Below are 72,089 nucleotides of genomic sequence, written 5' to 3'. Positions count from 1 at the left end.
TTCTGACCTCTGCCTCTCCTTGCACCTTGTTGCCCTGTCCTTGTCCAGCTTGCTGCACAGCAGTAGCACTGACTGGGACATGTCCTGCATGCCCGCAGCCATCTCTCTCATACCCTCCACCATTGTGCTGATGCCCTTATCAATGTTTTTCACATTTTCATTTAGGTGCCTCATCTGTCGTTGGACCGACTGGATGGCCTTCCCCTGCATACGCTGCACCTTGACCATACTAGCCTCCAGTCCTTAGAAAACACCAGTACCCTCCCCATGTTGGTTTTGACTGCTTTCTCTGGCCCTGCAGTCTGGCACCTGTGTGGGTCCCCTGGGCCGTGGACTGCTGATTAGCATTGCTGTCCTCAACTGCCACTGTTGATGTGTCACCCCCCACCATGTCTCCTGCGGAAGACTCCATTTCCCTGAGTGTGGCCACGACATGCCTCTTGGTTTTTTGCACTGCAGGTGTTTTTGCAGCCGGTGACGCTATCAGTTCAGGTGAGGACAGGAGTAGTGGTGAGGCAAACCACTCTGGGGAGGCCAGCAGCTGTGGTGACGCTGGAAGGTCTTGGGAGGCCTGCAGCTGTGGTGACGCTGGAAGGTCTTGGGAAGCTGGCAGTGTTGTTGATGCTGCAGTTGCTTGTGTGGTTTGCCCTGCACTGGTACTCGCCTCCTGTGTGTCTTCCCTCCATGGTGCACTACCTTCCTTGTCCTTGGGACGCTTGCGAGATGTCTCCACTGTGGACAGAAAATCGTACATTAGCTCTGTGGTCCTGCAGCCCTGCTTATACAATTAAATTCTTATCTCTGAAACACTGTCGCTATTGCTTCAGCTTACTCATCACTGATGTGTGTTGCATGCCTTGTTGTTTGGTGTGCTGTCTGACATGGTAGGTGTTTCAATGACTACATCTCCCATAATGCATTGCTGGTGTATACTAAAACCTGTACTGGAGTGGGGTTAACACTACCACATTGGGGAAGAGAAAAGGGAAGGGGAAGGGGTGGGGGTGATTGCTGTGCATGCTTCTTACCTTTTCTGGTGGAAGCTCTGGCTGAGCTGTCTGCATCCCCAATTCCACAGACGCTGTCTGGTTCAATGGTGGACTCTACCAGCTCCTCAAGCTCAGGCAGGGCAGGTGCCCTGTTCCTCCTTCCTCCTGTCAGGTTTGCTTGTTTCTGGAGCTCATCCGTTTTTCGCTTTGTCACGCTCTGGAGGTCATACCACCTCTTCTTGAGGTCGTCAGTGTCCCGTGCGGTCACTCCAATGGCATTAACCTTTGTCTGTATTGCCAGCCAAATCTTCCTTTTGGCAGATTCTGCCACCTGCAGGGACTGCTTCCCAAACAACTTGTGGTGTTCCTTCACTACCTCCTCCACAAAGACCTGCAGCTCCATGGTGCTGAATTTCACCTTCCTCTTTCTCTCTGCACCTTCCTTTTCAGTGTCTTTGCTAGTCATTTTGCAGGTTTCCTGGAGTAAGTTTCACTGTGGCTCAAGGGCTCTGCTCTGGTCTCCCAGCCTCTTCAGCAGCTTCAGATTGAGTGCACCTGCATGGGTGTGGCCGCTTCCTGGTTGGGAGGAGGGGTGGTTGCACCGGATTGGCTGATTCCTTAATTGTTTCTATTTTTGAATTACCGATTCGGTATTTACTGAATCGGTATTTACCAAATCGGTATTTACAGATTTGGATGTTACCAAATCGGTATTTACCGATCGGTGTTGGAGATTCGGTATTTATTTACCGAATTATATCGATTCGGTAATTTTTACCAATTTTTTACCTACATCCCAAATACCGATTTCTTATTACCGATTCGGTAAAATTCGTTAAAAATCGGTATTTAAGAATCGGTATTTGGGATTTACTTACATATGGCCCTTAGTCTTTTCAGTATCTTTTATTCTTCCTTTGTAAGACAGATGACAGGATAACAGCCAACTCGTTTTGTTTCCTTCAAAGGAACTTTATCAGGGTTAAGTAATATATACGAAAGGATCCAAATGTATAAAAGATATCTTAGCAGTAGGTGGTCCCACAGTAGGGGCGAAGTAATGGTAGACTCCGACCAAAGTAATCCCGAAAGTCTTCCTTTGAGAGGCGACAAGTAAGCCTGGCAGTTAACTGGAGTAAGTTAACTGCTGGGCGGACACCAAAGACCATCACTCCAAGTCAAGTCACTTCTGCTCAATTGATGGACACTGCTGAAGACTACTTCTGAGCTCCACATTCAACTCTTGCCCCAAATTAGTGTGTGCAGTACTGCCTAATGTGAACCGGGATAGCTAGTGTGACGTTGTCTGTAATTTAACTATACTGTTTTTTTTCAACTTTTCTTTTTCCACGTGCTCTCTGTTTTGTTGTTCCTCTCTATACCCTTTCTATGCTTTTTTTATAATTCTTGATTCGTTTTTTTCTGTTTGCTGACCCTCGTTCTCATCCTCCGAGGGGCTGCTTTGTGTGCTTCGCTGGGTCTGCTCTCTCCTGATCTTAAGCACCTGAACTACTGAGAGGCTTTTTTTTCTTTAATTCATTGCACCCTTGATTGCTGGGTCCACTCCCAAATCACGTTGAATTTTGCACAGGCTTGTGTCAATACCCTAAGAATATACATAACCACTCCTGCCAATGGGTCAGAAGAAGGGCCTGACCAAACTCCACCTCCTTTTCCTCTTCACCTTCAGCCTCCTGGACTACTAACCACCCTACCGCACTCCCCTCCCATAACCCTCACAATCCCCAGCAGACAGCAGAGCGAAACTTACATTGGAGGTTATCCATTACCTATACTTCACAAGCCTTTTACACCCACACAGGGAATGCTCAACCGCAGAAGACTGGACAAGCACTAGCAGTTGTTTTTTCAGCACTCCGTAATGACCACATGCTTGCCACTCTCAAATAGGTATCTTTTTTTGTCTGCTGCTTACTTACCCAAACTTTCACATGCTTATTCCTCATTATGTTAAGGCCTCCTTCAAATCTCTGAGCATTTGCAGATGCCTTCCTCAACACTTACAGTACACTAACATCATCAAAACGTACAATTATCTCTGCATCTGGGAATTTTTAAACATTTGCTCGCAGCTTGATTCAAGTGGTCTCTGGGCTGACATACTCACACCATTGATGCACTTGTCTCCCTAATATGACACATCACAGTGATGGAATATCGCCCCATCATCTGGAGCCAACACATCTCTTTCTTTGCCACCCTCATCGCAAGCGCTGTTCCTGCTCCATCTGTCATCTATGCATTACTTACGAAGCCTTTAACCATTTGCCTTTCTCTTGTTAAACACAGTAAATTGTATGGCTGCCTGCTCACTGCCTGATATTTCCATTAGGCTATTGTAATTGTAAGTCCTAACACTTTAATGAACTTTCAGTAACTATTATCACGCAACTGCTCACCAAGCTACACTTACAACAAAAAACAGCTTAATCATATCAGCAAAACCTAATGCATTTATCAATGCTTGTTCATGTGAGTCACCCTGCTAATTGTGACCTGCATTACCCACATCGCTCCAGTCCACCCACGAAGGTGTTTCTAGAGCAATCACCGGGCCGAGCTTAAGCTAGTTTTCATTTTTAATTAGTAATGGCACCACTTAATAGAGGGCTGACTATTTTACCCTACTTTAGTTTATTAGTGGGTTGGACACAGCATTGCATTCTCCAGGAGGTACAAGACTTTAGGTACTCCAGTTGAAGACCAATATCTTCTGGTAACGATCAGAAAAAAGAGTAGCATCACAAGCATTCTCAAATAGCACACGCTCAACTGTCTGAAACAATTCATCCCCAGTGCACATGGTTACAAGTTACAACCAACAAGCAGCTTATAAAGTGCATTGCCAGGCCTGAAGCTACCACAGGCATGCACAAGATCATGATTTAAATTAGGCACAACCTCTGCTAAGTAACAAAACCTTAACAAGCCGGCACCCATCACACTGAAGCAAATAACTGTACTCTAAATTGCTTCCAAATACAGCACATTTCAAACTGGAAAGGAGTCTGCGAGTCCAGGCAGGTCTGGCAAGCAATATGTGCATAAGGTCGTGCAGGTACATTTATTCAGGGAGCTGGTCTAGCCAGCTTTGCTTGAACTTGCCAACAAGAACATGAGTTCAGATAAGGTTATTTCAACAAGAAGCCAAAGAAGAGGAAGTTATATTTCACACCAACTACCATGTTCAGGAGCACTTCTAAACTAGGTTACTTTAGCCAAAGCCTGCACTCTTGCTGACTAAGGGCTTGGCGGCAGTAAGCGATGTGAAACCATAGACCAACACATAGTAGAGACGTCCATCAGCACATAATGCTCACCTAATAAATGTATTGAAGTGTTAAAAATAACACATCCTGACATTTTTGTGGCTACATTTTAAATTGCTGCAAGAAAAAACATATCTGGAACAGTTTTGGATTACGCCTTAAGGAGGCTGATATGAGTCTGAATGAAGAAGAATGATTGGTAGAAGGCTGTGGGAGTCTATTCCCAGAACTGGAGCTCACCCTCACTTAATTTTGGTGAATGCGGTTTCGTAGTTTCTATTTTTCAGTCTTGCTTGTGTGGATCTTTTATTTAAAAACACAATCTCTAGGGGCGTTTAGCCAGCTCATTGCTTACCATTGGTTGTCTTTATTGTCACTTTTAATTTATTCCTTTTCATTAGTGAGTGTTGTTGGCCTCACTTTGTGTGTTTGTCTTCTCTGGAGCATGGATCACGCACCGATGATTTCTTGATTAGTGTTCTTCCGCACTGCTCACGCTCAGATCGTGGTGCTTTTTAGGTCTCGCCTATTCCATTCCGCAGGAATGAATATGCGAGTCCTAATGCCGCTAAACCACCGCTAAACCAAGAGGCTCTCAAAAGGCTCTCAAAAAGCGGATTTTCAACAGTTCACGTGAAATCACGTGACCACAAGCTGCATCAGACCCGACACTTCAAAGGAATGCGCCCCTCAATGCCGAGAGCATCAACCTCGTGCACAAGCTTGCCCAAGCCTTCTGCCTATCAGCCTCCCTCCCACCTCCCCCCAAATTGCTTTAACTTTCATGGCCTCGAGACCGAGAGCTACTTCAAAGAGATCCGCTCCCGCTCCCTGCTTCACTCTTTCACTTTAAGACGCACAAACGCCACGTCTTTTTATAAGCCCATAGATTTGGTTGTTACGTTCTTTCTTGTTTTAATGTTCGTGCTCAGTAAAGCATTTTCAAACAATTGAACAAAAAACTGTGAATTTAAACACCAAGCCAAATTAATAGTTTCTTACATTTTGTCACCAACCCCAAACTGGTTTATCTTATCTCGAATTAGCACTGGCTCGCTCCCGGCCTCTGTTTGCTTCTCGAATTAGCGCTGGCTCGCTCCCGGCCTCTGTTTGCTCTGAGTAATACTCGTGTTTTAAACACAGTCTGTAATGTATTCATTCCCGATGTGCCACTCACGGGGGTGCGCGCCAGGCTTTAAATGCCTCGCAGAGCCGAGACACACATTTAAAAGCCCTCAAGAGATGATAGCAGCAGCCCACACACAACATGAGTGTGTTTATATTTGCACTCTTTCATCCACCTGTTTGCGGTTTGATCTGCATTGCAGTATTGTCGTGGTCAGCTCTCAAAATAACTTAAGTCCAATGATTGTTTTTTTATTTTTATAAAATATTTCTATTATGCTTTTCCCTACAGTGTGTTGTAAATGTCATTAGACAACATGCACAGTGTGAATAGCAGGAAGTCAACCCCTCCCCCTCCTCACTTATCGTGAGAACAGTTTTGTGCCCAGCCGTTCAAAGGAAAGGTGTTGTCTCATTTCCTATAGCATGATGTATTTAGAAACTTGATTTCTGAAGTCTGAGACGGAAATACTTTTTCTAGGGCGACATCTTGTACATTGGATTCTTTCTTTTGCGAGCAGACAGCAGCTGTCGCACATCGCGCTACAAACGGTTCTGATCTAAAGATATGGTAGCTTGAGAGGGTGAACTATACAGTAATCATGCTTGATCGCATCGGTGAATGCCTCACGCACAGTGCAGCAGCTCTCTGAATGCGGTTTTCCTATTCACTATTAATCTTGTTTATTGTTGGTAATATCGTTATTTGAAGTTATCTGTTTATTTACTTTGGAATTCTTTGTGTGTCTAATTTTCTCCCATACAGCGGTTCCCGAGTGTGAGAAGGGAAAGCTTGTAATAGCACACACACCTAGCAAGAATACGATCCTCTCTGCAGTTCAGCTTCATCTGTATGTTTTACAGAGAAATGGAAACTTAATAAACACTCCTCGTAATGTCGGTCGGGTGTACGATATTTAGGAATAGACACACACGCGGATTTCCAGAAGTTCACGAGACCTCGATGTGGTCTCGTGAACGCGCTTCTATCCGCCCGAGCCGCATGGGAAGCAGCAGCCTTTGATGTGCCGGCCGGCCATGCAGTGAATATATGGGGAGGAGAAATGCCATCTGTTGCTTTGCGCTCGGCCTCAGGACGGCATTTCTCCTCCCCTAATTATTCACTGCATGGCCGGCCGGCCGGCACATCAAAGGCTGCTGCTCCCCATGCGTCTCGCCACCCTTCCTCCCTTGTTTAAATTCCTGTTTGTTGCTGGGTCTATGTAAACCCATAACACACAGGAGCATATATACAGAAAAGCGTAACTCGCTTGTAGGCACACATACTTGATAAACTCAGTAAAATGTCATTAGTTTGATGAAACCACGATAATTTGGGCAACAAAAAAGCCAGTTAAAATCACATCACAGATTCAAAAAATAAAACGTTTAAAAAATCATATGCACATCGATTGGAGTTTTTGGGATTAGGGCATGAGAAAGAGCTTGTTTAGCAATTCAGACTTCATGTATCACACACATTCTTCTTTAATAAGGACAGTACAGATTGTGAATAGAAGGGCACACAAATAAAACATGCTGTAAATCTTGAGTGGCCATCTTGCATAGAGGTCAGAGAGCACACAGGTTGGTATTTTTGTGCAGTAATGCCGGATTGCGTTGTTGTGGTAATCCATTTGATCCAGGGTTTCAAATAAATACACACAGTTCGTGTATAAATACAAAACACAGATATCGTTGAAACTATTTAGGTTGAAAGTTATCCTAATTTGATTCATACAACTGAAACTGTGTAGTTGATTCAATGTCTGATGAAACAATCATTTACAATGCAATAGGTCTCACGTTTACTAGAGTTTGAGTTATTGGAATTGTAGATTACAATGCGATTTATTAATGTGTTTTTTTTAAAACAAATAAATAAAAGGCATTGTCATTTACAATGCCATTAGCATAAACTCTCGCAAATGCAAGACCTATTGCATTGTAAATGCTTGTTATAAATATTGGTTTGCTTGCAAGACAACTTGAAACCTCCATAGTTGAAGCTCGCACTTTCCAGTATTTCCAAAACTTGAATGCAAACAACTAGCAATAACGAAATTCTGTAGCGTGTAACCAATATCCGAAGGATACATTTCACCCTTTGGTCGCTTTAATTGATGATGAAGCTGTGAACACTCTCTTCAATTATGACCGTCGCCATACTTTATGTTTTTGTGAATTAACATTTCTCACTGTAGGACATGTACTCTTTTGCTAGTTATCGCTTTTATAATTTAGAGGATGTCTTATTCATCAAACATACTGTTTTCAAAAGGTTTATTTTTCACCCTTACCTCTACTCACCATGAACCCTAAAATTACCCTTACGTCCTTTTACAATTACACATCCCTAACTCTAAAATCAGTTAAACAAAAATAACATAAAAAGTGATACTTAAAAAATACTTGTGTGGTAAAGTACTACATGGTACAGGTGCAAATACTTACCTGTGTGGTAGTTAATACTAAGATAAATCTTCACTGCTGTACAGCATGGCTATATGACCTTGACAAAACCAATAGCTCTTGCATAGGCCAATTGGTTTTGCCAATGCTTGTTTTAGTAGCCATCACCTCAGCTCCGCGACTCGGGGAGCTTGGTGTGTCATCCTCCATATCCTAAGACATTTAAAGATAGCATTGCCCTTCTCTTAGGCCTAAGGTTGACAAGGATTTCCATAAAGCTCAGGACATTGTCCTCCCTTCTTTTCCCCAAGAGGAGTCTGATGAGGATCTCTTAATTCACCTCCTTGATGTTGTTAGAGGTCTAACAGTTTACCTCAAGAGATCAGCAGAGTACAGACTTTCAGATTCTTTGGGGCTTTTTCATCAAGCAATCACACAATGCAGCAATCTACCTTGCTGTACTGAGCTGCGTGAAAGGTATAGGGTAGGAATGCATATTTAACATTATATGATGCATGCCTGCCCTCTGCTTGCACCGATGCACTAACCACCGCCCAGTGCCAATGCAGGCACTCTTGCACTATGGTGCATTGGTTCCTGCATTATAGGTAGGATCCTTTTTGTGCTGCATTGGACACCTTCCTGCACAAAAGGCTTTGTGGCTCTTTCTTCTTTCTGTGTGTGCTGTAAAATGCAGCACATGCAGAAACAGAATAAAACAAGGAGAAAAAGCATATTTCTCCTCAGTATGTCTCCCGTATGAAGGCGTTGCATTTTGCTGAATTTCCATGCCTACCACTAATGGTAAATCTGGGAGTGCGACAAAATCCATGGGTGGATGCATGGGAACACCCACTCTCCACCCATGGAACACCTCCCTGGAGCAGAGTAACAAAAGCAGCGACTTGCGCTGCCTTGCGTATCTTACATTTACAAAGCCACGTAGGCCTATGCTAGGTGGCCTTGGGTGCCTTGGTAATTTTTATTCTAGGTTTTGTGTCACCCTTGCGCCCCTTTGTGGGGCGCAAATGTGATGCAAAATAATGATAAATGTATCCCTTTGTTTGAACATTTCAGCTCAGGAACAAAGGGTGAAAAGCCCACTTCTTTTACCTTAGCTAGATCGATTATTCTCAGTTTCTTGGGGTAATCTGTGCTAATTATTTTAGAAGAATAGTGCCGTTTTGGGCTGAGTTGGCAGGAGTTTCCATCAGGGTTATCTACAGAGCCGCCATGTGGGCTTCTCTGTCTTCATTTATCTTGCATTACAGATTACAATTGGCTGAGGGCTCTGAACTACATTTTGAATTAAGGGTTATTTTGGGATCCATGTTGGTGTAGGTTGTGTTTTCATTTATTTTTTTAGACAATAGTATCAAATCAGACATGCATATATTTGTGTGGAAGTTGGTATAGAATAACAACATTTTTCTCAAATTTACTATCATTATTTGTGTGTATGCCTTCTGGCTGATGAAAATATTTCTCAGCTAGGGTACACCTCGTCAAATAAGGACTTTGATGAGGTGAGGAGGTAATGCTCAGATTACATACTGGTAATATTCATTACTTTTGCCAGGTAGGAGAAGGAGTGACCGCCGCATCTGCTACGTTGGATGCAGGGAGTGAGGGTTAGAGAAAGGGATGGGAATCAGAGGTGTCTGGTTCACTGATGGAAGTTCAGGCGATGGTTTAAGTAGTGAGGACCACAGTTGTGTATGGCCTCATATGCATGAGTCAGGAGCTTGACCTGGTATCTTTCCTGTACAAGGAGCCAGTGGAGTTCCCTGAGGTAGGGAGTGATGTGGGTTCGGCTAGGGAGATCCAGGACATATCTTGCTGTGGCCTTCTGTATGGGCTGTAGTCATCAGAGGAAGTGAGCTGCAATCCCTGCATAGGGGTGTTGCCATAGTCCATTTGGCTGGATATCAAAGTCTGGGTGATGGTGTGTCGTGAGCTTAGGGGAAGCCATTCAAATACCTTACGAAGCATGTGGAGGATGAACAAGCCGAAGGAGGAGACGGAGTTGACCTGTGCCATCATGGTTAGCTTGTTGCCCAGAATGATGCATGGGCTCCTAGCATGGTCAGTGAGGGTAGCAGTAGGTCAGAGATCTGTGTGTCGCAAGGATGCACCAATGGGGAGCTTTTGTTTCTGAAAATCAGTAACTCTCTCTTGTCCATGTTGAGCTTCAGGCAGTTGTCCTTTATCCAGTTGGCAATGTCTGTCATGCAGTTGTAGAAGTTGGTCTTGTTGTTGGTGGTGTCTTTGGAGAGGATGAGTTGTGGGTCATCAGAATAGGATATGATGTTGTGTCTGTGGGTTTTAGCAATGCTGGCCAGAGGTGTCATATAAGTGTTAAAAAGGGTGGGACTGTTCGAGGATCTTTGGGGTAATCCACAAATGATTTCCTAGGTTTGGAGGTTAACTGGGGAAGGCAGACTTTTTGTGTTCTTCTGATTATGAAAGAGGCAATCTACCGGAGAGCAGCTCCTTGGATGCCTATGTTGTGCAGCCCTGTGATGAGTGTGTGGTGGAAGAGCGTATCCAAGACTACTGAGAAGTCTAGGAGGATCAGAACCATAATCTCTCCTCGGCTGGCTGATGGCGTTTTCTAATACCTTGGCTGGGAACGGGAGCAGGGAGATAGGTCTGTAGTTGTTGAGTTTGCTGGGATCTACCGATGGTTTCTTTAGTCGGGCGCACATTCACTCATCAAGAGACTTATGGGACAAGTAAAAAGAATTGAGGTAAAGATTACAGGTAAGTAATCAAGCATCAACCCTGACTGAATTTTTACCAAACTTTTTTAAACATTTAAAAAAACACAACATTCATAAATAAATGAACAATACTGGTATCCCTTACATAGGAGATCTAATTAGGGTTCGGCCAGTTTTGTTATTGCTCTCTATTTGGCATAATTCAGAGGCAGCTCTAACTACGGAGATAATAAGGGACTGTTTATTCTTAGACAATGGATTAGTAATCCCTTGGCTGACATTCGTAAAGTCCGAACTGAGCAAAATCGGAATGCAGTCAATGTTTATTGACCCACTACTGTGTGAAGGTGTTAATAAGAAGGCTGTTGCCAATGCAATTTATGACCAGGAAGTAGTGAGGCATTTGAGGGATATCTTTGTCGGCCTGATTCTGATCTTTCCACTGAATATATCAGTTTGGCCTCTACACGCTGGGAACAGTCTTTGATGTTTTGTTTTAGATCCAAAACTGTGAAATTCTTGCTTTGTTTCCCTTTTGGTTATGTATCTAAGCTTGAATCCGAGCCCTGTCCCTGTGACGAATCATCTGGCCAGTCTCTGCCTCATTTTATGTTCTTCTGTACATTTTATATTAAGTATACTAGATTGTTCTTGGTCCCATTTAAAAAAAACATTGTCTTAATATCACTCCATGTAGAACTGCTTTAATTTAAGATTCTATTGTCGCTTTTAAATGAGGAAGCTGCTTTGTATGAAGGTTCATTTTAAAGCATGCTGTTTGCGCACGCGGGTCCCTCTTAGTGCTTTTGTTCTGTTTTATTGAGTTTACTTTCAAAGATGTTAAAATGCATCTGAATAAAGATTTAGTGATTGATAAATAGTGTCTAAAAATAGAAAAAAAATCAGGATTTTTTAAAAATTATTTGTTCGCCAGAAAATTGTTTATTTAAACATTTGGATGCCTGGTGACTTTAAAAAATAGTACTATTGGCAAAACCAGTCAAATGAGAACATTTTTTTTTATTTAAAATGCAAACATTTAATAAACGGATCACAGTTTATATGGACTAAAATCATGACATGTTGATGTATGTCCTTCGCCTGGATGTAAACATAAGATATTGACACATTGCTGTTAAATATTGCAGATAAAGTACAGGTTGAACATTAACACCATGGAAGTCTTAGCTGTACAGTATTAGTCAGAAGTCTTGTACGGTATACAAATTCATATGTTCATCGAACTATTGTAAAGATTATGGCACTATTACAATTCTATGCAACCGGCTCTTTCAAGCACACAACTCCAGTGAAAAGTCACAGCAAACTTTTTCATCTGTCATCAGCCAAGTCCTTAATGTTATGCTCAGATGCATGAATGACTACATCCAATTTCCCACAGATAATGCTACACTCAAGAATATCAAGGCAGAGTTTTATGGTTAGGAAAGAATATCACAGGTTGTAAATGGAACTCACATTGCATTGGTGCAATACCATGACCGGGAGCATGTGAAATGAAATGATTACGCACTTGTATAGCGCATGACTACCCGTAGGCATCTCGGCGCTTGTACGAATACCGCCGAGGAACCCTTCCTGGCCTTTCCCTGTGAGGAGCCCACTCCTGGGCACCCCCAAGGTGAAGTCAGGCATCCTCAGCGTTGTTAGGGCCGTTGTAGAGATTAAGCAAGCTATTGCCCAGAGGTGCAGAGTGGGACTCATGATTAGAATAGGCACCGAGGCGAGAATTATCAGGTCCGAGGAAATTGAGCCTGAGACCCGCCGAGGCAGGAATTGAACCCTAGTCCCGGCCAGACTACTGCATCAGGGTCTGCCGCTCTAACCATTGAGCCACACTTCTCTACGTGTAGTGTGTAGTGTGTAGTGCAATAGGAAAGATTTCCACTCAATCAGTGGGCAGGTGGTTTGCATAGCAGATCTCTTCATCACCAATATATGTGTACAAGATTTCCAGGCTCCACCCATGACTCACTAATAGTACGTTTGAACGGAGGTGCGGTCCCCGTGTGATTACGTAAATAAGGAGGCATCCTGTTGCAATAATCCCAAAAACGGATAGGAAGAAGTTATAGAATTCCGAGGACTGTAACCATCTGTATTGTAGCGGAAAAGTCGTAACTTACAGATCTGGCAATGACAGAGAGGTGCTGACCCCTTCATTTCTATCGCCATTGGCACAGGGTGTCATCTCTAAAAGATGCAGATTTCTTAATGGGATACTGGACCAGATAGAATTCGGTCTCACGTCGTTGAAAGTCCTAGAGTGTATAGAAATTACTCAGAAATTTACGCTTGACAAAACAAAACCTGGAAAGATAATACAATTCGTAGCCAGGAGATATCAACATTCCTGAAGAAGGTGGTTTCAATAGACTTCTACCCACCGAAACGCGTTAATGCCTTTTTAAGTATAGACACTAGGGGCCCGATGTAGGTAAAACGCATTTACCGATTTTAAAATACCGAATCATACCGAATCGGTATTTTGAAATCGGTAAATGAAATGTAGGTAAAAAAAATTGGCAAATTACCGATTCGGTAACAATCGGTATCGTGATTCGATACTTACCGAATTGATATTTGCCGAATCGGTAAGTACCGAATCGGCGATTACCGACTCGGCAAATACCGAATCGGTAATTGCAATACACCCCCATGGGCCAAAAGGCCCATAGGAATGCATTGCAAATACCGATTCGGTATTTGTCGATTCGGTAGTAGCCGATTCGGCAAATACCGAATCGGTAAATACCGAATCGGCAAACACGGAATCGGCGAGAAAGAAAAAGTGAAACTAATGACAACAGCCAATGAGGTGGAAGCACCCTACCCCACCCTAGCAGGGAGTGGCTACCCAGGCAGGTGCAACTCATTAGAACTTTCTGGAGAGGCAGCCTGAGCTGAGCATTCAGAGTGAGCAGCAGTGGTAGCACTATCCTGAACTGTGTGGAAATGGCAAGCAGCTCTGAGAGCCAGAAGGCTGAGCGCAAGGCCAAGTTCAGCAACAAGGAGCTGCAAGTGTTGGTGGAGGAGGTGGTGAGGGTACACAGGCAGCTGTTTGGGAGGCTGTCCTTCACACTCCCAGAGAGCACCAAGAGGAACCTGTGGATTGCAATCGGCGGTAGGGTGAACGCAGTTGGTGTCACCCCCAGGAGCCTGGACGACCTCAAGAAGAGGTTTTACGACATTCGCAGCCTCACCAAGAGGAAACTGGCCGAGCTGCACAAGCAGGCAGGACTAACAGGTGGAGGCAGGAACCCCGCGCCACCCCTCACTGACCTTGAGGAACTTGTGTCCACGACAATTGAGAAAGAGAGTGTGGTGGGAGTTGGCGACCTGGACAGCTCATCCAGATCCACAGCAAAAGGTAAGAAGCATGCGCAGCATGACACACCCTACCAGACACCTCCCCTTTAGCCCCAATGCACAGCCAAACCCCAGCCCAGTACTGCTAGCAACATACATGAGCAATGCATCATGGTAACTGTAGTCAGCTAATCTAGTAACAAATGCCAGTGCACATTCAAATGAAATGCACCTAGAAAATGAATCAAAGTATTGAAAATGGGATGTGCAATGCTTTTATTGTAGTGACTGTAAGACATTTGCACTCAGTTCACAAATGCTTCTTTATACCTAGGGGCACCATCAGGCCGTGGAGCAGCAGCTACACAAGCTCCAGCTCCAGCAGCATTAGACAGTGCGGTGGCAGGGCAAAGCAGCACTCTACCATCACAGGAGGAGGAGGAGGAGAACAGCAGTGCCGGGGGCAATGAGGATGACACAGGACATACCCTCTCATTTCCCCACTCCCCCCTACTGTCACTAACGCCCCCAGTGCAGTTCTCACCCGAAAATTCCCCAACACAGACCCACCCAGCACCTGCCATATCTCCTGCCAGGAGGATCACCGTTGCACCATTGAACATCATGGAGGGAGCAGGGGCTCAGGCTCCAGCACCCACCCCTGCAACACCCGTGGCACACCAGCCCACACAGCAGGCCAGCAGCAATCGGTGCAGGCCACGCACATCCAGCCCTGCTTTACCAGCACGGGAGGGCAGTGTATTCCAAGGGCTGGAGGGGAGTATGGTCCGGATCCAAAGGATGCAGGCCAAGTCGATCCTGGCTTGCCATCGCCAATTGCGGGAGCACAACCTGCACATGGGGGAGATGACAAAGGGGTTTAAGAGTTTCGTTGAGAGCAACAAGGAAATAGCTACTGGACTGGGGCGCATGACTACTGCCATTACCCAGCTATGCACTAAGATGGAGGAGCACGAGCACTGTAGGCGCAGGGATGCCCGCATGCAAAACCGGTCACTCAACCGCCTTGCTGCAGCAACCGCCCAGCTATGCCGCCGAGGGGCTAACATGGAGGACTGCCTCACCAAGAACACTGCTGAGGTGACCAGGGGCATGGCCCGCATCACCACTGCCATGGAGGCACTAATCATATCAAACACGGTGGTGAATCCTGCCCTGGACGTGGGCGAGGCTGGGGACAGCAGCAGCCGCAGCAGACCGGCCAGCGCTGTATCTGAGCCGCGCCGGAGCAGCAGGCGCTCCGCTGAGGCAGCCGGACACACAGAAGGGGGTGAGCCACATCCAAGTGGGTCAGCTAAGCGCAGCAAGAAGTAGGACTGCCAGGGTGGGTGAGGCAAACCGGACAATTTACAATCCCCACCTATTCTGTTATAGTTAAATTTGTAGCACATCAGTGCAGTAACGTTGTGCCAACATTAGTAAATTTTTATATGTTCCACATACATTGACGTGTCTGTGCATCTGTACTCACTCAGAAATAGTTGTCTGTTATCTCCTCACGTCTGTACCTCCCGTCACTTGGTGTAGACACTCCAGCAGGTTGTGTTAGTGGCACAGCTATGTCATCGTCAGGGTCCTCGTAGTCAGACAACTCTACCTCTGTGCCCTTCTTGACCGCAAGGTTGTGCAACATTGCAGATACAGCAATTATCTTGCAGCAGGTGATGGGGGTATATTGTCTAGCACCTCCGGTCTTGTGCAGGCATCTGAACCTGCTTTTCGAGATGCCGAAGGTCCGTTCAACTACATTCCTTGTGCTTTTGTGCGCACGATTATACCTCCTTTGGCTGGGTGTTGAGGGGTTGAGGTAGGGGGTGAGAATGAATGAGCGGAGGGCATATGCACTGTCGCCTAGAAGGGAATGGGGTAACATTACTCACATGCATACATGTACTTCACACTGCTATTTAGGTTATGGGGGTCTGACACTGTGTCTTACCTAGGAGGTATCCTTCACCGAATTCCCCTGCCATCAGCCGTGCATAAATGCCACTATTTTGAAAGATATAGGAGTCATGGGTACTCCCTGGAAATTTTGCTACCACGTCAGTGATGACACACTTGGCATTACAAATCACCTGCACATTTATGGTGTGCGTTGACTTCCGATTACGGTATATGTATTCCGTGTCAGCAGGGGGACAAATCGGAATGTGTGTGCCATCTATGCAGCCAATGATGTGGGGGAATCCTGCCATCTGGTAGAAGTCTGCTTTTGTCTGTACCAGTTCTGCATGGGTTGCAGGGAAGGAAATGTATTGGTCCATCCTTTCGATCATGGCGTCTAGGAACTTGTGGAAGAACCGGGACAGGCAGCTCTGGCTCACCCCTCCTACCGCAGCTACTGCACTTTGAAAGCTGCCAGACGCAAGCAGGTGTAGGCTGCATAGCACCTGCACGTGCACTGGGATTGCGTGTGCCCTTGGGGTGGGGTGCTTCAACAGGGGTTGGAGGTCCCTAATGAGCTGTAAGATGGTCTCTGGGTCCAGCCTGTACCTCTGTAGGATCTCTGCATCTGTCTGCATGGACAGGGTGAGACGCTCTCTATACACCTGCTCCTCTCTCTGCCATTCCCTCTCTCCATCCTGCTGTAGCCGTAGCCGTCTTGCTATGACATAAAAAGCTGCCATGGTGCTAGCAGAAATGCATTTTGGGTCCTTTTTTTGATTCAAATCTATGGTAAATACCGATTCTTAAATACCGAATTTGAGGCTAAATCGGTATTTCAGAGCTTTCCTACATCTCAATCTTCAGTAGAATCGGTATTCTACCGAATCGGTAATTTTACCGATTCGATAACATTACCGAATCGGAATTTTTCCTGATTCTGTTTTTTCCGAATCGGTATAGTACAGAATCGGTGATTTTTCCGATTCCCTAATTTTTTACCGATTCTGTTTGGTTACCAATTCGGTATATTTGCCGATTCGGTTTAATTTCCGATTCGATATACTACCGACACGGTAACTTTTCCGATTCGGAATTTTTACCGAATCGGGCGTTTTTGGGACTCCTACATCCCGAAACCTCGATACCGGTCGGTAACGGCCGAAAATACAGATTTTCGGCCGTTACCGACCGACCTACATCGGGCCCTAGATTGCTAGGATGTTTGTGAGTCAATGAACAAGATTATTTAACGCATTTTTGACTGTGACAGATAATTCAATAGTCACTGGTGGTTCTGTCCAAAGATATGACCTTTTTGTCTACTGTTATCTCCCGCTTTTATGTTTAAAAACGGTGAAATTTTATATGTGTTGTTATATGTTTCTTTTTTGACACAGTATATTCATGTTTATGTCTTCTTCAGCATATATAACAATTGATTGTACTTAGAGTATGTAATACATTTCTTGAGTTTTTTTATATAATACATTTTAATCTATTGTAATACATTTTTTTTAATTAATAAATATTGCTCATTAGCATTTGAGATTTATGCTCTGATGTTGCAGTATGGATGGATTGTGTGACTGCAAATTAACCGACAGACTTTACCAAAGAGGGAATTTGGTTTTTGACTTGTGTCACTAATATTACGCTCCATACCACAATACATGCCAGACCCAACACCTGGGGGGGCCTGGTCTCTTGGTACGTGTTAAAATGATCATTGTAGTGACATTTGCTCTGAATGTTTGGCCCTTCCAGACACTATTTCAATTATGTTTGCTTTCTGCCTGCAAGGAAGAAGTTTATTTTAGATTGCTGATCCTTGTCCTTGTCTGCAGGAGTTTGTTTATTCATCACCAGTAAGCACTGATTTTCACCAGGTCTTTGTGCCTTTTAAAGCAGTGCGTGGCTGTGCCTGCGGAACATGTCTGGCAGTGGCTCACGGTGCCTTACCTTTGTATTCTGTGCACTGTTATTATGCGATTTCCAGCTTGCTGGAAGAACGGGCGCATCTCATTATGTTTCCATTAAATGCGCTTCCGCGCTCTGCACAGGAGATGAAACTGAACCTGGTGATGCTGCAGCTCTTTGTCATAATCACATAAGTTCAGAATGGTACCCTGTTCCTGTTTTTGCTGAAACTTCCCCATCTACAGCACCCACTAGAAAATGACTAGGCGTTCTGTTCACAGCATTCAACCAGACACATACATTTTCCAAGTTAAAGTATGCAGTAAATGCAGTGCAGTTCCTCCAATTGCCGCCCATGGACTTCTTTACATGGCAGGGGAGAACTAAACATGTTCCCGATCTAGTCCCTGATTGTTCTGTGCATGAAGGTAATCAACTCCTATAGGTATGCATTTTTTTATTTTTTTTCTGTTTCCAAAACAATTACGAACAAGGCACAGGTAAATTACCAACCATCACCATTTTATACAAAGGTTTGCGGTGCTACATCAAAGTACACTCAAGTCACACCGAACACAACTTGTGTGCACTGTGTGCACTTGGTGTGTTTAACAACACAGCTATCTACACCAGAGAGCCAGTGGACAATACAGGCAAATATAGTTCACCTTACGTCAACAAATGGTATAACGACACTGCCGCCTATACTCACTAGTCCGAGTTAGCCAAAGGCTGGGGTGTTTAACTCGAGCCTTCCATGGATCCCTCGTCACCTCTGGCAGGGCTGCTAGTCGTCCTCAATTCACAGGCCTGGAGCGGAGCCCAGGTATCTTTGAGTCAAGAAGATGCTGCTGGCGTTCAGTCCAGTATCCCTCCAGTTCTTCCCACCAGTAAGCCCTTTTTTGCGTCTAATTTGAGACTTTTGTCGGGGGACATTTCAACCAGTGTAATAGCCACCATTCTTTTGGCAAGTAGTAGAGATAACAGCAGGAAGCTCTGGTTAAGTGGGGTGAAGTTGTTTACATTGCCCATGAGGGCCGTTTCCCCGTATGTTGGTATTTATCATGGCTGCGAACGCTTTTAATATGTCGGTCCAAAAGTTGTAAGTCAAAGGGCAGTTCGAGTCTAAATGCATAAAATCTGCTCCCTCTGCACCACATGTGCACCAGAATGCTTCCACTCTTAAACCCCTCCGCCTCTATGCCACAGGTGTATTGTATATACTATGCAGAAATCTAAAATGGGTTAACCGGAGCCTATAACTTGTTTGAAAGTTCTCAGGTCAATTAGCAGCAGAATGCCCATGCCCGTGAGTGTGTGTCGTATCCTCCTCTCATCTCTGGTTGGCACTGGGGCAAGATGCAGGTGCACTCTCCTGTAATTCCCTGAAGAGTCTACGACTAGTTTATTGGGTGAGGGCAACTCCAATAGCCAGCAAAGAGGAGCAAAAGTCGGCAGTGATTCCAGGAATTGCATAAAAGGGGTGATACATGCTGCTCCTGGCCTATAATAGAGGAATGTTGAATGTGTCAAGCAGGGTGTAGTAAGCGTGAGCCTTCACTGCTTCTAATGCATGGAATGCTCCATCTGTGAATACATCACCTAGCAAGGTCATTTTGGTGACCTGGGGAGTAATGTAGGGCCATTTGTCGAGGGATTACAGATGAGTTAACATTATCTCAAACATTGGGTCTCCAGCGCAATCCACCCCACGCCCACAGTTTACAGCTTACAGTGTGGAAATAACCCATTATACTTCTCGGGTGGGATCACAGTATTATGTTCAGTTGGGAGGGTGGCCCACATCAGCTTCTACTGCTATCTTCTGTGACTGGAAGGGAGCTGGGTAATGGGAAAAGTGACCCTGAGTGCCATCAATCATTTCATTTGTAAAGCGCTCTAGATACCCACTAGGGTCTCAAGGCGCTGGAGTAGGGGGGGGGTTGCTACTGATCGAAAAGCCAGGTCTTGAGAAGTCTTCTGAAGGCCAGCAGGTCCTGGGTCTGTCGTAGGCTGGTAGGGAGAGTGTTCCAGGTCTTGGTGGCGAGGTAGGAGAAGGAACTGCCGCCGGCGGTGGTTTTCCGGATGCGTGAAACTGTGGCGAGGGCGAGGTTGGCAGAGCGGAGGCTGCGGGTGGGGGTGTAGAAGCTGAGTCGGTCATTGAGGTATGCTGGTACGGCGTTGTGTAGGGCTTTGTGTGCGTGGATGAGGAGTTTGAAGGTGATCCTGTTGTTGACGGGGATCCTGTTGTTAACGGGGAGCCTCTCAGGTGGGGTGTGATGGGGCTGCGTCGGGGGATGTCGAGGATCAGTCGTGCCGAGGCGTTCTCGATACGTTGCAGCCGTCTCAGGAGCTTAGTTGTTGTTCCTGCGTAGAGGGCTATAATAATACGGCTCAAAGTCTGCGGCCGCTAATCCTCCTTAATAAAAAGGTAGCGTCAGTACCTCCTGCTTTAGCCTTGATTGCTTACCCTCCTAGGCTAAATGATTCATGCTTTTTTTTGGAGTAGATAAATTGACTTTGTGAGGAGTATAAGAATGTTGATGAACAAGTATAGTAGTTGTGGTTAAACCCCCATCTTGGCCAGGCTCAGCCTGCCCGCATTAGACAGTGGCAGTCCCATCCAGGGGTCCACTTGAGCCTCAATGTAATCTTATCCTCTCCATAGTTTTCCTAAAATATACAAAAACTGATGGATGGAATGCTTGAATTAAGTTCACCCACTTGTTAACTCGGGCCACATCCCAGTCCATCATTATTTTGCACACCATGCCACTTCAGTTTGGATCCAGCCAGTGGCATAGCAAGGGGGAGGCAGGGGTGAGGTGCGGGGGGCTGGGGGTTGTCTGCCCCGAATGGCACGAGTTGCGGGGGCAGCAGCCTCCTCCAGCTCTTACCTGCCACGCTGGGGGTGGCAAACCTCCAGTTCCACACTGCAGCCATCGTGGGCGGCAAAAGCAGGGACCCACATGGCTATACCACCGGATCCAGCCAGTAAGCCAGTGGTTTGTCGGCACCAGCACTTAATTCTAAACACTGTACTTATGAAAGTCTGCCACATTGTGGTGCTGCTCATCAAACAACAAATGTTTATGAATACAATATATATTTAAAATTACTAATACTTTCCTCCCCAGCTATTCCTTTAGCTTTGGGGACCTGGAATAATCTGAACGGTCGCACCGCCAGGTGAGAGAGATAGTCAGTGGTTGCTTTGGCAGCGATGACAGGGGCGATGGGTGGTGCAAGCTGCAGTGGCTCCTGGTCAGGGCCCTGGCACATATTTCTTTTTTTGCAAATCAAGCAATGGACCCAACTATATGCAAATCAGTCTTAACCCTTCTCCAAATGGAATTGTCCAGCCAAACTGTCAATCAAGGTCCTCCCTGATGTGGAACACAAGCAACCACAACCATAACCAGTATCAGCCTAGGTATGGGTTCAGAAGCCAGGTACAGCTAGGGAACAGTGTGCACGAGACCCATGACTGAGCATAGCCGTCTCAAGCAACAAATTAACATATACAAAAAAAGTGTACAAATAAGTGATGTATGGAATGACTGAATTAATTTCAGCCAATAGTAATTACTCGGGTTACATCCAAGTCTGTTGTTATTTTGCACACCTTCCAACTTCAATTTGGACACAGCCAAATGCAAATCAGTCTTGACCCTGCTCCAATTTGACTAGTCCCGCCCGAATTTCCAAGCCAGGTCCTCTCTGAAACAGATGCAAGCAGCCAGCCCAGGACAGGTTTTGCCCTAGTTATGGACTCATCTGCGAGGTAAAACTTGGTTTCAGTGACACAGTGTGCACGGGACCCACATGTGGGCATACCTGTCACACTTAGGGGCCCATTAGGATGTCGGGCGGATTGCCCCCGCCAGGCTGGCGGTAGCCACCGCCGGCCTGGCGGGGGCAATCCGCCCAACATCCTCTCCTGAATACCCCCCCCGCCATATTAGTATGGCGGGGGACCGCGACGGACAGAAAGACCGTCTGCCGCTTTTCCGCCCCGGTTGCCTTGCGGCCGGGGCGGAAAAGGTTTAATATGGTGGCGGCGTCAGCTTGACACCACCAGCCATATTACAATGGGCCCGATCTGATGCCTTTCCGTGGCGAAAGGTATGCGGTCTTCACTTCGAGGGCCCCCTGCGGGCCCCCGGAGTGAAGGCGAGGTGGGGGGTGCACACGGGGGGTACCTGTGGTACGCCCCAGCATTTGCATAAACAAAGCGGGAGGCACCGCACGGTGCCTGCCGCTTTGTGTATGCAAATGCATACATGCATACATGCATTCTTAGTATTGTGGCGGGCGGTGCTGAGAGCACCGCCCGCCACAATGTTAAGAATGCATGATGCGCCCGCCACTGTGGCGGGCGCATCCTAATGTCCAGTGCGGGGCCGCCGCTCCTATGGCGGGCGGTCCCGTTTTGCACGAGGATGGCGGGCGGGCAAAGTCCGCCCGCCCGCCATCCTAATGGGGGCCCTAGAGTGACAAACTAAAGTATACAATAAAGTGATGGATGGAATGCTTGAATTAATCTCAGCGCGTAAATACTTGGGACTGCATCCCAGCCCATCGTTATTTTGCACACCTTTTTAGGTGACAAAATGCAGCCACAGAACCACTCACAAGGGATCTCTGCACTCCAGTTGAGGATCATACAGTTCCAGCTCAAGTGCTTTAAAAAAAAATGGTAGGGTTTCCTGGGCTCATACATACAATGACACAGAAGATTTACTGTTTTTTTAACAGTATTGCGGTACCACGCTAGTACCATGGTACTGCAGTAAAGAAATATTTTTAAAAGGGCGGCCACAAACCCTTTTCAGTATGATGCCTACTGAAGTATGATTGTTACAACCAAACATTAAAGAGAGGGGGCATCTGGCCCTTCCCTAGCCACTTAATGGATTTAGGAACACAGTGCCCCAGGGCCTCTGTATTTATTTTCCCATTTTTAAAAGGGGAAGGGTTATTTGCGCACCATCCCCAAGCCAGTAAAAGGGAAGTCATCCCCACGGGACTGAGGCCATTTATAAGTGATTAAGGGGAATGGGGTGTATGCCCCCCCCTTACCCACAGAATGGCAACACAGATCCCATTCCCACGGTCCGAAGTCAGTCAGTGTCCATAGCACCTCTTCCCCTGGGATACTGTCTTTTTTACTGTCCAGGCGAGCGCGGCAGGGAACACAAACCTAGTTCCCTGTCTGTGCTATTCTGGGCAGGGAACATAGCTTTGCCCCTGCCGACTGGAGCAGAAACAAAAGCTGCACCCTGTAGGCAAGAGCCAAGCAATATATCTGGCTCTCCGTGGCACTCATGATGGGTGCTGGCACTGGAGCCAGCTGGACGTGGGGGTCGGGGTCCTATCCTGTGGCCCACAAACGTTTTATATGTAGTAGATGCCAATAACCGGACTGGGGCACCCACAAAAAGTTAAGAAATTAAAAAAGACACAGCCAGCATGGGAATGGGTTTCCCGCGTTGCCATTTAAAAAAGAAAAATATGGACTGTGGGTGCCTTGAGTAGGGCTGGGGCACCCAGGTATATGTAAAGAAAAAGTGGTCTTGCCACTTCACCATTGAAGTGGCAAGGACAGTAATAAAATATCCACTGCAGGAGCACTCCATAATGCCATGCATGGGATTTTTTGTAAAAATTGCGCTAGTGTTGTAATGTACCAAAGAGGGGTTGGGACACCTCCTCCAATTTTCAAAAGTGTACTCTAGTGGCACTCCCATAAGGTCTAGAATCCCTGCCCTTATAACCTATTTTTTGGGGGGACATGGTGACTGAGCCCGAGCCCTAAAATGGATGCCAAACAGATTTGCTGACGTGAGGCAGCCAATCAGATGTTATCAATTGATCTGCATGTCCCAAGATACTACAGCGTCTCTCTCTCTCTCTCTCTCTCTCTCTCTCTCTCGTACAGCGTCTCTCTCTCATCTCTCTCTCTCTCTCTATATATATATATATATATATATAGTCGCCAGTAGGTAGTTATAGTTAGGATTGTTTTCCATAGGGAAATCGCAACATTCTATTGGGAATAACTTTGGCGCCGGTTGAGGAATCTGCCTGAAATTTTCCTCGAATTTGCCTCGCGGCGCTCCGGTCCTTCCCTGAAAGTTTGGGGGGGGGATTCGTCAAGTGGGGGCCGAGATAAAAGGGGGGTCCCATAACGTGTTTTCCCCATGTTAATTTCCATAGGGCGGTTGGACTCACTTTTAGCCCGAACGGCTGAATGGATTTCCACCAAACTTGGCAAAATTGTAGGGACTGGTAGCCCGATGTGCCTTTGCTATGTCTCAAGATATGTGCTCCAGAGGATTTTGAGTAATTTAGGTTAAAAAAAATATATATATCTATAAGCGCGCCCCGGTACGCGCACCGGGCGCGTACCAGCGCGTAACGCGAGTTTGCGCGCGGAAAGCTGATTGGCTCTCGGGTGTCTGTCAACATTCGAAACAGTCTGGAGCGCCCGCCATCTTGTGTCTCGGTAGGATCGAGACACAAGAGGTGGCAAAAACAAAGGGGGAAATGACCATAAGGGGGCAGGGTAGACCCCTCCTGACCCCCTAGGTTTGATGTTGGGCCATAAAAGGGCTCCGCGGGGCAAAAATAAAAAAAAATTAAAAAATCAATTTTCGCGGGGGGAGCGCCCGGTACGCGCACCGGTGAGCGTACCGGGGCGCGTACTTTGGTGAAAAATAGTGAAAAAAGTTAGTGTAAAATAATCATTTTGAGTGATCAGAGGTAGGGTAGCTCTGAAAAGAGTTTTTGGGTTCTGTGGCTGATTTAGGTACTTACAAGTACATCCCACACACACCCACACGCACACACCCCACACACACACCCACACACACACCCACACCTCCACCCACACCCAAACACCCCACACACCCACACACACACCTTACACATCCACACCCTCACCCACACCCACACCCCACACACCCACACACACACCTCACCCCCCCACACACACACTTACACCTCACAGACACACCCCACACATCCCATACACACATCTCACATCCCCCCACACACACTTCTGACACACACCTCACACACACACACACCACACACACACACCTCTCTCTCACACACACACACACACAAACACACACACCCCACACCCCCACACACCCACACACACCCACACACACACACACCAACACACACACCCCACACACACAGACCCACACAACCCCCTCACAGCCACACATCACACCCACACCCACACACCCCACATACACACCATACACACACCCCCACACCGCCAGCCACACTCCCACACATACCCCATACACCCACACACCCCAAACACACACCCCACACACACCCACATATCCTACACACACAAACACACTCCACAGACACCCCCCACACACACCCACACATCCCACACACACACTCCTGTAGTGTAGTTCCTATTATCCCAATAGGCTCTGCGCATTGGAATAATACCTTCAATAGTATAGACCTAGGACAGAGGTTAACTAGGTCTTCTACTGATGATATTAGACTTAAAGTTTTTGGTTTTGCCAGCTAGCTCAGAGTTCACTAGAAACTTTCTCGAATAGGCAAGGAGGAGTTTAACCTCCCTGGATAGACAAGAAGGGATTTAGTTTCTGACAACCATAGAACATGACAACTTTGCTCTTCCCTAATCAAGAGTGTATCTCTAGAGTCGTGTGAAAACAAAAGACAACTTATTTTACTCAGTCAGTTCAGTGCATTCTTAGTTTCACCAGATTGTAGAGAAAAGGAAGAGACGGGCGTGTTCAATAAAAGATGTTATTTATTGATCAGTCTCTTTTCTCGTACAAGAGAAAGGAATCGATATTATTGCGATACTTATGGTTAAGTAAAGTGCATACAATAAAAGCAGGAGTATAAAATAATACTGCAGAAGCATTGATATGGTTTCTAAGCCATATGATATTTAAAACTGATAAAATAGATACATACATATATACATTTGACTAATCGTACTCAACTGGTGCTTCTAACCACGCCTACCCCAGTGTACCTGACCTAAGCCTAATACGTGGGCGGGAGTAGATAAGTAGCAGTTTAAGTTAAGTTTGTTTTGCCAAGTGACTGACTCAAGAATTCTCTGCAAGGGGTTATTCAGTTCTGTACCTGAGATCTAGAATGGTTGAGGGCTGGTATCTCTCGTCTCTGGTCTTGATATTCCAGCTGCCTGCAAGGGCTGCTTGGAAGCGCCGGAGCTGGATTTCTCGGCAGGAGAAAAGCAGCGTCTCGTTCTCAGCGCGTCAGGAAGGCGGGGCAGCGCCAGCGGGGTCCGCTCTGTGCTGGCCTCTTCGGCAAGTCTCGCTGCTCCGATCTCGTCACCACCGCGTGTGTTTGCTTAAGGCAATGTCAGTAATATTTATACCTGTAAGGTACCGAGATTGACGTAAGGATGGACATAGATACGTCAATAAGGATGTCATACGGACTGGTCGTTAGCACATTCTTTACTGAAGTTCTCGGTGAAATCAAAACAATGGGCGCAGGGATTTTCCCAGGTTGTCATAGGTTTGATTTGTTTTGAGAACTCCGTATGCCTTATCAGGGGCTGGAGGAATAGTGCTTGCCTAATTAGATGGCAAGCGTTATGACCTAATCAGATAACGCGTTCCTGTGCCGCGGTGTGGCTTAATCAGATAACGGTTTTTGCACCGTGGGATGGCTGCTAGTTAATTATTAACCAGAACAGGGTCAGGAATAGGGGGATCGATACAGAACCTATAGGAATACATCACACCCACTCCACGCAGACTATGTCCATATTTACAAATCTAGGCATAGTAAATATACTAGTAGAGCACGTGTATACCGTACCACCCCAAAATACATCCATATGCATTTTGAAACCATGAAATATACGAAAATATATATATATGCATTATATGCACTCAAGCAGTATGACAATGCTAAATAAATTACGCATATTCATACATCATTATTAATAAAATATGAAAATTACACATGAAATGGCTCTTAAGACAGAAGAAAAAAATGCGAGACCATTTCATCACAAAATAAAATATATATGAACATGCCAGAGGGCAGCTAATGTCTCTAAAGTTCCTAAAATAGAATTTCAGTTCTCTAAGAATAGTTTCTACTTTAAGCAGAAGATAAGTGTCCCGAAAAATTGCAACATATTTTGGGGCAGCTGAAAAAATTATGTTCCGCTGTCCGTAAACTGGAGAAAAATTGTTCACAATACTTTATTATCAAAGTTGAAGGCCAAATTCAGGGTGTTGGGAACGCCGTGTGCTAGCTTGCTCAAAAGCCATTATTTCTGCTCTGGTGAGAACATCATATCATTCAGACTCTCGAAAAAGCTGTCAACAGCTTCCTGTGAAAGTTCCATTAACTCGGAAAAAGATGTTACCATGCATTCATGAGCATGATTGCCTTCATTGATGTTTTGATCAGCATAGCTGACAGAAGGTCGTACCTGATTGATGCTACTTTCATCTTGAACCTCACTACCCCTCAATCGTAGTGGTGAAGTCTCCACGAATGCCGTCATCAGGATTGGTAGCCGCTGGGGACAGCACAATGCATGAGCCGTGACTGGACCCAACAAAGTTTCTGCATCCATTGGCGCATCCGATTGTAGCGTTAGACAGGTGTCCAACACGCATTCTTCTCCGCATAGCAAGCATCTTAATACAGGTAAAACACAGCTTTGCCACATTGGTCTAAATGAAAGAAACCAAGTCATGTTCAGGTCTCTAAGCCGGGACAGTCCAAGTATTTTAGATATCTGGTCCCGGTATCCAATGGCTAGGATTGTTTCTTCCCTTGTCGCAGGTGTTTTGTCTGTGACACGGTTTGCCATAGCGAAATAACAGGATCAAAAATAGGATTCCTGCCAATAGTCCCAAAAGGAGCGGAAGTCCACCAAAGATGGAATGGACAAAGTCCGGAAAAATACCCAAAATGGTTTTAAATGGTGTTAAAGCCCCCGAAAACACTGTCTTAAATACATTTGAGACTCCACTGGTATCAGAAATATTTAAGATTTTGTTCAGGATTTCTGCGAAATGTATGGGGGAATTAGTTGATAACAATGAATGAATCTCTGCCGTTGTCCTTGCAACTTGGAGATCATACGTTTCTTTTGATGACGTGAGTCTGGTCGGCGTCTGAAGGAGCACTGTTTTCATTCTGCTTAAAGTATCAACTCGAATGGAAGCAATTTTCAAATTCGGCCATAACCTTGCCTCCCTGTCTGGCATTGCGCTGGGGAACAATACTCGTTCACAGCACATGACCTTCGCCGTCGTAGTTATGAGATAAGGTATTCCGGGCACCAAGCTACAACATCTGCGGTCTACAATTATAATGTAACTCCCGTTCGATAGTCTCCTAAAGAATGGTTCTATTTGTGTCGCAGGTGTGCCTAGCTGGTGACATGAAAGGTTATTTGAGGACCCTTCACAGGCTCCGTGTAAACTAATACCATTACACAGAAGTGTACCGCTTAGTGACATCGCACAATTATTGCCACTAAGAAACACTTTCCGGCCTTTATTACTGACACAAGCATGTGAATAGGGCAAGTTCCATGTTGACTTAATGTACCCTTTACCCAATTTTTCGTACATGCCAGCCTGTATATATTTTTGGCAGTATTGAAACCTGAAAGTAGATTTTGGAATATTAATTATTCCATGTATTATCCATTCACTGACAGGTCGTTCTGACATTGTCAATGGTAATCTCTCGAGTTTCTCAATGCTCAGGATTGTATAATCAGCACCCTTCTGTGCCATACTGATTTGTTTATCAGTAAGGTTAAAGATATTGAATAGTGACGTTGTGTTGATTAAACGCCAAGGCACATAGCCTGAACGCAGATTTTGTAACGTCCAGCCAAGTTGTACAATAGAACGCAATTGGGACTGACCGTGTTGTAACAACAGTAAGTCTTGCGATATTATGTCGATTGCTGAAGACACAATGCTGTCCAAAGAGTATATTCTGGAGGACAGAGTCATTAACCCATTGTCCACTACAGAAAGTGATTTTTCCAAATTAATACGGTCAATTTCCCGTATTCTCTCTGACGTTTCAATTTGAGTTATTTTCCAGGCTTCGTTATAAGCTGCATATACAGAGGCTGCTATGAAGCGTTTTTGACGCTGTTTGCGCGGTCCCATAATGAAATCACGCAAGTCAGCACCATCAGTAAGTAAAGTTAGGTGTTGCTTAATTTCTGCCAGTGTGGATGTTTGTAGCCATTGAAGGCAGAGCTTGCCCACACTGTACGTGGTAATTATCCCTGGGTGTTGTCTTTGGGAATATCTAGGGTCTGGCCTTGTCAATTTGAACCCCTGGATTTTGTTCAGGAATCTGTCTTGACAGTTATTAGTATCTGTGGGCCAGATCAACCACTGTTTCCAATCAGGATGTGTTCCGTTTTGGCTTAATATATGGTTTACGTCTATCTCCTCATCTAAAGATATATTACCGTTCATTGATGGCTTTGGAATAGACGGTTTGTTTAAGTCTTTGATTTTGGCTAGGCCAAGACAGGTAGTTTGTTGAACAGTGTCATTCAAAAATATAATTTGTTCTGGGATCATGCAGGCTCTAAACAATGATTCTATACCTTGTACTTGCCATTCCTTTGTACCCCAAACACTTTTTACTTCAACATTTTTGTCCCAGTATTCAAAACCAAATGTACTCATTTGCTCAAAAAATGAGTCTGAATATATCAATTTAGTGTTTGTAAGCATGGTCTTTGTACCTGTCTTATTTGATAATTTGAAATAAAATGTTTCTGCATTACTTGTGTTGAACCCTGAAAAATATGAATATTTGTCATAAAAAGTTCTTGAGCTACCTTTTGGAGGGGTTGCACAGTGTTCCCATTGATAATAATTTAAAACATTTCTAGGTTGTGCAGATTTATGCAGATAATGATTACTATAGTGATTATAGCAGAACATTTTATCATAATTAGACAAACCCTGCAAATAATCATGTTTTGTAAATTTAGCAGACATCACTAGGTCAGACATCATATTATTAATGCTTTCAACGTCCCAATCATCAGCAACTGAGCTTGGTTTTACAAAGTCACTCAATGAGATCTTGATTTGATGTGGATACTTCAGGATTTCAACCGGACCATAGATTTCATAATCAGTATTGTCCCATGCTACCCCACCGGGTATAGGATTGGCTGTGAAGTTGACTGAAGAAAGTTCTCTTTTCTCGACGTGTGAAGACGTGTGTGGTTTGAGGACCAAGTTGATTTTCTGGCTTGCTGTGTCCAATTTAGCATATTTTCCCTCAATGAAGTGTCCCAAACATAGTACCATGATGAGCCAAAGTATGAGGATAAGTGCACCTAAGGCCACCCAGAATTCAATCCATGGAGAAATCAGATAGGTTTCTTTCAGATGTTGAAAAAGTTCCTTAGCTTTGTCTTTAAAGGTTTTTGTTGATGTTTGTTCCTTTGATTCACTCAGGTTTTCAGATGAATCATTGAAGTTGATGAAGTAACCGGATGCCGTTCTGTCTATTGTTCCTATTGTTTCAGGATTGCTGTTTGCTTTATTATTGTGTTTTGTTGCAGCAGCATAGTCATTTGTTACTTCATTGTAGATTGGTGTGTCTCTGCTAAATGTTTTTATTTGGGTTTTTAGAGGTTTAAGTTCCATAGCATTGTTGCATAGTCCTTGTTGTTGTTCTGTTGGCATTTCAAATGTGAGTAGCCTCTTAGATTGAACCTCTGTGTTTGTAGCAAACCTTGGTGTTCTACTACTTATCGGGAGTCCACTCGGCCTACTGTTCGTTATCGGCCACATGATTGTGGTTTTATCAGGTCGATTGATACAACTCTGTTCTCCTTTTTACCAGCAAGGGGCGGTAGTACTACTGATCTTGTCCCGTTAATAGACAAGACAGGAACTGCTTTTCTGTAAGAAGGCCCAAATTCCTTCTTTACCGCGATCTTTTCTCTGACTAGATCCCCGACTTTTGGAATCCAGACAGTTCTTGCTGGGACAGGTGGTTTTTCTTCAGTGGTCGTTGGCTGTTGTTTCAACTTTATGTTGCTCAGGTCTTTCCTTGTTTCGTTTAAGTCCTGTAAAATAGCCAAACGATCTTTGATATCAAAGCTTTTTTCTTTAACCACTGAAGTCTGACTGTCAAGATCTAAGACCATCATTCTAGTTCCAAACAATAATTCGTACGGACTGAATCCCCTCAGAGAATTTCTTGGCAGGTTATTTAGACTACGTTGCACACTTATTAGATGTTTGACCCACCCAGCTCCCGAACCTAATACCTTCGCTGTTATAGATGGCTTTATGCCTTTGGTTTTTTCTTTACACCATCCCGTTCCCTCAGGTAGGAAGTGAGAAGAGTCCCGCTATGCTATGCTCATTTGGCCATGTTTTTCATACGCTTTAGGGCAAGAAGAAAAAAACATTCAGCCAAACGTAGCATGCTTCTAGCGTATATGCCATTATAGACTCGCAAATCTTTTTATAACAGTCCAGACGTCAGCCGAGTGCTGGGGTCTACATCGCAAGTGGAAACTAGTCTTTATATGTTAATTGGACGCATTAATTTTTATTGTTGATCAATTCTGGAGTGAAACGCCATGCTAATATACCGTTTTTCTCGCCACTGCGATCTCTATTGCAGTCTGGGCAGTTCTTTACAAAGATGTGATGATGCAGGCTCATACCTGGCCACCAGTACACTGATTGTAATTCTTCCAGGGAATCTTTTAGTTTGAGGTGTCTGAGACCCTCACCCATATGTGCGTCTGCTATTAACAAGCCTCTCCTGTCCATGTTTGGAATCACTCTGTCCCCCACTCCAGGGATTCGAGCAAAAGGAACGGAGTTTGCATCGATTATGTATGTATAATTGAGTGGATAGTTGATCGGTAGTGCTGAGCAGTCGCCTTTTGATGACGTTTTCACCGCCAGCACTGTTTCACCGTCAATGTATTTTACTGCACGCTTTTTCTTGACTACGGAAGCCGATTCAGTTGCTGCCGTTGTGGCTGTCTCAGCCAATGAATTCCCTGCAACGTGAACGCCATCACGTTGATGACTCAGTGTATGTATCACGTGAGTCTTTGGTAGTTCTTTTTGCAAATGAACTACTTGTTCCCAAAGCACTTTTTGCTTTATTGTTGCACCTGTGTCATCTTTGTAACCGTTTTGAATCAATTTCTGTAAATCGTTATTGTATGATTTGACGCAGTAATACGAATCGCACACAATAAGTGTCGGGAATTCGCGATCGGCATTATCTAGCGCCATTTTTACCGCTATTATTTCAGTTTGTTGTTCTGAATTATTTTCTACTGAGTGTGTTTTTGTAAGTAGAGGTCTTAATTTACCTCCGCGCCACACTTCTTTTACAATTTCGCATGTGGCCTTGTAAGCCAGCTCTCCCCAAACTGAGGGTTGAGCATGCCCTTCTGTATGTATTACACAGGCGTACTGTCGTACAGGCAGAATGTCGATTGGCAGAGGGTATGTCATTTCATATTCTAGATATTTTAATTCCTTTAATTCTTGATCAAAGTAGTATTTTACTTTGTCCGTTGTAATTGAATTCACCCATTGTATCCATTCTGGATTCAACGCTGTTGTTGGTAAATTACATGGGGTTGTTAATGCCTCAAAGGCTGACTCCGCTGTTCTGACTGTGATACTTCTACCGTAAGCGTTGTCTTTTTCTCTTGCTATAGCCGTTTGAACTGCATGAACAATGTTGTCTTTTATACTGAACTTCTTTTCAGCTTCTGTGTACAAGTGTGATTTGTATACAATTGGTACCTTTTCTCCCTCATTAGAGGTCAGGTACGTGAATCCGCATCTTCCTGGGATGACTCGAATCACAAGATTGCGTGTGTTGTCACGTGTTTCTAATTTTGTTTTAATTAACATGTCTGTTTGTAAAGATCTCAAAATTTCTGTGTGTTTTTGAGTCCAATTGATTCTTTTAAAATCTGGTTTTATTAGATCATAAAGGGGTTTGATCCTTTCTGTGTAATTTGCAATGTATGTTCTTCCGAAATTTAGGAAGCCTAGAATTGATTGTAAGTTTTTTAGTGTTCTAGGAGCTTGGAGTACAGCACATTTCTCTAGGAAATTGTCAGCCAGGCTTTTGCCTTCACTTGATAATTCATATCCTAAAAACAGGACTGTTAGATGGGCAATTCTTGATTTTTTAAAGTTGAATTTGTAACCCTCTGCTGCGAACCCAAGTATTATGGTGTTCACTCTCTTCAAGTGAGTATCCAAGTCATCATCTGTTAGGTAAATGTCGTCGACATATGATAATGCCTCGTCATCGTATGTTTGTAGTAATTCTGTTACTCTCGTTGAGAATAATCCTGGGCTGTTCTTGTGCCCCTGGGGTAAACGGCAGAAACTTTTTTTCGAGCCATTTACCGAGAACGCAGTCAAATATCTGCTCTCTGGTGCTATATTTTGACAAAAGAATCCATTAGAGATGTCTAATGTTGTTTTGTATTTTTTGCGCACTATGTTATTCATTAGTGCTGCACTATGCGAGTTTTATACTGCAAATGTTTTGCAACATGAGTTAAGGTGTCTGTAATCCAAAACTAGACGATATGAGTTGTCTGGTTTGGAAACAGGAAACAAAGGATTGTTCATTTGTGAGGTGCAAGTTTCAATCACCCCCTGGTATTCAAGTTGATCTAGGATCTCTTTTACCTGTTTTTTAGCTTCTTGCTTAATTGGGTACTGCCTCTGTGCAGTAGGTTGTGATTTTAACTGGATTTTATGGGGAGGAGAGTCCTCATCCCATCCTACATGATTTTTATATAAAGCAGGAGCTTGAGCTACTGCCCACTTCCTAGCAAGTGTATATTTTTTATGAATTGGAATATGATTTGAGAAGGCAGGCATAATTATTTCTTCGCCATGAGGGCACTCCCTGACAAATTCTGGAGGCCAGTCTCGTTCAGCTAGAAGGATGTCATAGCCCTTGGACAGATTATCCCAAAATAGTCCCCTTATTTTTCTAGTCTTATCCCCCTCTATACGCAATGTAATTTCATATATTTTATGAGGTTTGCTAACTCTGGTATCTGCAGTTTCCACCTGAATGTATTCATTCGTGTCCACTGTCTCCAGATGATTCATAAGGACTTTGCGAGCTATGCTCACTTCTGCTGCGCTGTCTAGCATTGTCTGAGCCCATTCTCAGTTTTTCAGCTGTGTTCTCAGTATTCTCGGCATCTTTGATTACTTTAATACTGGCTACCTTCTTTTTTGGAAATTGTAACTTTTTATTTGGATGAGCAGGTTCCTTGTCTTTGGACTTGACGTGCTCTTCCCTGTGTTCTGATCGTCCTCTTCTTTCCGATTTCTGCGAGGAAGTCTGAAAAGATTGAGAGGGACATGTATCATTATCTTGATATCTATCAGGTTTCTTTATATTATCCCTATTTCTAAGGTTGTATTTTTTCCCAGAGGGCTCACTTTGGGGAGACCTGCGTCCTTGGTTCGGAGATCTTTCTCTCCGCCGAGGAGACCTTCCTCTGGACTGAAATCTTTTTTCTTTAGGATTGGATTGTTTGTTTCCATCCCAGCTCTTTTTTTGAGTGTTTAAATTATTTTTAATAAATACGTTTTCAGGACTTTCAATCAGTTGAGGTTTTACCGGTATTCCACCCAGACTATCTCTTCCTAGTTCTTCGTAGGATTTCTCTATGATTCTGGCAATTTCAGTTGGTTGGTCTGCTATATCTGTCTCTCTTAACCTTTGGCGGATCGCCACGTTTGCTGCTTCTTCCTTTATGTTGGCTAATAATATAGCCGAGACCTGCTTGAAGTCTTTTAGTAATTTCATACCAAGAGTTAAGGCGGGTTCTGGACCATATTCATCTTGAATTTGTTTTAGCACATCTGGTATTACTGACATGGATGGTACACCATGTGTTTTTGTGTATATGGAAGCAAAGACTGTACCCCAAGTGTCACAGTCTTCCACGTGTGGTGCGATTCCCATTGGAAGACAGATAGTCAGAATACTGTGTTTTTCTACCGGGGTGGTGTCTGGAAACACCGCCTCTATTTGAGTGATTTTTTGTGCTAGCCAGAAAGGTATTTGCTCCCGTTTTGCGGGTACTTTACCCAGACAGGACTGTATGTTCTGTGGTGTAATTTTATTTGTGTTACCCTGATGAGGGTTCAGCTGTGGAATTTTAATTGCTGGTTGGACTGTTGAAGTCCGCATTACATATTGGACTAATTGTCTATGTATTTTGATTAGTTGTTTTAGCTGTATTAAAAGCTCTGCTGCAGGCATTTCTTCAATGTCTGGATGTGGTGTATATCCGGCTAGGACCGGCCACGTTGCTCCTGGTCTACCTAGTGGACCGAGCCTGGTGATGTGATTATTATGTTTTAGGGCGCCATGAAACAAGAGCAGGTGCTCTTGGAATTTCAGTGGTATTTCCACCTCCTCGAAAGGAGTGTAGATATCCGGTGGTTCCTCTATTTTATAATAGTGGAACTCTTTTGTTACAGCGTTTGCTGCTGGAAAGTTTATCCATGAATAGAATACCTCTGTCTGCCGATATTCGTGTGCCTCAATTACGAATATGACTGTACCACCTCTTGGTGTCAGTCCATTTTCTATAAGTTTTAAGGTTATAGATTTCCTTATGTTGACCGGGATGAGTATTGCATTTGGGTCATTTTCCAGCAGAGTATTGTCTGCTACTAGGAGTTCAGCTGCTATTCTAGCTGTCTCCCTTTCTTCATCACTGTCTATCATTTTACCGACAGGAAGGTTATTCTGTTTGTTTGCAGATCAGGTTTCTATGGAAACAAAGATTAGATGCACAATATTTTGGAACAGTGTATCCTTCAACGTTGAGTAAACCAAGAACCATACATAGGAGTCTCCTCCTGCGAGGTTTGGCGGATATGACCTTTCACCCACTCCAGACGTCTTTGGAGTATTATGGGAAAAAAGGGGTCTGTGTGAAAAAGCACGACTGAGTTACTCTAATGTCTTGCGTTAGTTTTATCGCCTATCCAAACATTTGGGCGCCATGTAGTGTAGTTCCTATTATCCCAATAGGCTCTGCGCATTGGAATAATACCTTCAATAGTATAGACCTAGGACAGAGGTTAACTAGGTCTTCTACTGACGATATTAGACTTAAAGTTTTTGGTTTTGCCAGATAGCTCAGAGTTCACTAGAAACTTTCTCGAATAGGCAAGGAGGAGTTTAACCTCCCTGGATAGACAAGAAGGGATTTAGTTTCTGACAACCATAGAACATGACAACTTTGCTCTCCCCTAATCAAGAGTGTATCTCTAGAGTCGTGTGAAAACAAAAGACAACTTATTTTACTCAGTCAGTTCAGTGCATTCTTAGTTTCACCAGATTGTAGAGAAAAGGAAGAGATGGGCGTGTTCAATAAAAGATGTTATTTATTGATCAGTCTCTTTTCTCGTACAGGAGAAATGAATCGATATTATTGCGATACTTATGGTTAAGTAAAGTGCATACAATAAAAGCAGAAGTATAAAATAATACTGCAGAAGCATTGATATGGTTTCTAAGCCATATGATATTTAAAACTGATAAAATAGATACATACATATATACATTTGACTAATCGTACTCAACTGGTGCTTCTAACCACGCCTACCCCAGTGTACCTGACCTAAGCCTAATACGTGGGCGGGAGTAGATAAGTAGCAGTTTAAGTTAAGTTTGTTTTGCCAAGTGACTGACTCAAGAATTCTCTGCAAGGGGTTATTCAGTTCTGTACCTGAGATCTAGAATGGTTGAGGGCTGGTATCGTCTCTGGTCTTGATATTCCAGCTGCCTGCGAGGGCTGCTTGGAAGCGCCGGAGCTGGATTTCTCCGCAGGAGAAAAGCAGCGTCTCGTTCTCAGCGCGTCAGGAAGGCGGGGCAGCGCCAGCGGGGTCCGCTCTGTGCTGGCCTCTTCGGCAAGTCTCGCTGCTCCGATCTCGTCACCACCGCGTGTGTTTGCTTAAGGCAATGTCGGTAATATTTATACCTGTAAGGTGCCGAGATTGACGTAAGGATGGACATAGATACGTCAATAAGGATGTCATACGGACTGGTCGTTAGCACATTCTTTACTGAAGTTCTCGGTGAAATCAAAACAATGGCCGCAGGGATTTTCCCAGGTTGTCATAGGTTTGATTTGTTTTGAGAACTCCGTATGCCTTATCAGGGGCTGGTGGAATAGTGCTTGCCTAATTAGATGGCAAGCGTTATGACCTAATCAGATAACGCGTTCCTGTGCCGTGGTGTGGCTTAATCAGATAACGGTTTTTGCACCGTGGGATGGCTGCTAGTTAATTATTAACCAGAACAGGGTCAGGAATAGGGGGATCGATACAGAACCTATAGGAATACATCACACTCCTCACACACACACACCCACACATCCCACACATCCCACACACACACACACATCCCACACACATACCCCCCACACCCACACACCCCCCACACACACCTCACACACCCACACCTCCACCCACACCCAAACACCCCACACACCCACACACACACCTTACACACCCACACCCCCACCCACACCCACACACCCCCCCACCCACACCCACACACACACCTCACCCCCCCACACACACACACAGCTCTTTTGGTTTGTAGGGCTGATTATCTTCAGGCAGGAAATGCCTTGTCTGTCCCTCCTCTTCATCATCCTCCTCCTCTTCTTCTTGACCACCAATGTGATCTTCTGGTGGTCTTTTTGATGGTGGTGGTGGTGGGGCAGATGCTCCAGCTGCTGATATGACTGTAGCCATCTCTGTAAGGAAAAAGCAGGTCTTCCTCACTCAAATAACAAAGTGAAAATGAGGAAAAAAGGTGGGGGCTTTCATCATTTGGAAAACAAAAGTGTTCTTAACCAATGAAAAGTGTTATTTTCAAGTCACATGACCAGGGCTTTCATCATTTGGAAACCAAAAGTGTTGTGAACCAATGAAAAGTGTTATTTTCAAGTCACATGACCAGGGCTTTCATCATTTGGAAACCAAAAGTGTTGTGAACCAATGAAAAGTGTTATTTTCAGGTCACATGACCCGACGCGCTTACGCTACGCGCCCTGGGGCGCGCCCTAGTCGCGCCCCTGGGGCGCGCCCGGTGGCGCGTTGCATGAGCGCGTTAGGACGTTTCGCGATCGTATGCGCTCGCGTGCTTCCGGGTGCGCTTACGCTGTGCGTCATATGACGCATCATTCGGCTACGCGATACGTCACGATGTTGTTTTCGTTTGCAGGAATAGCGCTAACGGGACGCTCACCAGTACGCGCCCCGGGGCGCGCCGTAGCACTAAGCTTACCGGTGAGCGCATCGGTACGTGCCCCGGGAGCGCTCCAGGGCAAAAAAAATAATAATAAAAAAATAAAAATATTACATAATCATACAATATAAAATTCGTTATAAAAAATATTACATTTCATACCTGTAGAGATTTGCTATTAAAAAACCTATGAAATTCACTGAAAAAAACATAGGTTTCACACCAGTTATAGTTAGGAATTAGCATTTAAAAAACCTATTAAATTCACTGAAAAAACCATAGGTTTCACACCAGTTATAGTTAGCTGGAAGTTTTACTCGCATAAAACCATTGAAATTCCCACGTTATAGTTAGTTGGACTCACTATAACTTGCGCGTGCAATGCACTGCTGATAACGTCACATATTACATCACTCATGACATGGTCAGTGACATCACTCATGACATCACTGATGACACCATCCTTGTGACAGAGTGACATACCTCCTTTCACTGTAATGTAACCCTTGAAACACATATTCAATAATAGAAACTAAAATGTTCAAAAAAATGGAGATACCAGTTACAACAACCAATTCAATAATTCCACCATCTATATACACATCCACTCATTCACCAACAGTTCTATATATTCACTCATACGTATACTCACTCATCATATGTAGTGCACCTATACATCCTGTTACACACCGACAGTCATCCAAAAGATACTCTCACACATACTCACACATGCAAATAAACTATTGAACATCCATTTATTTGCATATACAGCTATACACACACTACCACCTTACTTCTAAGGAACCTTACACATACTTACTCTCTTAAACAATCACTTATAGAAACACATACTTATTTAAACAGGAACGCTTACAATCCCTTACTCTCACATATACTCACTTATATACATCAATATTCACATATACTACATTAAAACATATGTAGTTACTGATAAAGACACTAGTGAGACAGTCATTCAGTCAGTAACACACACATATACACAGTCATCCACCCATACAGTCCTGCACATATACTGTCTTCAAAACACATACAAACAGAGAGTCAGTCACTCGTGCATCTATGTTCTAAGTAATACCCCCACCAAACATATAGACACTCATATTGATATTTAAAAAAATCTAATAACCCATATACATACACATGTAGCTACTCACAACCTATGCAGCCACTTATACACAAAGTGAAACACTAATCCTTATATTTAAATATTTAAACATTACTCACTAATATATGTATTCACTAAGATACACTTAATAAGCCAGTTAACCAATTAAATTTTTTTTCAAAACATCCATTTAGACACTTATTAAAACATTTATTCTTCCATCAACTTTTACATATACATATATAACATATTTATTTTTCAGAAAGACACACATTCACTGGATGGTGTCATCAGTGATGTCATGAGTGATGTCACTGACCATGTCATGAGTGATGTAATATGTGACGTCATCAGCAGTGCATTGCACGCGCAAGTTATAGTGAGTCCAACTAACTATAACGTGGGAATTTCAATGGTTTTATGCGAGTAAAACTTCCAGCTAACTATATAACTATAACTGGTGTGAAACCTATGGTTTTTTCAGTGAATATATATATATATATATATATATAAATGCAGACGCCTAGTTTCTCAAAAACTAGCAAATGGATTTACACCAAACACAAAAAGCACAATCTAGCTATGTTTGTGTGTGTGTGGGAGAGTGTGTATAATGCCTGTAGATTTATGGGTGTATAGTGATCCAAAGGTGAATGACACATTATCCACACTCTTCTACATGCTCCATTGCTCTATGATGTTACTCAGATGCACCTCACTTCAGACACAGGTGCAGAAGATGACACAGAGCTTGAAGGTAGGTGTATTTGGAAGCCTAAATAATCTAACAAAATATGTGTTTCAATACATAATTTGTAGTGGCATGGGTGAACAAAAATGAAGGAGTGTGTTGTGTGAAGTTGTGGCAGTGACAGTTAAGCAAAGTCTTCATGGGATGGAAGATGTAGCCCCTACCCTGGGGAAAGTGGAAATATTGTTAGCAATCCTGGCTAGGCAACACAAGGCCAACATTGGGGTGAAACTCCTGTTGTGCACTGGAGTTGCGTGAGATGGTGGGGAGTTCAGGCACCTGTGAATTTTTTTGTGGGGGCGGGGCCATGCAGATTGTTGTTGGAATAGCTGCCTGAGGCTGATATGCCCAGAAGCTTGAGAGGGGCTCTGTGAGAAGGCCCGTATGAGCTGCACAATGTTTTTCTTTGTTGATACCCAGAAATTTTCCAGGTGCAACTCCACAATGTTCTGGAGACTTTTGTCTATGTTCTCCAACACACTGTGTTTCTATCAGACTTGACTTCTTTTTGAGGTGGTGGTGACATTGTGCCCCATTTCATGTATATAACCATCCCCCCACGTGTGGCCATCTGACAGAGCTAGCTGGTTGCCCTGGGCATTAAGGGTTGCTTTCAGAGAGGTTGTGGGGTTTAGTTTGCTCGAAGTGGTAAAAGATATACTCCCTTATGGTTTCCTCTCCACGAGAAGATGATAACCATGTGGATGTAAGAATGAAACATGAGAGGCAACTGGGTTACCTGCAGGCTGAGGGATGGTTGAAGGTGTGTCCTCCATAGCTGGGATAAGCATCTGTGGCTTTCTAGTTAGGGTCTGGGAACTTGCAATCTAAGAGATTTCCCTAGAATGGAGACTGCTCACTGTCAGTGGGGTGTTATTTGACAGGACTTCCTGCAAACTAGGGCAACCAATCTCCTCTTCATCTAAAGAGTTACAGAACACAGAAATGGCAGTTTACACAAGAATTGTGTTTTCTCACGAAATTGAACACTGACCATCAGTCATGAATGAAATGGCATCAACTTCAGTCTGTTGGTCCCAAAGTGCTGCAAGTCAAAGGAATTGGCAGTTGTTACTTTGACATTTGACAGGGTGTAGGGGCAACAGTAAGATATATGGCTTTAAGACACAGATAACACTTCAAAAGTGGCAGATTGCTTGGTAGGTGCCCATGGACATGAGATGGGATAATGTCTTTCCTGCTAGTGCCACGGATACGTGCTATGTAGGCAGACACCTTGCTACCAGCTGCTCACCAAAACTGCTTGAAAGCAGTGAGAACCTGTGTCCCTTGATGTAGCAGCTGCAGAATAGAGTAATACATCTTTGGCGTGGTTTCCCCTATCATTTTGCCTCTACCTCCTGTATTTTTGATGCTGTGCTGAATTTCGTTTTTGCTGGTTTAGATGCTTTGGACACTCTGCCACTGCTGCTCAGTGCCAGAGTTTAGGTGCTCCCTATGTAAATTGTTATTCTGATTGGATATACATGTTTGGCATATTTGTATCACCATGAAGTCCCTAGTAAAGTGCGCTGGGTGTGCCAGGGCTGGTGATGACAAATGTTACTAGTGGGCCTGCAGCACTGATTGTGCCACCCACAGGAGTAGCCCTAAAATGATGTCTCAGGCCTGACACTGCAGTGCCTGTGTGCAGTTTAGAACTGCCATGTCCTCCTGGTCAGTTTCCCCACTGACCAGGCCTAACCCTTCCCTTTTTGTGCGCATCAGTCACCCCTATGGAAGGCCCAAGGTACCCCCCTGGGCAGGGTGCAGTGTATGTAAAAGGTAGAGCATGTACTAGTGCAGGTGACATGCTCTGGTAGTGAATGGCAGCCATTTTCGTTTTTCACTATTGTAAGGCTATCTTGCTCCATAGATTAACATGGGGGATCCTGGCTACAGTGGTTAACAGCATTTCTTCCCATAGGAACAAGATAGGACATAAGTATCTAGTATCCCTGAACTCAGAATTTAATAACACATCTTTTAGGAAAGGTTGTTTTTAAATCCTGTGTTTGAGAACAGCACTTTTAGAAAGTTGCTGTTCTCTTGTCTGACCCTTCTGTGTGCCTGGGCCTGTTTGTGTATTGACTGTCTGGTTTGAAAGTGACAGGGGCTGGGGATGCCCCAGGAGGCTGGCTGAGTCAGCCCTAGGCTGAACGACTTCATTTGCAACTGGAGTGGTGGGAGGAGTTAGCACCTGGGCCTGAATAGGGCTGTGCCTGCCTTCCACAATGCTGGCTCCACCTCCTGCTGGGCGGCTGACGACCCTGCCCCTCACTCTGAAAGGAAAGAAGAAGCCAGCAAAACAAAGTTCTCAGGAAACGCCCAGAACTGGTTCAGACCGGGCTCAGGGCCCACATGCATAGTGAGAACAAAGACTTTAGGGGTATAAGTCCAGGACCCCTGACAACAGAAAATTAGATCATCCTGGAATCAAGAAGGAACCTCTGCCAAGGAGAAAGCTGAAACTGAAGAAGGAAGACTGTCCTGCTGTTGCGCTGCTGGACTGACCTGTTGCTTTGCTGCCAAGAAGCGGGGAAGGACTTTGCTTGTGAGCTGTGTCCCCTGTCTTGAAGGAATCTTCAAGGGCCTGAGTAGAGCTGGCTCCCTGTTCTGAAGTCCCAGGAACAAAAGGACTTCACCCCCAGCTTCCCTGACCTCTGCTGAGAAGGTTCTGTCCTTCCTAGAGTGCTTGATCCAGTTGTGGGGTCTCTGGAAGTTGTACCTGTGCTGAGAAGCTTGAAACTAAGCTTGAGAGACTTTTGAAATTGAAAAGTGTTGCATCGCTCGCTTGCGGAGCGCATCCCCGACAGTGTGAGAAGTTTCCCGCCGCTACGAAGGCCGAGATCGTCGCAGCGCCTGACGCCGCTGCCAGAGCCGTCGCATCCTTCGTTTGCGGGACGCACCAGACCGGTGCGGGAAAATCGAACATCGCTGCGAGTTTCGTCGCAGAGCCTGTCGTCCCTGGGTGAGATCGCCGCACCGCTTGCTTGCGGACCGCATCACGTCGCTGCGAGCATCGTCGCAGAACCATCGCATCGAGGAGCTGCGAGAGAGAGGATCACCGCTGGATCGTGCATCCTCGCCCCGGAGATCGTCGCAGCCCTTACGAGATTGTCGCATCGTGCCTTTGCGAGAACAAACTTCCTATGGAACCTACGCACCGGAATCCATACAAGTGGCCTTCCTCCCCATACAGACCGGATTCATCGCAACACACCCGCTGCTGCAGCAGGGCTGTCGCATCGCCTCCCCAGGGTCTCAGGAGCAACGCATCGCTTGTTTTCCACCGCACCAGCTTCTGCTTTTGGAACTTTGTTGCAACTAAAAGGTACTGTGAGTAAACGTGACTCAACTGTGAACTTTTCATGCATCTGTGGATTATTCTATCGCAACCTAAAGAATTTTAACGCAACCTTAAGAACTCTTTTGAAACCATATTCTTGAACTGTGTATGTTGGATTTTTGTCGTTTTGGTCTTGTGTAGTTTAGATTAAATACCTTTATTTTTCTAAACTGTTGTGGAGTCAGTTTGTGGTGTTTTCACTGTGTTACTGTGAGTGTTGGTACAAATACTTTACACATTGCCTCTGGTTAGCCTAGACTGCTCGTGCCAAGCTACCTAGAGGGTGAGCAGGGGTTATCTCGGAGGGTTATCTCCTGGCCCTGACTAGAAGCAAGGGTCCCTATTTGGACAGTGGTACCTACCTCTGCCAACTAGAGACCCCCAGTTCTAACATTGGTGGTCAGGCAGTGGGATTTGAACTTGTATTTGTACTTGACCCACAGTAATTGGTGTACATCACTAGAGTGCAGACCACTATGACACCACATACTACTGGTTTTTGATTTTTGATTCTATTTTTGAGTAACTCTTCAAAGCATCATGGCTGCAAAAGGAAAGGCACTCAGTGAAGGGGCAGAAGGAAAATGGGAGTTTGTCATTGAGGATTTGTACTCCTACCAAGCAAGACAGCTTAAGCACTTCTGCCAGAAATTTGGGTGCCCCGCAAAAGGCGCCAGGAAAGAGGAGCTGCAGAAAATCTTGAAGGCCCATTGAGAGGCACAAGAGGGAAATGATGCTGTGGATGTAGAAAATAGTTTTCAAGGCACAGATCTGCCAGTGGGCAGAGTAGGCTCAGGAGCTGGCAGCAACCATTCCAGCAGGGGCCTCAGCCCAGAAGAGGTACAAGAAAATCAGAGAGTGAGAGAATATGACTTGGAAGTCATGAAAATGAAAATGAAGCAATTGGAAGTAGAAAAGGCAGCGGAGGAGAGAAAAAATGCCCGTGCCTTAGAGGAAAAGAAATTGCTTTTGGCTCATGAGTTGAGCATGAGAGAACTGGATCTTAAAGCCAAGGAGGTGGATGCCAGTTCTAATGGTGGCAGCGCACAGCCAGTGTATGGGGGTAAAATATATATTCCCAAAGACCTGGTACAGAATTACCATAGGAGTGAGGATATTTATGCCTGGTTCACTTCGTATGAAATTGCATTGAAGATGAATGGTGTGCCTGATCAGCATTGGGGGGCGGGCCTGTGGAAACATTTTGAGGCTTCTGGGAGGAGTGCTCTAGAGCGCTTAGAATTAGCAGGTGCCATGACCTACCCCAATATGATGGAGGCCTTATGTCTCAGGTATGGCCTTACTCCAGAGCAGTACAGACTGCAGTTTAGAAACTCCAAGAAGAGAGAGTCTGAGACTTGGATGGAGTGTGTGAATTTGTACTCGCGTGCACTGGAAGGTTGGATGAAGGGCAGTAAAGTAACTGATTTTAAGGGGTTGTTGCATTTAATCAGTTGGGAGCACTTGAGTAGTCTTTGTGTTCCAGAGCTGCGCCAGCATCTTTTAGACAGCAAGCTGACATACCCCATTGAGCTTGCTAAGGAGGCGGACCGCTGGACCAGTACCAGGGTCCACAGAGGAATTGTGGGTACCACAGCCAAAGATGGGCAGGGTCCCCAGCAGAAGAGTGGGGGGGACAAGGGTAACCAAAAGGAGTTCTCACAAGGGCCCCAAAATAGTTCCCAGGGAAAGGAATCCCAACCCCCCAAACCTAGACAGCCATGGCCCCCTAAGGGCAGGCGGGACAATAGAGACAGAAGGGATAACCAAGGTCCCCCTACCTGCTATCACTGCAATGAGGTGGGCCACATTGCTCCAAGCTGTCCCAAGAAGAAGCCCGCACCCATTGGTGCTCCCGCCCCAGCGTTAGCTAGTGTAGCTTTGGGAGGGGATTTGGTTTCTAGTGACTGGGGGGAGCTAGCAGTTATGACCCTTGTCTCTCTAGGAGACCAAGAGATGGTCCAGGAAACCTTACTGCCCTCTAACACTAAGAAATATGGGCAGAAGCTGACCATCAATGGGAGGGAGATTGAGGCTCTGGGAGACACAGGAGCCAGCGTGACATCCGTGAGGTGTCAGTGGGTGTCTGAAGAGAAAATCATCCCTGATGTACTCCGCCCTGTAGTGGCAGCTGACAGCTCTCTGTACCTCTGCAAGCTGGTGAGGGTTACCTTTGCATGGGGGGAGCCTCTGGTCTTTTGGAAGTAGTTGTCAGTGATGCCTTGCCTGTAGACTGTCTGTTAGGTAACGACCTGGAGACTTCTCCATGGAAGGATGTAGAACACAGAACTTACTTGGAGATGTTGGGTTTGCCTGCGTGGATCTGTGTGTCCACGCGTGGTATGACAGCCAGTAAGGGGGATTCAGCAGAACTGGAGCCTGAAACAGTGGCCCAGAGACCTGCCAGGAGAGGAAGAGGCAGAGGGCGTGGGAAACCAGCCCCAGCCGTTCCCATGGTCCAGGAGGAAGCAGAACCTGAGGGGGATGCCCTGGAACCTACAGGGGAACAGGTGGCCGAACTGGGAGACCTACCTGAGCTGACCCATTGGCAGCAGGAAGGTGGTCCCTCCAGGGAGGAATTCTGCCAGGCGCAGAAAGAATGCCCTTCCCTCATTGGTCTGCGGCAACAGGCTGTAGATCGGGCAGCAGGTGGAGCAGCCAGAGATCACTTTGTCTACTGGGAAGATGACTTATTATATAGCGAGCCTAAGTTTGCTGAGCCCGGTGCAGCCCGTGTGCTGGTGGTACCCGAGCGCTTCAGAAACTTCCTAAAGGGTCTGGCTCATGACGTGCCTCTTGCAGGACATCTGGGGCAAGACAAGACCCTGAACCGGCTTTTCACCCACTTCCACTGGCCCCAGATGAGAAAGCACGTTGGTTCCTTTTGCAGATCTTGCCAAACCTGTCAAGCAAGTGGCAAGACTGGAATGAAGTTGAAGGCACCCCTTCAGCCCTTCCCAGTGGTGAGCACCCCTTTCGAGCGGGTTGGCATAGACATTGTAGGGCCCCTGGACCCCAAGACAGCCTTAGGCAACAGGTTCATCCTGGTCTTGGTGGACCATGCCACCCGGTACCCGGAAGCAGTCCCTCTCAGGACAATCACAGCACCCGTGGTGGGCCGTGCATTGATGGGGATATTTTCCCGTGTGGGGTTCCCCAGAGAGGTGGTCTCCTACCGGGGTATCAACTTCATCTCTAAGTACATGAAGTCTCTGTGGGAGGAGTGTGGGGTAACTTATAAGTTCACCACTCCTTACCACCCTCAAGGAAATGGGTTGGTTGAAAGGTTCAACCGGACCCTGAAAGGTATGATTATGGGCCTAGCGGAGCCCATGAGACGGAAGTGGGACGTCATGTTACCATGCCTGTTGTTTGCCTACAGGGAGGTGCCTCAGAAGTCCTTAGGGTTCAGTCCGTTTGAACTCCTGTATGGCCACCCTGTTAGAGGACCTCTCTCACTGGTGAAGGAGGGTTGGGAAAAGTCCCGTGGGAAAACCCCCCAGGATGTGTTCAGCTATGTGCTGGCCATCCGCAACCAGACACAACGCTTCAGGAAGCTCGCTCAGGCGAACCTGGAAGCAAGCCAGGAAGAAATGAAAAGATGGTACGACCAGAATACCACTCTGGTCGAATTTCAACCTGGGCAGAAAGTGTGGGTGATGGCGTCAGTGGAGCCTTGTGCGCTCCAAGACAAGTGGACTGGGCCATATGAGGTGGTGGAAAGGAAGAGTGAGGTAAGCTACCTGGTTAACCTGAGGACTCCCAGGCAGCCCCTGAGAGTCTTGCATGTGAACCGCCTCAAACCACACTTTGAGAGGTCTGAAGTGACTATGCTCATGGCTACAGATGCAGGAATGGAAGAGGATAGTGATCCTCTCCCTGACCTCCTGGCAGTTAAGGAGCAAGATGGGTCAGTGGATGGTGTGGTCCTCTCGCCCACCCTGACCCCAGAGCAGCAGAGGGACTGTCACCAAGTGTTGGGTCAGTTCTCCTCCCTGTTCTCCCTGACCCCAGGTGTCACCAACTGATGCGTCCATGATGTGGACACTGGAGACAGTCTGCCTGTGAAACACAAATTTTACAGGGTAGCTGACAAGGTCAGGGCCAGCATCAAGGAAGAGGTTTCCAAGATGTTGGCGCTAGGGGTGATTGAGCCCTCCAGCAGCCCCTGGGCTAGCCCAGTAGTCTTGGTGCCCAAGAAAGCTGCTACGCCCGGTGGCCCTCCAGAACTCCGGTTTTGCGTGGACTACCGTCCACTACTCAATGCGGTCACAAAGACTGACGCACACCCCATCTCCAGAGCTGATGAGCTCCTGGATCGGTTGGGAGCTGCCCAGTACCTCAGTACATTCGATTTGACTTCTGGGTACTGACAGATTGCCTTAACTGATGGGGCCAAAGAGAGGTCAGCATTTTCAACGCCAGAGGGGCACTTCCAGTTCCGAGTCATGCCCTTTGGGTTGAAGAATGCCCCTGCCACGTTCCAGAGACTGGTTAACCAGGTACTGTCCGGGCTGGAGGAATTCAGCGCCGCATACCTGGATGGCATTGCTGTGTTCAGCTCCACGTGGGAAGAACACTTGCAACACCTCTGTGAAGTGTTGAAGGCTCTGCAAAGGGCAGGCCTCACTATCAAGGCTAGCAAGTGCCAGATAGGGCAGGGATCTGTGGTGTATTTGAGACACCAGTTGGGGAGCGGCCAGGTGGCGCCCCTACAGGCAAAGATTGATACCATTCTGGCTTGGGAGCCCCCCAAGACCCAGACAGAGGTGAGAGCCTTCTTAGGACTCACCAGGTATTACAGACGGTTTGTCAAGGGATATGGCACCATTGTCGCCCGCTTGACAGAACTCACTTCCAAGAAATTGCCCAAAAGAGTGGACTGGACTGAAGCCTGCCAGACTGCTTTTGAAACCCTAAAAACTGCTATGTGCACAGCACCGGTGCTCAAGGCACCTGACTTTTCCAGTGAGTTCATAGTACAGACAGACGCTTCAGAGCATGGTGTGGGAGCAGTACTCTCACAAATCACTGAGGAGGGAGGAGGCCAGCCGGTAGCCTTCATTAGCAGGAGACTACTCCCCAGGGAACAGAGGTGGAGTGTGATTGAGAGAGAGGCATTTGCTGTGGTCTGGGCTCTGAAGAAGTTGAGGCCCTACCTGTTCAGACTGACCACAGGCCCCTCAGATGGTTAATGCAAATGAGGGGTGAGAACCCAAAACTGTTGAGGTGGTCCATCTCCCTACAGGGAATGGACTTTACGGTGGAACACCGCCCTGGTACAGAACACGCCAACGCTGATGGTCTGTCCAGATTTTTCGGCCTTAGTGAAGAGAACTCCCAAGAGGGTGGGCAGTTTTCCCCACTTTCAGCTGGAGGGGACACGTGTTAGACCTGGCATCTTTGGCGTGGTTTGCCCTATCATTTTGCCTCTACCTCCTGTATTTTTGATGCTGTGCTGGATTTAGTTTTTGCTGCTTTAAATGCTTTGGACACTCTGCCACTGCTGATCAGTGCCAGAGTGTAAGTGCTCCCTATGTAAATTGTTATTCTGATTGGATATACATGTTTGGCATATTTGTATCACCATGAAGTCCCTAGTAAAGTGCACTGGGTGTGCCAGGGCTGGTGATGACAAATGCTACTAGTGGGCCTGCAGCACTGATTGTGCCACCCACAGGAGTAGCCCTAAAATGATGTCTCAGGCCTGACACTGCAGTGCCTGTGTGCAGTTTAGAAACTGCCATGTCCTCCTGGTCAGTGTCCCCACTGACCAGGCCTAACCCTTCCCTTTTTGTGCACATCAGTCACCCCTATGGAAGGCCCAGGGTACCCCCTGGGCAGGGTGCAGTGTATGTGAAAGGTAGAGCATGTACTGGTGCAGGTGACATGCTCTGGTAGTGAATGGCAGCCATTTTCGTTTTTCACTATTGTAAGGCTATCTTGCTCCATAGATTAACATGGGGGATGCTGGCTACAGTGGTTAACAGCATTTCTTCCCATAGGAACAAGATAGGACATAAGTATCTAGTATCCCTGAACTCAGAATTTAATAACACATCTTTTAGGAAAGGTTGTTTTTAAATCCTGTGTTTGAGAACAGCACTTTTAGAAAGTTGCTGTTCTCTTGTCTGACCCTTCTGTGTGCCTGAGCCTGTTTGTGTATTGACTGTCTGGTTTGAGAGTGACAGGTGCTGTGGATACCCCAGGAGGCTGGCTGAGTCAGCCCTAGGTTGAATGACTGCATTTGCAACTGGAGTGGTGAGAGGAGTTAGCACCTGGGCCTGAATAGGGCTGTGCCTGCCTCCACAATGCTGGCTCCACCTCCTGCTGGGCGAATGACGACCCTGCCCCTCACTCTGAAAGGAAAGAAGAAGCCAGCAAAACAATGTACTCAGGAAACACCCAGAACTGGTTCAGACCGGGCTCAGGGCCCACATGCACAGTGAGAACAAAGACTTTAGGGGTATAAGTACAGGACCCCTGACAACAGAAAATTAGATCATCCTGGAATCAAGAAGGAACCTCTGCCAAGGAGAAAGCTGAAACTGAAGAAGGAAGACTGTCCTGCTGTTGCTCTGCTGGACTGACCTGTTGCTTTGCTGCCAAGGAGAGGGGAAGGACTTTGCTTGTGAGCTGTGTCCCCTGTCTTGAAGGAATCTCCAAGGGCCTGAGTACAGATGGCTCCCTGTTCTGAAGTCCCAGGAACAAAAGGACTTCACCCCCAGCTTCCCTGAACTCTGCTGAGAGAGTTCTGTCCATCCTAGAGTGCTTGATCCAGTTGTGGGGCCTCTGTAAGTTGTACCTGTGCTGGGAAGATTGAAACAAAGCTTGAGAGACTTTTGAAATTGAAAAGTGTCGCATCGCTCGCTTGCGGAGCCCATCCCCGACAGTGCGAGAAGTTTCCCGCCGCTACGAAGGCAGAGATCGTCGCAGCGCCGTCACATCCTTCGTTTGCGGCACGCACCAGACCGGTGCGGGAAAATCGAACATCGCTGCGAGTGTCGTCGCAGAGCCTGTCGTCGCTGGGTGAGATCGCCGCACCGCTTGCTTGCGGACCGCATCACGTCGCTGCGAGCATCGTCGCAGAACCATCGCATCGAGGAGCTGCGAGAGAGAGGATCACCACTGGATCGCGCATCGTCGCCTCGGAGATCGTCGCAGCCCCTAGGAGATCGTCGCATCGTGCCTTTGCGAGAACAAACTTCCTACGGAACCTACGCACCGGAATCCATACAAGTGGCCTTCCTCCCCATACAGACCGGATTTGTCGCAACACGCTCGCTGCTGCAGCAGGGCTGTCGCATCGCCTCCCCAGGGTCTCAGGAGCAACGCATCGCTTGTTTTCCACCGCACCAGCTTCTGCTTTTGGAACTTTGTTGCAACTAAAAGGTACTGTGAGTAAACGTGATGCAACTGTGAACTTTTCACGCATCTGTGGATTATTCTATCGCAACCTAAAGAATTTTAATGCAACCTTAAGAACTCTTTTGAAACCATATTCTTGAACTGTGTATATTGGATTTTTGTCGTTTTGGTCTTGTGTAGTTTAGATTAAATACCTTTATTTTTCTAAACTGTTGTGGAGTCAGTTTGTGGTGTTTTCACTGTGTTACTGTGAGTGATGGTACAAATACTTTACACATTGCCTCTGGTTAGGCTAGACTGCTCGTGCCAAGTTACCTAGAGGGTGAGCAGGGGTTACCTCAGAGTGTTATCTCCTTGCCCTGACTAGAAGCAAGGGTCCCTATTTGGACAGTGGTACCTACCTCTGCCAACTAGAGACCCCCAGTTCTAACAACATCTGACAATATAACTGAGCACAACTGTGATCGGTGTGACAACTACTGTCGATGTAGATAAGTGTAACAGACAGCTATTGCATATGTCTTTCACATGGACATGGACAAAATGGCAACAAGACAGACATTTCCAAGAGATGAAAAATTGGATTAACGTATAGTGAAAAGTAGGGTATCTATTATCGTCACAGACTGATCTGATTAACAGATGCTAAAGGGCCAGATTGATGCTTGTAGGATGTCCCTTGATGGGCATCATTATGGGTGCTGTGTAGTGTGTAAACAAAGGGCTATTATGTCACTGCAGCTGTGGAGAGAGCCATCTGCAGACCATTGTGGGTATGGCAAAATGTAATTTTTAAAGAGTGTCTAAAATAACTGCAGTTCTACAGAGTAATATCTACTATGAAAAGTGTCAAGTACAGTCAGACTTTGGTGTGATATGAGAGAATGTTACATCCTTTGCTAACAACACTCTGTGATTGGCTGTCCTTTGCTAACAACACTTTGTGATTGTGTGTAATTGGTGTATGGGTGGATTCAGTGGGGTGACAGGAGACATATATATGAGCGAAAGGTACTGTGCTGTTTCCACGATCCCCGAGGGGTCAGGGTAGTCATGTTCAGTGGCTGCCAGTAACTATTCGCTCCCTGGTAGGTTAGGGGGCCTACCAGTGGCACTGTGAGCTAACTGGTCTATATGCCAACATATCCTGCGGGGCTGTCTGAAATCAGTCTTGACACTAAGCCCCTAGTTTATGTTGCTAAAACTTTGTGCAGATCCTACGTATTAGTAGGAACTACACAACAATAGTTGTGTCCTTATCAAAAGAGATGCTGTTGCTGCTTCAGCTGTAGCCATTAAGGAACTGGTAATGAGAGCTGTAGAAAGAAGGTGATTGAACATGCTAAGGATTTTTCTGGTATAATTAGAATGCCCTTAGCACTCAAAAACATATTTTCACTATTATCAGTGAATTATCGAATCTTGCTTCCCCGATTTGCCACTCAAATAATTCTGGGGAAGAAATCCACACGTTCTTTATTTCTAAAATAGAAAAAAAATTGAGACTCCACTGCTTTTTCTTCCATGCTCAGCAATTCTTCATCTACTATGGATCTGGCGATACTGTCTTTCAAATGGTTTGAATTCAAACTTTTTAATTTCTCTGATTTATTAATACATCTGAACTGCTTCAAATCAGGACCCCTCTGGCCCTCCTACCAACTACATTTATGTCTCAATACGGTGACTTTGCTCATTGCCTTACTTAGGCATCTCAGTATTTCTTTACACAGTGGAACTGTTCCTACTCTTGTGAAAAAGGGGCATTATGGTCCCACTACTGAAAAAAACTAATCTCGACCTTCTGTTAGCTGCAAGTAATTGCCCTATCTCCATGCTCCCACTTTCAACAAAATTTTGGAGACATAAGAGGCAAAATACCCTACTTATTTTCTGGAGTCAGAAAACATTTGAGATGATTGGCAGTTTAGTTATCTCTCTACCAGTAACTTGCAGTAGAAATACGTTTATTGTGTGATTAATTAAAACCTTAACAATATAGCACATTGAACCTGCAAAGTATTTGCACTTTTGGCAATTGTGGATTAAATAATTCTGGCAGCAGACAATAATATCCCTTCAGCCTGAATCCTTTAGGAACTCTGTTTTGTTTGACACCATTGACCATGCTATGGCAATGAGTCAGTTTCAAAATATTGGCATTGGTGAAGCAGTATTAAAGTGGTTTTCTTTATTCCTGGAAGCCAGAAGCCAACAGGTTATATTTGAGCAGAATCTATTATCTCTTAAACTTCTAACCTGTGGTGTTCCTCATGGATCCTCTTTGTCTTCATATGTAAGTAAGTAAATACATTTTTATTGTTTGGACAATTAAAACCTTAACAATATAAACACATATAAAAATAGAAGTTAAAACATTAAAAAGAGAACAGTTACATTACATCAACGAAAAAGTAAAAACAAAGAAGATCATAGAATTTCATTATTTAACAAATATTTTACCACATTATTGACCCTTAACTGAGGTCAGTCTTAACTTTTGTGTGCCTGTGCAAAAACGTTGAGAAATTTTATCAATTTACAGTTTAATTGTGTGTTGGATTAATTTAAACATGCTATTACAGGACCTGATGCCTCTGTCTTTAAAAGTTTAAAAGTTTGTCTGAGGAGAGTGGCTTGAGCATTATGGAATTGGCTGCATATACAAATTACATGAATGAAGTCTTCTTTATGGTAACAGCAGAGTCGGCATGATTTTGGCCCTTTGTATACACATAAAGGCTGATCCGCTATTGTTGGTAATTTTACGAAGCATAGAGCCATTAATTGTTTTTTCAAGTGAATAGAAAATGCTGTGTTCATATAATGATCTGGGGCAAGTGCCTTGTAATTGTTGATCACCATCCATGCATGCGACCTGTCCTAAAAATGTTTTTGTCAATTAGTAGTGAGTGAGTTTTTGCTACTTTATTTATTGTCATTTGAAGGACTGGTATGGCAGGTATTTCATTTGTCACCATATGTGTTTAATATCTATATGCTACCTTTAAGTGGCTGTGTACATACATAAAACAACACAATACAATTATTTTGTAGGCCTGCCCGATATGTGCAAATTTATAGTCTCTCATAAATGGGTTAGTTATTATTTGTCCCTGAATGCCCAAAAAGTGGAGTTACAGTGCAGACAGCATCTAAAACCGTGGACGTTTCGACCCCCATGAAGTGTGTGCATTCATTGCATGAAACGGAGTCGTCATCAGGTCTGGATACGGAACAACCTGTGTGGCAGGCCTCATGTACTAAGAATAGATGTGTGCTCGTGGAAAACTATGAAACTAGGGGATATCTCGCCTGGAGTCGAAGATAGTTACACATTCTTTTTTTAAAACAAAAACATGTCACTCAAATGCACTAGGTGATAGATTCCTCTCAGTGTCAGTAACGACGGCTTCATATGCTCGTCATGTATAAGTGTCCCCTGTAAGGATAATTACTACAAATCAAACGATGAAACTTTTTTGCAATGAATGATGCAACCAGAAAATATACATTGAAAATCAAAAAGAGGAGTCGCTATAAAGCTCACCTAATTAAATGGCAGATGCGCATGGATTTATTTGAATTCTTCACTTCCAAATTTGATATTACTAAATAAAAATAGAATAAGGAGGAATTCATAACTTAGGAGTGAATCCACGCAATATAGTGACACGGTATTGGAGTTCTCAATACCTCCTTCTCGCTAGTATTGCCCCTGCTGATGTCAGCATGCCGCTGCTCCATTATCTGACTGATGTTGCTGCATGGCACATGCAGGACCTCATTGAGCGAGAGCAAATGCTTTGTTTGGGCCTACATGGCTTTGGATTTATTTCCACGTATGAGTTACCCTTACAAGCATTTGTGCCCCTAAGACCAGGTATGGCAACAACTCCTTTGCCCAGGCCAGCTAATGGTGGCACATGTCCCTCTCCATTTCTTTTTGAGAAGAGTTTAGGATTGAAAATCGACTCTGCCCTACAGTTGGAATGTGAAGGTTTAGAAGAATGATCTTCTTGTACTTTATATTTTCATCAACTTTGCCCAATCATACCAATTTAGCTCTAGAGGGTAGAACGGTGGCTTTTCCTGCCATTATCTGTTCAAGAGTCAGCAATTGTAACAACCTTTACCTTAAAATATCTCTCATTCAGCGGTTCCCATCCAGCTTGTCGGTGTTCCTAGATTATGTTCTTCATCCAACATTTGTAAGGCTCTGCACTGGCTCATGATTCAGCCGGACTCAAGTTTCAAGGTTCTCTGTACTGTACATAGCGCCCTCTATGGGATTACTCAGCACTTAAGCTCCAGGACATTTAGTAGGTACACTCCAACATGGACACTTCGCCCATCCAAAAATGTTTTTACATTTCAAAACAGTAAGTTTCTCTGAGGATCAATATTCCAAAAGATCATCAGTTATGCTCAAATCATCTTTTCTTCAGGAAAAATCTGAAAACTGTTTGTGCAGATACAGTATTGTTCTCAGTGTCACTGTCAGAACACAAACTTATCCTGAAATCCAATTCATGTGGAGCGCCAATGGCCAAAACTGGGGGTGGTGTAGTCCTAAACGGACTTTGCCACTCCCAGCCTGGAACCATCACTAGGTCTATTTGTTTATATTCAAATGGAAATGCTTAAACATTCTTGTAAGAATGACAAACAAGGGCTGTGGTTCAAAGCTTTATATAAACTAATGAAAGGTAGATTACAATAATTATGCCATAAGTAATCTTAGCAACAAAGCATTCATATCATAACTACAAAGAACTTGGTACAGTTCTATGTGAAATCTGACATAGATTGGCCTTCTAAAGGTGGTGAAAGGGTCTATTTCTTAGCAAAATCCACGTGTCCTTTTATAGGACTTTAGACAAAGACAGTCATACATTGTGCACGAATACATGATTCTCAAGATTCTTATCAATAGGGAACAAGCAAGAAGAAACATTTTACTACAGAATATATTTGAAGATTCTTACATGATAGTAATACATTGGTTTTTTAGTAATTCTCACAGTTTATTCGAGCAATTGAACGGATGGATACATTGTTTATTAATAGCCTGGGACAATTTGGAAGTCCTTGGTTAGGTACAGCAAGAAATGGTGCCTGGGAATCTTCTCCGTATATTCGTGAGAACCCAGCAATGCTTTATCTAGAACTGAAAGACAGCAATAATCATCACCTGGTATAGTGTGACATTCGTGCAACAGGGAGGACAGTGTAAACACATTCTAAATTAGCGTAAGCTGCTTTTATAATGCATTTAACAAAAGGGGGAAGAAAACAACTCCCACACCAACATGTCCTAGGATGATAGTGTGCTCTATAAATCTGTTATAATTTAACATAACACAATACGACACAACATAACAAAGTAAGGTGTCAAGATTAATATATTCCTTACTTAGCAGAACCATTGGTATTACAACTCCCTTGGTTCAGTCTGAACTCGCACAGTTGATCTTTTGTAATCGTCAATCTAACACATACAACAGGTATAAATGCCTGATGCAACACTGTCAAGTGACCTAGGATTATGGGCCTATAAATGTTCTATAAGTTTAACTGAGTATGTTAGAGAACAAGAGCTGGTTTGAAGCCTTACTCGCTTTTGTAGGGTTATTTCACCAAGTGGACTACGAGGCTACTTATTCAATTTTTATATAAGCCCCTCTAAACTTGGCAAGTGGTGCAATACACCTCATTACTGCACACACTGTTCAAACGCAGCAGCTGACAATTTTCATTTGTTTGTCACTTCGCAATAACTTAAAAAATTCTGGTCCTCTATTCTCTCGCCAATAGATACTAAACAATATCCAGAGGCCTCATTCTCTCCTAAAATGGTTCTGCAGTGTATAGGAGTAACAGACTGGGCTTCCTGCTCACTTTGCCACTGGATTCAAGCTAGCCTGGCTGATGAGAGGTGTTACCCCATAAATGGTCCCAGGATGCTTGTTTCCGGTCCAGGGAAGACCTGGATTGGCAGTTCAGGCTGGAGTGTTCCCATGAGGAACAGGGTCAAGACTGATTCAACCCAGATCTGTGACAGGGGGTGAGTGTCTGAAAAGTTTCAGCTCTCTGTCCATCATCTCCTTGTGTTTGCTTTCTGTGTTTTATGCCAGGCTGATGATTGCCTGGAATTCGAAATCTCCTTCTGCTCCTAATTATGAGGATAGGTGGAAGAAAATTATGGAGACTTATAAATTAGTGTTTCAGACCGCCAAAATCCGAGTATCAATTGTTAGATTTCACCGTATTTGGGGAATTGTTTGATGGCATGAGCAATGTGATGGAGATATTGCGTTGATATGTTGGATTTTGATATAACGTGTGATATATTTAATGAATGTAATGAATTTCAGCTTTCTTGACTGTATGAGGGTGCCAATTTTATGAATTAACTCTCAAGGAAAAAAAGGTAAATACATTCCTTTTCAAATCAAAAAAGAGTGTGGCATAAAGCAGTGTGTGAGATTCGTGTGATGTGTGACTATATGTGAGAGACCTGTGCTGTTTGAGGACAGTGTGACATGAGTGAGGAGACATAATCTGGTTGGCAGGAAGAGGTGTTTTGTTCTCAGGTAAAAAGGGTCACTCATAACGTGATGATGCACACATATACAGAAAATATGGGCTCGTTTAATTCACGGAACCGGAAAAGGACGCTGTTACAAAACAAATTCCTCTCAGGGTAAAGAGCGTTTATAACTTCTCTCATGAGAACACACTGCAAGAGAACTGAAACTTCGTCATATGGCAGTGTCGCTGACCTACCGGGAGGAAGTGGTTATTCAGCAACGACGACAATCAGCTAGAAGAATGGAAGACGGTGTAGTTAAGGATGCGTTACCAGGTCACGTGGTTCACTCAGTCTACCACAAACATCTGTCTAGGCGCGCCGCAATAGCTTGACATTCACTTGTTACACTTCAACTTGCTTACCTTTATTACTGTTGGCCGTGCAAAAGCATAATTTAACATGAAACATCAGCAGTAGATGTTTACAACCCGACAAATAAAATATTAAGCCATCAACCCTCGGTTTCCACATTTGGATGCTTACTAAAACTACGAAGCTAATCAATCTGAGCCAGATGCGGTGTGAACGAGAGGTCAAAACCTACTGCGGGAACATGTTTGTGGGTTAAAGAAGCCGCAAGAGCAGTAATATATTTCTTATAAGATCTTAATCTTATCTTTTATCTGAACTATTATGAAGTTGTAAAGAACAATCATGGCCAATAAGTGTTGTCAGCTGCGTTGCAGAAAGCCAAACTTTAAAAAATATCCCACTGAGGACACGCGTGAAGTAAATTCCTAAGTACTTAGTATCCAGGAACAGCAGCCTTGGAAAAAACATGCAACCTGAGGGGCAACCAATCTGGCTCCCATTCTTTCACTAGTGATTTTTCTTAATTATGTAAGAAATTGCATTGTTGGTTGACTGGGTTGTGAGCTCTGGTCAAGCAGCAACCACAATCAGACTAGCTTTGGGACCAAAAATTGGCCTAGGCACCATAAAAATAGTACCCCCTATTTGTGGATCACAACGTTTCACAAACTATAGTTTGGTAGTACCATTGCAATTTTTGGGGGAAGTTCGTGATACATAAATCAATTTACAGCTTGTGGGGTCAGTAACATTGGTCAAGTCTGGAAACACCTTTACTCCACTGCAGCTCAGTCACAGATATCCTGTTGTTGATCTTCAGGTCTATGAATCTCCTTCAACCTTGCTCACCCACAGATCCCCGAGCCCACTTCCTGCCAATAGTAGGCCTTTACGTTTCGGCTCATTCATGGAGATTCTCTGTCCATTGGCCAACAGGTTCTTACAGGATCATATTTACTTGTAGGTCTGGCTTCTGCTAACTTTGAAGGAACTGTGTGCCCTGCTTATCCTAAGACAGTGAGGCTCTTGCTAATCATCAGTGGAGTAGGTTCCACACCACACATTCTCTCTCCCACCCTTAAGCTCATTTCCACTCTCTGATCCCCAGAGTCTTCTACACAGACTCACATCCCTAAGTCTCCTGCTCACACTGAGATCTCCAGAGGCTACTGTTCAATTGGAATCCTACTCATCCTCTGGTATAGTATTCCCAACTTCCAGAGCCATGCGCACACCCACGAAAGTGAAGCCCATATTCACCAAGAGGATTTCCTAAGGCTTCTGTTTAATGTCAGCTCCCCTGGTGCTCTGCAAACACTAGAGCCCTGAGATTCCTACTCATCACCAGATCTCTAAAGGTCCTGTTTGTCCCTAAGCCCCACCAGCTCCTTCTCACTCTTAGGTTTCCATTAATGGCGCTGTTCAATATAATTCTCCAAGACTACAATTTGCTCTCTAGTCTAGATGGCTGTAGCCTCAATCTCAGTTCCGTGAACCCCCTGCTAACCTGCTGGGGGTCGCAAAATCCCTGCTTACCTGTATAATGTACATGGTCTCTAGGTTTACTTTTTCTCACTTCTAGGGTCTTGATTCGCACATGATGTCATTGAATGACACACACATGCAGCAAGGGTTCAAGATCTTACCTTTCCGTCCTTTCACAGGAAGCAGTATGATTAGCTAGCTTCCTCTTGCTTGGCTGCCTAGAGTAGGATGGCTTTAAACAAAGACCCACTTCAGTGGAGCACTGAGATTGGCAAAGACTTTGAAAGCCATCTTCCCACCCAAATCTTCTTTAGGTCTATTGCATAATCTGAAGCAAGTCTCAGGGCACACAGATTATGCTGCACAAACAACAATACATACAAGCAGCACACTTTACTTCAGACTGCAATACTTTCTACCATCAGTAAAACTGGAGGCCCAGTACAAGTCAAATAAACTATTGAACTCGCCTGCAAATTCACTGAGTAATGTAAGTGCTTATGTGCAAACTAAAGGTCAGAGGACTGGACTCTAGGAGGGCCAACTCAGCCTTTCATCATCTAAGTGGTGCTAATGCACTAGATAATTATTTTTAAAATCAAGAGACATTATAGTTCCTGGTTGATATATAAAAGGTCACTAGTTGGCTCAACTGTATCAGACCAGCAACCATAGCCACAGCAACACAGCGTGAAAATGGTGATGTTCCTGCTGCTTCCACCACTGCTCTCCAGAAAAGAGGGATTCATATAACTGTTCCCAGTGATCCTTTTCCATACTCCACTAAAATTCTCCTCTAAATTCTCCTTTACAATTGTATGCAACACACAACACCTTAGGCTTTGAGTTTGTGTATTCCTGAGATTTTTACTTAAAAGGAAGGATAAACTGGTGAATCAAGGGTGTGTCTGTTACACTCTGTGATTAAAGAGGGAAGGGAGGAATGCATGTGATTAAAGTGAGGAAGAGAGAAAAGATGGAAGTTAAACTCTTTGATACTAGCTATGGCTCTGTGTCATACAACTGCTCTTCCCCCACCAGCACTCTTTCAATATGCCTCAATTAATGTAGAATTATACTTGACTATGTAGTTTGCCATTCCAGTACACTTCATGCAGGGCTGGCTGTTGTCTAGCTTAAAACCCAGTAATTTCACTAGGGTCTCCACTAGGTTAGCAGTACTATAGCGCACAGTGAGCTCCTAACCCACTTTCTGTACCATTACCAAACCTCCCATGGCAAAACCGTCTGTCGCTAAAAGAGCAAGCAAACCAGGAGAGCGGGCAGAAAGGGCCATTCAAAATACATAGAGGATCCAGAATTCTTAGGCTTAATGAAATACAAATCACCCTGATGTGCTGGGTACCAGACTTTTACAAGGTGAAGACTAATTGCAACTATTCCTGCCTCCCTAAGTGGGAACCACCCTCTGCTTCAGGCAGCAAGAAGACTGAGACCTTCTCAGGAAATATCACTCTGTGGATGATGGTGTTAGATCCATCCTACCAATAGATCTAGAGCTCTGATGTTACCGTCCCTTGTAAACAGTGTCGTGACTGGACACCAACAGTCTCCAAGCATCAAACCAATGCAATTCTCAGCTTCTAGTAGAAGCGATCTCTTGGGGACAGCATTTATTTCTTTTGACCAAAATAGTTCCTCTAATTTCTGTAAAAAAACAACGGCCCTGAAAGGGTAATGTTGACCTTGAGGTACCAGGTGCCTCAGGTTAAAAGAGTGGGAGTTGGTCTGCTGTCTTGTGAAGTGAGAGGAATAGACAGCGAAAGAAGAAAGCCTTCTCTCTATTGTACCTGCTACCTGAAAGAAATGTAAATGTGTGCAGTTGGTTAATCTGCAAATCTAAAGGATGCTTAGGATCCAGTGCAGGGTTTTATTAATAGAATCATTTGAGCTTCATTGTGGCAAAGATGTAGTCTCTTTATGAGCAGTGGAGGTTTTTCAGCACCTACGTTTTGGAATGTTTCTTTTAATAGGAGCTTGTAAAATGTTTTGCATTAGCTACAGTCTAAATGAGTCCTACTATAAATATATATTTTCAAAGAACTTGTTTTATCTGAAAATTTCTTTGTACATTTTGCAGTAGCCTTTATTATTTGTATGTAATGCAGTTTTAAAATAATTACATATTCACTGTGCTTTCTGTCACCGGCTGGACTCGAAGCACTATGAAAACATGTAACTATTCTCCAGTGCTCCAACCAGGATTTATATCTGAGATACACAGACATCTACGGTGGTTACTTTGCTAGCTGAGCTTTACTACTCGAACAGAGTGCAATTCCCACAGTTTAGTTTAACTTGCATTTATTTCTAATTTAAGGTGTGTGTGTAATGTTTTATATGCAATTACTTGTAGGTGAAAGCCAACAGAATAGTTTACAAGATATTTTGTTCATTTTAGCCACATATCTGCCTCCTACCTACACCTACTGATCCCATCCCCATTGCATTCAAGGTCACAGTTACAAGTTTATTTTATAGACTTGATTCTCTAATGTCGTTTCACTTTCCCCTCCTGACCTGGAATGCGTGGTAGCCATCTTGCAGCACTAAGTTTGCTTTGGGAGGTAAAAGCAGAACCCCCTCAAGTCCTCTTATCTTACACAGGCCTCTTATTTCCTAAGAAGAGGAGTGCAAACTCTGCTGCTCACAGAATTTCACCTTGCGGGGACTCCATGTAGTGCCCTGAGGCTGGAATGCAGGAGGTGCACCACAAGCTGTGATCACAAAGACCATTGTTTTTCTGAAAAAGGTGAAAATGGACTATCTGAGTGTGCATGCTGGAGGAAGTAGTGGGGGCAAGGGGGCTGCTGCAGCCTTTGGACTTCGGAATAAGTCCACCAATCTCCTTTTAATATAAAAATATATATGTTGAACTCGGACTGGGTGCATAAAAAAGCAGCCCACAGCCAGATGTCTAGCACCGGCCAATCAGCCACTGCCCAAGTGCCCGCTTTTCCAATCTAATCCTGACCACAATCCGTGTCATGGCCCTTTCTGAAGGGTCATCCCTAGACTTTTTGCCTCTCTCCTCCTATTTTTGCTGAATTCGTTTTTGTTGATCTTAGGACTCTGTGCACTTTACCACTGCTAACAGGTGCTAAAGTGCTTGCGCTCTCTCCTTAAAACATGGCATATTTAATTTACTTATAAGTCCCTAGTAAAGTGGTACTATCTGTGCTCCGGGCCTGTAAATTAAATGCTACTAGTGGGCCCTGCAGCACTGATTGTGCAAACCACCCTTTAAACATTTCTCTGGCGTTCCATTGCAGAGCCTGTGTGCCATGTCGACCTCGCTAAATAAACCTTTTGCCTGGCCAAAAATTCCCTTTTTAATGCATATACGTCACCCTTAAAGTAGTCCCTGGACAACCCAGAGGACAGTGTGCAGTGTATTTAAAACGTTGAACATGTACATTTCAGTTTTACACGTCCCAGTAGTGAAAAACTCCTACAGTCTTTTTTCACTACTGCAAGACCTATGTCTCCCACAGCATAACATTGAAGTTGCCTTATTACATTTTATAAGTATCATTTACAAATGGGAATAGATAATCAGTTCATGTTTGGTGTCTCTGGATTCACAACTTCGAATTCAAATTAATAGAGAAGTCTGATTTCAAATTGAAATTCTGAAAATGCCACATTTAGAAAACTGCTATTTTCCTGCCTTAGTCATTTGGTGCCTGCAGCCTGTCTATGTGTCACATGACTGGGTATAACTGACAGTTGGGCTTTGTGTATTCTTCTAATACAGCCATACACAATGGGGAGCTTAAGTATGACTGCATGGGGCATCCCTGACAGGATCGATAGGAGCAGCTGAATCCAGCCCCAGTTACACTTGAATAGGCTCTATATTCCCTGTAGGTAGTCTGGAGCCAGAGACAGGAAGACAGGGCATCAGTACACTTCAAAGCCATACCTCTAGAAGCTTCTCCTCACTACAAAGACACAACTGGGTATAAATTCTGGGAGCAATATGCATTTTCAGAATTGTAATTTAATATCTGACTTCGCCATAGGTTAGGATTTTAAATTAGGGTTCCAAAGACAAGAAACATAAACCAGTAATCTCTTCCCTTTTGGAAATTACACTTATAAAATGTAATAAGGCAACTCCAATGTTATCCTATGGGAGAGATATGCCTTGCAGTACTGAAACAAAATAGTTTTTCACTACCAGGACATGAAAAACTTAAAAGTACACAAAACCATTTGAATACATTGCACACGGCCCTCTTGGCTGTCCAGGCTTACCCTAGGGTTGACTTATGTGTATTAAAAAGGAAGGTTTGGGCCTGACAAGAGGTTTATTTTGCCAGGTCGAAATGGCAATTTAAACTGAACTCACAGGCTCTGCAATGGAAGGCCTGAGACATGTTTAAATGTAAAGGGCTACTTAAGTGGGTGGCACCCAGTGCTGCAGGCCCACTAGTTTAATGTACAGGCCCTGGATACATGTAGTACCACTTTATTAGAGACTTATAAATACATTAAACAATGCAATTGGGGATAAGCCAATATTTCCATGCTTTAAGTTGTTAGCACATGCACTCAAGCACTGGTTAGCAGTGGTACATTGTGCAGAGTCCTGGAGTAAAACAAAACATTGAGGGGGACCACCCTGAGGCTGACAGATCTAACCTATGAGGGCAAAAGAGCATGCCATGTCTCTATGAACTGATACAATACACTAGATTGCTATTATCCACGTTGGTGCCCCAAGCCGCAGGCCAGTTGTGGTGCTTGCAAGTGAAATGTAGTGCGTAGAGGCTGGTGGCCTACTGTAATGTTCTACCTTTACCTGCCTTTGCCTACCTTTACTTCTGTACCTTCCCTGCCTCTGTCCCACATCTTGTGTGTGGCAATATCTACATTAAGATTGGAGGAACTGCGTCAGCATGGCTGGTATAATGAATGCAGTGGTTATACCCAGCACCTTTTTGGAAGTCCCTGTGCCACCTGCCGAAAGATGGACTCAGTGGGTTAAATGTTTTGAAAAACATCTGGAGGCTATTGATACGACTGAATACAATCCAGCTAGGAAACAAGCCATGATGTATAATTGTTTGGGGGCAGAGGGAAGAAGGAAGTTTGATCAGATAACACCTGGTGAAAAAGGGGAGGAGGATCAGGAGTGGAATGCATTTATTGTAGCCAAAATAAGAATGAAGAATTACTTTGATCCCATTATGAACGTTATAATGGAAAGATACCATTTCTACTACAGGTACCAGGCACCAGATGAGGAAATTAAATCCTATGTTGCAACACTAAGGATGTTGGCCACAACATGCTCATTCAAATACATGGACGAAATGATATGCTATCAGGTGGTGATGCGAACCACTTGTGTGAAGGCGCAAGAGAATTTATTGTGTCATAGGAACAACAGCCTGGAGAAAGTGATTTTGACCATGAAGAGCATGGAAAGGTCAGCCTAGGGAGTGAAGTTGCTGCGCAAACCTGACAGCCAGCAAGTGAATGTCAATCTAGTTCGTAAAGAAGAAGAGTCAACAACTAATCGACCCTGGAAGAACTACACCAGAAACCTCCCCAGGACATACAATGGCAAGTTTAGCTGTTATCGTTGAGAGTCCAGTACACATGTGGCATCCAACAAAGAATGTCCAGGATGGTACATGGTCTTCAAAGAATGCGTAAAAAATTGAACATTTCCTTAAGGTTTGCAGAACATCACGTACAAAGAAGGTTTACACAGTAAATGAATCCAAAACAGAGGAAGTCTCTGATGAGAGTGAACTGTTAGAAAACGTGGTGTTGCTTGTGGCCATCATCAACAGAGAAGACATGCAGAACCAGCTCAGATGCAGTGTCTATGTGAACGGAGAAAACATTGAGATGTTGGTGGACACTGGATCAAGAATTACAATCTTGTCAAAGGACGCCTGCAATGATTTAAAGTGAAAGACACCATTGGAGGCCAGCAGAATAGTTACAGGTGCCTATAGCAGACACAAAATGCAATTGGAAGGAGTGTTCAACGTGGATTTGTCATTCAATGAAAAAAAAACTTCACAAGAATTTTTGTAGTAGATTATAATGTGAACATCCTCAGTTGTTTGGAACAACAACAAGCATTAAAAATGCAATAGGTCTCGCCTTTCATTAAGTTAAAGCCATTTGCTTTGCTATACAATACCATTAGCAAAGCAAATGGCTTTAACTTAATCAAAGGCGGGACCTATTGCATTTTCAATGCTTGTTATATGCATGAACCTCACTAATAATGGGAAGAAAAATATTTTGGCACAAAAGATATTGTGGTGGATCAAGCAAATAAGAATTAACACTGTTGAAGATGAAAAACTATTTCTTCAAAGTTTCAAAACGTATACTCGGGGCAGATATGAAATCAATTCATTTATAAAATGGATTCCTAGAAAAAACAAAATCCTTGATATAGGTTTTAGATTATTACCCTTCCATTGGACATCTTGTAGAACTAATTTGTGTCAAAATAAACATTATTGCGAGCTGGGTCACGTGTAAAGGTAGTCATCGTCTACTTTACAAAAAAGAAATCTGTATGAACAAGAACTCCCCGATAGTTAATGTGAAAACCAGAGTGCTTATGCTGGTTGACACACAGGTCCTGTTGATTCTTGCCGTGCGGCTATAGAGTGTCGTCCATAAATCCCAAAAGCAGAAAAATACTGTTCAGAGAAACTTCTGGACTTTCATTTGACGAATGAGAAACATGTAAACAGATCAACCTGGTTAAGCTATGTGCAAACATGGTTTTTACACAAAAAATCGGATTCCTTTCCCCTGATGGTGCAGTTTTGTGGATCGAAGCTGCCCTGCCTTTGTAAGATTCTGTAGAAGACTGTGCGTTCCCAACCCACACCGATAGCTTGCAAATCATGCAAGCCTACTATAGATTCTCCAATCTTACTTCTTGAGACTGCAGAAATGGGCTCTGTCGAGTGAATAAAACTAGAAAGAAAACAATGAGAGAAAGGAGGAAATGGAGATAGAATGAAAGATGACGATGACAGAAAAGAAGAGAAATAGGAGGCAGAGAGCGAGAAAAGCGAGAGAGACAGTGAAAAACAAGACGGAGGGCATTGCTGTGGGGAGGGGGGGAGGAGAAATGTGACACGGCCGCAGCAGGGGGCGGAGCGGGGAGAGCAGCGATGAGGGAGAGTGAATAGTGTGAAGCAGCAGGGGCCTTTGAAGTGCAGCTAAGCTTCACTTCAAAGGTGTGGGAGGAGTGCGGCTCAGGCAGAGCGCATGCTGGGGGAAGCTTGTGGGGCGGAGCGGGAAGAGCTGCTGGGGAACAGATGGCTGGTGATTTGATGCTGTGCACGCGCATTCTAGGTCAATGCGCTTGTGCATTGACCTAAAAGCGCACGGGCACAGCATCAAATCGCCAGTTAGTTAAAGTCTGTTTAAGCCCCTATAGTCTCGCTCCGCTCAATGCGCATGCGCATTGACAGGTCGCGAGACCTAAAAACTGAAAATGATGATCAACCCATGCAAACCTCCCTATGTGTTTAGCTTTCAAGAGGACGACTTAGAAGCCGTTTTCAAGGAATTGAAGGGAGATATACAGCGAGCAATTGGGATGCTTTAAATATTTCAAACAAAAGTTAATTTTGAGGAGTAATGCATACCCTATGAAATGTGTCAGAAACATACCATTGTCAGCCCGCGCTGAAGTTAAAGCCATTCTGGAGAGTTGGTGCCAAGATGGAATAAACGAGCCAATCAATGCATCTGAATAGCTTTCACCCGTGGGTATTGCAAAGAAAAAGAGTGGAATGATCCGCTTATGCATTAACCTTTGTGAACTCAACCGCCATGTGGTTGCAGATTGTCAACCTCTTCCACTAATAAATGAGATGGTGATGACGTTGGAGCAGGTGAAGATCTTTAAAATGCTAGATTTCAGCGCAGCATACCACCAAATACAGCTGCATGAGGAGTCAAAAAATTATTCAGCGTTTATCACTGCTGAAGGCACATATAAAGTTTGCAGATTACCTTTTGAGCTATGTTCAGTATCTGCTGAATTGCAGCCCGTAATGTATCAACTGTTCGGGGGCTTGGAAGGTGTGAGGTCATTCCAGGAAGACGCACTGATTTACAGCAAAACGGAAGAAGAACACTTAGCCATGCTAAGGAAGGTCCTACAAAGGATTCAGGGCGCTGGTCCCACCTTGCAAAAGGCCAAATGCAAATTTAGCAAAGGAACTGTAGACTACTTAGGTCACCTCATTGATGAAAATGGAGTTCCACCAAAACCATCCTTGATATCTGCAATCTCTTTGTCACCAAACCAGACGAATAAGGAAGAACTTGCATCTTTCTTAGGCATATGTGAATTCCACTCTAAGTTCATACAACATTGTGCTACCATAGTTGAACCACTACAGAAACTTATAAAAAGGGATGCAGAATTAATTTGGGATGAAAAATGCAAGCAGAGCATAAAGGTCATAACAAAAGAACTCAGCGTAAAACTCAGTTTAAAATTGCAGAGTATTGTGACAACAGATGCCAGCCAAATCGGTCGGGGAGAAGTGCTCAGCCAAAAAACAGAAGAAGGGGAGAAAGACATTGCATTCGCATCACACAAGCAAAGAGGCCCAGAGACTGAATACTCAGTAATTGGGCGCAAATTATTGGCTTTTGTTTGGGCAGTTACATAGTGTGAAAGTTCTCTGTGGGGCAAAGAATTCACCATCCGCACTGACCACAAGCCATTAGTCAGTATACTAGAAGGAAAGGGTTGTAGTCAACCCTCTCCAAGAATAGCATTATTGGCGTGTATGTTTCAGGAGTATCTGATTAAGATGGAGTACATTCCTGGCAGAGTTAATGTGTCAGCAGATTACTTGTCCTGTGTCCCTTGTGAGAGTGAATCTAATTGTGATGAAGGTGAGGAAGATGACTTGCTTGTTGCGTGCTTGCTTGACTAGGAGAAATCCAATGGTACCATTACCAAACCAGAATGGTTAGAAGCTATAAAGAGTGACAATGTGTTTGCTCAAATTAAGAAATATGTGGTTAAAGGATGGCCTCGAGAAAGAATATTAGACAAGGCACTTAGACCGTACTGCACAATAAAAGAAGACATCAGTGTTGTCGAAGATATCATTCTCTGTGGTGAGACTTTGATTGCACCGATGTCCCTGGTCAAAAGGTTGATAACATTAGCCCATGAAGGCTATGTGGGGATGACAAGTACCAAACAAAGGCTGAGGGAGAGGTGTTGGTGGCCCTCCATGGATCGTGATGTTGATGTATTTCTCACTCATTGTTTAGTTTGCACTAAGGCAGACAAGACAATGACTACACACAGTTGCCCTATGACATCTATGGAACTAACCGAGGTCCTTGGATAAAAGCCGGCATCGATATATTGGACCGATGAATGCTTTAAACTTAGAAATGCGCTAAGCCATAGTTATAATTGATTACTTCAGCAAGTGGATGGAAGTCAAATCTGTGCCACGGTTCCATGATGAAATATCGATTACTAAAACATCGACCTACAAAAATATCGCCACAAATACATCGTCTACAAAAATATCGTAACCATATACTTAAACAAGGATTTACACAAATATCGATATTTTTTTATCGACTACTCTAATATCATTAACAATTATATCGATACATAAATATCGACTACTACATTATCGACAATATTTAAAATAACATTACCTTCTACACTAATATCGACAACACTAATATCGACTACCTTTCTACTTATATTAATATAAAAAAAAATCGTCATTTTCTTTATAACCTTATATACACATTACCTTTCTGTTATTCACTTTTTCATAGTTATTTAAATTAAAAAAAAGCTTTTCTAACATATATGTATATACAATATGTATTATTTATTTATATATAATAAGAAAAAATACATTAGTAATATAAAGTATGCATGACGTTACAATGCATACTTTTACAACACATACCTTTACAACGAAATTTTTACAACGCAAAAACCATTACAACGCATACTTTTACAACGCATGTTTTTACAACACAGGTACCTTTACAACGCATACCATTACAACGTAAGTATTAGTAAATATATAATAATTTTTTTAATATAAATTAATTAAAATGAATAGATTTTAATTAAATTAAATTTAATTTAATTTAATTTACTTAATTAATATGTTAAAAAAAAATTCCCCTGTACCCCAAAAACACAAAACTGAGCCTGAACCCTAAAAATACCCCTTTACCCAAAAACTAAAAACTGACCCTGACCCCTTAAAATACCCCTTTACCCAAAAAGTAAAAACTGACCCTGAACCCTAAAAATACCCCTTTACCCAAAAACTGAAAACTGACCCTGAACCCTAAAAATTCCCCTTTAACTAAAAACTGAAAACTGACCCTGAACCCTAAAAATACCCCTTTACCCAAAAACTGAAAACTGACCCTGAACCCTAAAAATACCCCTTTACCCAAAAACTGAAAACTGACCCTGAACTCTAAAAATTCCCCTTTTCCCAAAAACTGAAAACTGACCCTGAACCCTAAAAATACCCCTTTACCCAAAAACTGAAAACTGATCCTGAACCCTAAAAATACCCCTTTACCCAAAAACGTAAAACTGACCCTGAACCCTAAAAATACCCCTTTACCCAAAAACTGAAAACTGACCCTGAACCCTAAAAATACCCCTTTACCCAAAAACTGAAAACTTACCCTGAACCCTAAAAATACCCCTATACCCAAAAACTGAAAACGGACCCTGAACCCTAAAAATACCCCTTTTCCCAAAAACACAAAACTGACCCTGAACCCTAAAAATACCCCTTTACCCTAAAAGCCAAAACTGACCCTGAGCCCTAAAAATATCCCTTAAAACCCCCCAAACATATTACATTTTAAATATAATTATATACTTACCAATACTTACGTTGTAATGCTATGCGTTGTAAAGGTACCTACGTTGTAAAAACATGCCTTCTAAATACATGCATTGTAATGGTTTTTGCATTGTAAAAGTTTGGTTGTAATGGTAGTGCGTTGTAAAAGTTGCGTTGTAAAGGTTGTATACCAATATAAACATTACCCAACACTATCATACACTCTTATCGGATTACTTTAAATCACATTTCACTAATTTTAACATTGTAATAAATATTTACCATTAAAATAAAACACATATAATACATTTGGTTATAAAAATCGAAAACAAGTATTGATGCTACTAACTCTTTACAAAATAACGGCTTTCAAATTCAAACTAATGTTGTCAGCCAATGAATTTAAATTATATTTAATTGAACCAATCAAATATAACCATTAATTAACTCACTACTATAAATACAATTACAAACTTAACTTAAATTAACATTTTTTGGCCAAACTTGGAGGAAAACGGTTACCTTGCTGAAAAGAAGAGAATACACACCTACTACAACGACTACAACACAGCATACTACAACTCAAGTAAGTCAAGTCCCATTTCATTTATCATACAAACCTGTCGAAAAGTAGCTAAACTCCCCCTAAACTAAAAACATGGTCTTTATATTTGTTTGAATATAACTACAACATCCTATCAACAACCACCACAAGATAATAATTAAATGAAATTATGAACTGCCTTATCCATGTCTACTTAGAAAGCTTTTAAATAATTTTAAAAAGTTGCAAAGTAAAGTTGCAAAAGACTTGATATGTTATTACCTACTAATATATCCTAATACAATAAATAACACAAATTAACTTTCTTTTACAGAATATACAAACTTCATCTACCAATCTACAACTAAACTAACAACATCTTCTACTACATTAAGTAAGTATACCCACTGTGTCTATTGATAATCAGAAAGAAAAAATAAACAACTATAAAACTAAATCATTTTTTTGTATTATTCTTTACCACAACTACAGAACATTAAAGAGTGAAAATCTACATATAAGAACAGAAAACATAAAATTAGCAGGAAAACAACATTGTAAGTAAGTTTTTGCACTTTTTCCTTTTAACGTACACATCTCAAGAAATGTTTTTCACTTTTACTAAAAAAACATATATATGTCTTCACAGATCTACCTTAGACATGGCAACAGGAGCTACTTTTATTACTTCTCAAAAAGGGAAAATAATGCTGAGCTACATGGGTTACACCTACACCCAAGAAAGAATAAAAGGGAATAAAACTTACTGGAAATGTAGTAAATATTACTCAACTGCATGCTATGGTAGAGCAAAGACTGTTGATAACAATGTTGTAAATGTACATGAGCATAACCACCCACCCAATGAAACAGAAGTCGAAGTAAGAGAAGCACTAGAGACATTGAGAGAAGCTAGTACAGGCTCACAAGAAACAAGCACCACTATTTTGAAAAATGTTTTAAGCAAGGTGCCAGAACATGTCACAGGACAGTTACCTTCAATACCCAACTTGAAAAGATTAATTGCTAAAACAAAACGAGATTCTGATCCAACTCCACCAGCACCTGAAACTTTTCAAGACATTAAAATATATCCTGAATATACTATTACACACAATGAAGATAAATTCTTAATGTATGATAACCACAGTCATGATAAAATAATTTTACTTGTTGCAACAAATAGCAATTTACAAAAACTAAAATCGTGTGAAACCTGGATGATGGACGGAACTTTTAAAGTATGTCCCAAACCTTTCTATCAACTTTACACCATTCATGGTGAATACCAAGAAACAAATATCCCTTTATTTATACACTGCTGCCAAATAAAACAAATGCTACTTACGTAGAAATTTTAACAACTATCAAAGATTTTACTGATAATTACTATCCACAAAGAATAATAATAGACTTTGAAATAGCCATGATTCAAGCTATACTTAAAATATATCCTCACACATCTATACAAGGGTGTTATTATCACTACAACCAAAGTATATGGAGGCACTTACAAAAATCTACTTTAAGCATTGAATATTCAACAAACAGTAACTTTGCTTATCAGATTAAAAAGTTAATTGCATTGGCATTTGTACCAACA

The sequence above is a fragment of the Lissotriton helveticus genome, chromosome 10, assembly GCF_964261635.1.
Source record: "Lissotriton helveticus chromosome 10, aLisHel1.1, whole genome shotgun sequence".
Classification (NCBI taxonomy): domain Eukaryota; kingdom Metazoa; phylum Chordata; class Amphibia; order Caudata; family Salamandridae; genus Lissotriton; species Lissotriton helveticus.
The sequence above is the reverse complement of the archived record's forward strand: the minus strand, read 5'-3'. Positions refer to the sequence as shown.